This window comes from Lemur catta, chromosome 4 (assembly GCF_020740605.2).
Source record: "Lemur catta isolate mLemCat1 chromosome 4, mLemCat1.pri, whole genome shotgun sequence".
In the NCBI taxonomy this organism is placed as follows: Eukaryota; Metazoa; Chordata; class Mammalia; order Primates; family Lemuridae; genus Lemur; species Lemur catta.
In genome coordinates this window covers 106022479-106094567 of record NC_059131.1, presented here as the reverse complement: position 1 = coordinate 106094567, position 72089 = coordinate 106022479, and positions in this window count along the sequence as shown.

The window sequence follows — 72089 nt, the reverse complement described above, 5'->3', positions numbered from 1 at the left end:
CTCCCCCGTGGTGTAGCTGCCGGGATTCTGCCAGCTTGCAGGGTGAAGGAAAGTGCTCTGCACCCTTCCCTGCTCCCCGCGTGTCTTCTACACGCTTGGTTGCCTCATAAGAAGACAACACGGTGACTTTTCACTCTCAGGATTCCAGAGAGTTGTTAAATGGGTCACTTTTTCATGCATCTGGAACACTCCTAACTCATAAGTGGTCCTCTTGAGCCTGGCTGGCATTTGCCAAGTTGTCCCCAGCTATAGTGAGGGAAGAAATGTTGCTTCCCCACTTCTGCTGGGTGTCAGGTGGGCTCAGTCTGTAGTCGTCTGCCCCAGGGCCCTCTAGCTGTCTGAGATCTTAGGTTAGGAACAGAACTGATCCATCCCATTGACGAGGACATATGGACACTAAGATGAACAAAGAAGCAAACCTGCTTGTTCAGATATTTTGAATTGTATTTGCTTCCTTCCCAACGCTCATTAAAAATCGAGTGCCTGTGCCAATGCTGGCTTAGATGAGGCCTGGACATTGTCTCCACAGACAATTGCTGGTGGTCTGTGCTGACTCACCCTCACACCCTCACCTCCCATGGCTCTGCCCTTGGCGCCCAGTCTTGGGAGGTTCACATTCTTGCAGTGATCTCGGGCCATGGGCAAAAACAACAGGACATTCTCTGGCGAATTCAGGAGTGAGTCTCGTGATCTAGCTACTGGCTTTTATTGTGTTTGGGGGGGTGGTTTTTCCCAAATAAGGAGACTTGAGAGTCCTCTCGGTTGGGATGCTCCTGAGCTCCACAGCACTGGAGTTGGAAATGTTTGCACAGATACATTTCATATTCTATCTGTCCTTTAGATAGGCACGTGGAACATTCCAACTACACTAACTTCTTTCACTTCTGCCCTTTATCCGTGTTAAAGCTGGTTAGAGACACCGGTACTTGATTAGTGACTTTGGCATTGCTCACACACCTTGTGCCAGGAACGAACTGAAGATGGATTCGACAAGAAGCAGAGATCGTGGGTGGTGAAGCTTTGGCAGCTCTCAGAGGAGCTGCCCGGGGCTTTGTTAGGACAGCTCATCCTCCTCTGGAGCTCTGCTGTGTGTGTGGGAGTCCAGTGCAACAACAGCTTGTTGAGCACCTACTCCACACCAGGCACTGTTCCCAGTTAGGTGCTGGGGACACTGAGACTGATACAATTCTGACCTTGCCTTTGAAGAGCTCAGTGTCTTCTGAGAGGGACCTGTGGTGGTGGCTTCAAGATGCCCACAAATTCTTCCTACTCCTTCCTGTGAGGTTGGGCTGGCCTGTCACTGGCTTTGACCGATAGAATGTGGTAGAAGCAACGTTGTGTAACTTCCAAGGTTGGGCCTTAAGAGATCTACAGCTTCTGCTTTTTTCACTTCTAAAATATTTCTCATAAGGAGCATTAGCCACCCTATAAGGAGACCACCCTGCTGTGGAGAAGCCCACGCTAGCCGCATGGAGCAGAGAGTGAGAGGAGCCCTGAGGCCCCACACACGTGAGTGAGACCTTCACAGGCTGCTCTTCAGCCCGGATGCTGGCAGAACGCAGCTGGGTGAGTGGGCTAGCCCACACCTCGTAATGCAGAACCGCCGGCCAAGCCGTGCCTAAATTTTTGACCCATAGAATTGTGAGCATATAAAGTGGTTGCTGTTTGAACCCACTAAGTTTTGGGATAGGTTGTTACACAGCTCTAGATAATTGAAATACACACACCCACCTTACATAATGATGGAGATACGCATAGGATGGTACAGAGGAGGGGTGCCTGAGCCAGCTGGCCACAGCCTTGGCCCCACGGAAGACTGAGAACAGCAGCGTGTGGGCACCAGCCTGTGCTAAGAAGATCTTTGGAGTCGAGGCACAGATAGGCTTGTGGGCTCTGCAGACAACCCACCTTTTGCTCTTTCCTCTCCCCATGGCCTTTCAGGTGATTAGCACCACAATATTAAAAACAGCTGTTGGGTTCCTAACGGGAATTGGCAGAGAGGCTGCTGTAGAAGTTCAGGGGGCTCCTTGGCCATGCTATTGCTCTCCGAAGGGGTCCTCACGGGCAAGCCGAGAAACGGTTGCTTGTGCGCACGCCACAGCCACACTCCGTCCGTCCTGCTCTGTCTGTGTGTCCAAGGCTGGCTGAGCAGACTCCACAGAGTCCAGACGTTGTCACATCCTCATGCCAGCGGCTTTTTGTGCAAGGAGGCTAAATGATGGAGTGTGTAAGAAAAAAGAGGTCTGGCTTAGAGTCTCGTAGGAGCTAGGAGACCTGGCCTCCAACGTAGCCTGGCTGACGTTGCTTTGTAGGATACGGCAAATGTCTGAAGTTACCTAGATCCCAGGGTCCTCATCTGTCATATGAGGGTGTTGGGCAAAGATTAATTTGACCACAAATAAGAAAAAATAACCATAGCTAAGGTTTGCTGAGCATGTACTAAAAGCCTGACCCTTTACTAAGCACTTTCTACACTTCATTTATTTAATCCTTGCAATAACTCGAGCTCACTGAAGCTCACTGAAGCCTTCCCTTAGCTTATCCAAAGCTTCCTGTATGCGTTGTCTGTTGCTGTATAACAAATTACTTCGAATCTTAGTAGCTTAGAACAATAATCAAAATTTATAGTCTCACAGTTTCTGTGGGTCAGGAATTCCAGAGCAGCTTGGCTGGGTGGTTTTGACTTGGAGCCTTTTATGAGTTTGCTGGGGCTGCTGTCATCCGAAGCCTCTACTGCCATTAGAGCAACAGTCTCCAACATTTTGGCACCAGGGACCGGCTTCATGGAAGACAATTTTTCCATGGCCTGGGGGATGGCGGGATGGCGAGCAATGGGGAGCAGCTGTAAACACGGATGAAGCTTCGCTTGCTCACCCACCGCTCACCTGCTGTGCAGCCGGCTCCTAACAGGCCATGGACTGGCACTAAACCATGGCCTGGGGGTTGGGGACTGCAGTGTTAGAGGATCACTTTCAGCATGGCAGGTGAGTGCTGGCCATGGGCCTCATTTGTCACTGCCTCCTCTACGACTGTCTGTGAGATTACTCAAGTGTCCTCACAACATGGCAGCTGGATTCCCCGGAGTGAGTGATCTAAGAGACAGTGACGTGGCAGCCGCAATGTCTTGTATAACCTACCCTCAGAAGTCACACCATTCCCACAGCACCGTTGGTTGCCTTGGTCAGCCACTCAGCGTGAAGAGGGCCATGCAGGGGCATGGCTGCCAGGAAGTAAGGATGTTGTGGCCATCTTTGATGCTGCCTACCACGTCTTCCCTGAATTTCTATCATATGACTGTGTTCTGCTTTTAGTAGCACTTATTTGAAATTGTCTTGTTTTTTTTATTTGCGATCTATTTCCTCCTCACTGGAAGGCAAGCTTCCCAACAGCAGGGGTGCCTGCTTCTGTAGTGCTCTGCCCAGCACCCGCACAGGGCCAGGGGCATGGCTGGTGCTTGACCTTGAGTGTGATACAGATACTATTATTACCCTAATTTGGGACATAGAAACAGAGGTTTGGATACAGTAAGTTGCCTGAGGTCACGTGGGTAGTAAATGGTGGAGCTGGGACGCCAACTTGTGCATGGGGACTGACGCCGACAGTACCCGGGCAACACTCAGTGGCTCCAGTGCTGCCATCGTGCAGGCAGAGCGAGGTGCGGGCATGGAGAGCGGGGCGGTGTGCAGAAGAGCTCCTGGGCAATTGGGAAATACTAGGAGGAAGTGGCGAGTGTCCATGTGAATGGACGCACGTGTGTGGTTGAGATGATTGTGCGACAGAGAGAGAGAGGGACGAGAGTGCTCGTGCAGGTCTGGTAGCTAGATCATTAGAGGGGGGAGAGTGCACTCTGGATAGCTTTTATGACACAGACCTGGAGATAATATTTTGACCTTAGTCTTATTTGCCTCTACGTTCTTTGAAAAATTTGTCTCCAAGGAATATTCTTATTAAAATGACTAAGTAAATTTCCCTTTAAAAATCCCACAAGCAATTTAAGTTATTATTTGACCAGCCAGCATACTGCCAAATTACACATGCATTACTAACATGATGATGTTTGTGGGAATTATCCATTTTCTGGATTATTTGCCAGAAAAAGAAAAGTACTGTCTGTTGGCCACCCACTCTCTGTTCTCCTTCCCAGACTCCTGAGGGAGGGGCCCTGGTATTCATCAAATGCACAATGGAGTCCTCTTAGCACAATGCCTTGCCCATCCTCTGTCTTGGGCTGGGTGCTAGAAATTTGGGGGAGGAATGCAGGGAAATGGTTGTGAAAGTCCCTCACTTCCTCTTCTGAGCCGTTCTGGGTGCTGAGTTTTGAAGCAAGGGGTGTTTTCTATACAGGAGGGGTCTTTGGTCTTTGGGTGAGATCCAGGAGAAAGGCCACAAAAATTGGCCACTGAGGCCGGCTGTGATCTAGCCTGGAAGCCACGGTGGTGGTGGGGTCCCCAGGTTTCTTCAAGGCCCAGCCCAGTTCGCCAGAGTGGGCCAGCAGAGAGGGTCTGTGCAGAAGGCCCGCTCAGGAGACGTGAAAGGGTTTGCATTTAGCTTCACTCTGTGGGTGGCTGTGGTTAGCGGGACCAAACCCTGAGCTGGCTGGAAGACTGAAGTACGCTTCCCCTCCAGGAGTGAGTCTGTCCTCACCAATGGTATCCAGACAGAGCCTGAACGGCCACGTGTCTAGGAGAAGGGCATTCTCCCTCCCCAGTCAGGCCCAAGTTTGCTCAGGGAAGATTCTGCTGGGCCCCACCCTGCCTTTTCTGTGCCTCCCTTATGCACCGTGGCTGAGAGCACAGGCCTTAGAGTTTGTCTGCTTCAGTCTGTGCCCTGGCCCTGGCACTTACTAATTACGGGACCTTAGGCAAGTTACTTAACTTCTCTGTGCCTCCATTTTCTCACATGTAAAATGGGGATAAAAGTTGTTGTTTCTTCAGAGTGTGGTTGTGAAGATGAAATTGGGAGAATGCATGTAAAGCTCTTAGGACAGGGTGTTGCATTTAAGAATTTATTTAACAGACATATATGGAACAATATCCATTGCTATATGCCAGGCACAGGAGAATGATGAAGGGGACCCAGTTCTGGCCCTCATGAGATTTACATTCTAGTGTTTGTGGGGTGTTAGGCAGAATCATGGGCCCCCAAAGATGTCCATTTCTAATCCCTGAAACCTTTAAATATGTCAGGTTATGTGGCATGGGGGAGTTAAGGTTGCAAATGAAATGAAGGTTGCTAACCAACTGATTTGAAAACAGGGACATTGTCCGGGATTGTCTGGGTGGGCCCAGTGTGAGCCTAAGAGTCCTTCAAATAAGCAAGAGGTAGGCGTGAGAGTGATCGGCAGAGTGGTGCCACGTGAGGAGGACCCCCCGCGGCACCGGCTGTGAGGACAGAGCGGACTCAGGCACGGGGTGTGCAATCCTTTCCTACCAGGTGGAAAAGGCGAGGGAGCGGCTTCTCCCCTAGGGGCTCAGGAAGGAACACGGTCCCGCTGAAATCTTGGTCCTAGCCCAGGGAGACCCGTTCAGACTCTGACCTCCAGAACTGTAAGATAACAAATTTGTATTGTTTAAGCTGCCACGCTTGTGGCAGTTTATTATAACAGCAATGGGAAACTATTAATAATGCAGATAAGCAGCAAGTGAACAGGTGAATATATGATGTAATTTCAGGTCATGATAAGCCCTGGGAAGAAGCAGGAAAAAAGGAATGGTGGAGGCGGGGGCTCTTCTAGATTGTCAGGGAAGGCATCTCCGGGGAGATGACACTTGAGAAGACATTTGAAGGACATGAGAGGAAAATCCGCGGGTCTGCAAATGAGGCAGGGGCAATGGAGCCTCCGAAGGTCTTAAAGAGGGAAAGAGCCTGGTGAGTTGAAGAAGAATTAAAGGTCAGTGTGGCAAAGGCAGAGTGGTCAAGTGAGAAAGCAGCAAGAGATGAGCCCAGACAATGCAGAGGTCAGATCCTACAAGTCCTTGGAGTTTGGATTTTATTCCTAGTGTGACAGGAAACCGCCGGATGTTCCCCTCCAATGGAGGAGCAATGGGAACTGGTTTACATGTCATGAAGCTCACTCAGGCTGCTGTGGGAGGAACAGGGTAGAAGAGGCTGAGAGTGCAGTTAGCAAGTCACGTTAGGAGACTCCCATGGGAGAAGATGGACTAGACTCAGCTGGCGGTAACAGGGGTGATGGGAAGGAGCTGGAGTCCAGACATATGATGTCTTGGTGGGTGGGGCTGATGGGACTTTATGTTGGTTTGGATATGGGGTTTGAGGGGAGGGGGGAAATCAAGGATGTCCCCTAGGTTTGGGCTGGAGCAGCTGGGTGAATGGATGGCTTTTATGTACATGAAGAAGACAGGAGAAGAACAAGTTTGCAAGGTAAATATCCAGAACGTTCACATAATAAATGCTTAAAGATTATTACAGTATCCGACGCCCCCGACCTGCTGGTCTGCTGTTTCCTGTCTCCGTGTCTGTGCTCAGGGTGTCTCCTCCATCGGGGACTTTCTCCTTTCTGTTGTTGAGGGTGAAAGTATCCATCCTTCAGGGCTCACTTCCAATGCTACCTTTTCCCTATGTCCACTATACAAGAGATCCCTCTTCCCTTTGACTCCACAGAGTCTAGTACTTAAGTCTCTTTAACAGTTTGCATTTGGGTCTTATTTATGTAAGTGCCTTATCACCTTCCCTACTGGATGGGAAGCGCGCCTTAAAGGCAGGGTGCTCATCGCTCTTGCTGAGTTCTCTGCTGCGTAGCACTTGCACGTGGAAGGCACTCTGTGAACGACTGCTCAGCGGAGCCTATGTTAGGGGGACGATGACTGCATTGAGTGGGGAGTGGAACTACGTATTCTCTAAGGCTGGTTTCTGCTCTAAAATTTTGTGATTCACTTGACTGCAGGTTAGATGTCCCTACCACTCAGAAAGTTTCTAAGTTGCCTAGTTCTGCCCTCGATTATAGAGTGCCTGGGGAATGCCATCTACCCTCAATGCCAGCTCAAGGAAAGAAGGAAAAATTCGGTTCATGAATGCACACAAATATGGTTTTCTGATGCCAAATATAGATGGTTTCAGATCGTGCACAGTTTTACACCACTCATCCTTTCTTTCTATTCTCTCCTCTCTCCAGTTAATAGGGACAACCTTACAGTAGGTCAAAAATAGGAAACGATGGTAGGATGCCAGTGTTGCCTTCAATTATTTCATTTCCACAACCGTGCAAGAGTTTCATATATGCCTTATTTAATGACTTAATTTTGGCAGTACACATATGTATCTATTTCCAATTCCAAGATAAATATATATTCAAAGATTGCATAATGAAACATGCCATTAAGGGAAGTTGTTTTGCTCTTAGCAATAACCTGTATTTTTACTTTTATCTGTGTATTAGTTAGTTTTGCTAACAAGTAATCCTACAACATTAGTGGCATAAAGTGACAACCACTTATTTAACTCTCAATTCTGTAGTTTGACAGTTCTGGTTTAGGCTGGCTTGGCTGATCTTTGCTGAGTTCACTTACATATCTGTGATTAGCTGGTGCGTTGATTAGGGCCGAATGGCGTGACAACTCAGCAGAGATGGCTGGGAAAACCGGGTTACTCTGCACAGGGTCTCTCTCCTCCACAGTCTAGGCTGGTCTTCTTTATATGATGGCACCAGGATTCTACACGTGAGAAAGGAATTATGCAAAGCCTCTTGAAACTCTGGTTCTGAACTTTTCAACATTGCTTCTGCTGCGTCCTATTGTGCAAGGCAAATCACAAGCCTAGCCCAGATTCATGATGAAAGGAGAACCAAACTGGCATTGCAGAGGCTGTAGATACAGGGATGGTGAAGAACTGTGGCCATTTGTGGCCACAATCAAGCAGGGTGCTTTTGGCTTAAGTAACAGAAAATCTAAGTTGTTTAAATGATAAAGACATATCACACATCTTACAAAATACACAAAATACAAAGTTTGAAGGAAAAGTGATTCTAGGCTTATTTCAGCTGCTTAGCAATGCCATCATGGTTTTAGGTTTTCTTTTATTCAACTTTCCACTGTGTCATTCTCAGCATGTTTGTTTTTGTCCACATTTTAGCAAGATGTCCATGACAGTGTCAGGCTTTACTTACTGATGACAGAGTCCAGAGGAGAAAACTGGAGAGTCTCTGTCTTGTGTCTCCTTTTAGAGATGAGGGAAGTCTACCCAGAAGCCCTGGTAGCATTCCCGCTGGGTCCCCTTACCGCACGTGCTTACGCCCGAGCAGAAATGCATTGAGCTCTGCCTGTGGACTTGTCCTGTGAGCTTTCCAGGCAGGAGGGTGGGAACGGGTGTGGTGGGCATTTCCGTCAGGAAACATAGCAGCTTAGGAATGTTGAATGTAGGGCAAGTAGTTCTACCCAGAATAGTAGCTTTGGGTTTATCCTTCCTTATGTGCCTACCATTTGCAGTGATTAATAATTATAATAAATGATAACAGCAACAATAATAGATGGCAAACATTTGTGCAAGTGTAACACTCATTCATCTGGCAGGAGGTGGGTGCTGTGGGTCAGTGAATTTCAAGTAAATTAAAACAAATCATTTTCAAGATTTTTCTCCTCATATGATTATCTTGACTACTTACATCGCTCCTGCAACCATGTCATGAAAAGTGTGTTTCTTTGAGTCTTTGAGGCCACTGTCTGAGTCTCACAACTTCAACAGTCAAGGAGTAAAGGGTCGAAAAACAGCCACTGGCTAGGAAACTTTAAAGCTTTTGTTTACGGAGTACATTTGTCCTTAATTTAATTAAGCCTCACAACATGTATTAGTTCTCCTGTCTTTAAAATTTGACCCGAAGTGACATACGGCAAATGCAAGTATCATTTTTCTGGAAAGTTGCAGTAAAAAGTGCCTTTCCTTTAACTCCTCTCCATAAACAAAGCATCTTGTAAAAAGGCCATCACCTTAGCAACTGTCAACTGGATCAGCTTTATGAAGACAGAGTGAAGCTGCACGGAACCTGCAGATAGGGCCTGAGTAATGATTTTGCCATGAAAGAAATAGAAATGTTTTTTAAAAAGTGACTTGTGACTGTGCTTTGAGAAAGATGAAACTATGTAAATTTAAAGTAAACTCAGTTCAAATTAAAAAAAGAAGTTACCCTGAAAGGCCAGTTTGAAAGCTGCATTGTTCTATAGTTTCCTTCCACTTATGATTTGTTTGAATATCTATTTTCTCTCCTTGTTAAACTGCTTACACTTCAAAAGCTTTTCCTCTTTCCGTCAGTATCACTGTTAAAGTGAAATCAACCAGTATGTCTAGTGAATGCCACATTCTGGGTTTCTTTTACAGCGTTTTTGTTGGTCCTTTGGTAGTATTTTGTCATGAGTGTGTGTGTGGGTATGTGGGGTTTTGGGGTGTCAGTCTTCTTGCCTACAATGACTTAAATATCCATGGACTTTGAAAGGCAAACCACAATGATTTTAGGAAATAATTAACAGAATGGGTCATTTGTCACAGCTCAGATACAGGTAGTAAAAGTATAAATTTGACATGTGATTGACTTAAAATATATCATTTTCTGGAGTCACATATTACAGGGGTGATAGAGGTTAGATATTAGGATATTATGCTAATTAGGAGGAAATTTAGGGTAAATTATACTTTAGAATGTTGGGTATTTTCTAAGAACCAAAAAAATATGCTAAGAAACATACAGTTATTTTTGCACCTTTTCCCCAGTACTATGCATGGAAAAAAGCCTGCAGGAATAGCTCCACACTGTGCTAAGCAGTGATTATCTCCGAGCTGGTTCCTTTTTGGAGGCAGTTTCCCATTGTGTGTAGTTTTAGCAGAGTGTCTTGCCCTAGCTGTCTGTGGAAGCTGAAGGGGAGACCCTTCGTTGCATAGCAATGTGGGTGTGATCATATGAGCCAGGCTTGGATACTGATGCCACCCTGGGAACTCTAAAAGCCTGATGGCACAGGACATGGTCTAAGTGAAGCAAGTGAGGCATCTAGGGTCCTATGGTGCAAAATTTAAGGAGACTCCCATTCTCAGAGTCGTGTAAGTGCTGATCTGCATTTGTTGTTTTTTTTTTCATCTTTTGGGTTTTTTTTGGATGATGAGCTTTAAGTCACGATCTGCATTTGTATGACCCTGAGAGCGAGTGCCTCCTTACACATTGTGCACTAGGCTGCTGGCCTGCCTCTCTGAGTCCCAGTCTTGTGTGACACTTGGAAAGTCAGCAAGCAGATCATCACAGTGGTGGGGGAGGGGATGGGAGTGGAGTGATGGCAGTGGGAGTGCTAGTGACAGCAGAAGCAGTGACAGTGGCAGCAATGGTTGTGGTGCTGCTGATTCCAACGATAACTTGAAAATTGGGGCAAGCTTGCCAGCTCCTTGATAATGCGCCCGGTACATTCATTTTCTGCTTAAGTGAATCAGAGCAGGTTTCTGTTGCTTGTAACCAAGAATCCTGACTAATACAGTGGGGTTGTTAGAAATTTGTAGTTCATTTTCCTTTATCCTTTTCTATGTTTTCATTTTTTACGCGTTAATAAGCAAATTGCTTTTTCATGGAAGGCCAAATGTTTTTGTCAACTTGTTCTGCCATCAAGGAGATCCAAGTGTATGCGGTGTGCTCCCGATTGAGTCAATTCAGCAGTTTAGTGACATTAACACAAGAACCTGGATGGTTTCCGTCTCTGCACAGTCCCATCATTGAGGCTGCTTCATCCTCAGGTTAGTGGCAGCCTAGCCGTGGCAATTGCAGGAGTCACATGTAGGAATGACAATGTCTAGAGGAAGAAGAGAAAGAATCTCTTTCTATGGTGCTTTCTTAAGAACAAGGAACAATTTTCCAGGAGCCCTAATACAAATTTCCCTCTAACTTCATGGGCCAAAATCAGGTTACATGCCTAAGCATGGCTTCACTCCTGACAAGGGCAATGGAATTCTCCTAGACCAAATCAGACCCAATCCTAGAGCTGAGGTTTGTTTTCCCAAGGAACACGATTCTGTAGGAAAGAGGAAAGTATCTGAATAAAACTGGGGCTCTCTTAGGAAGAAAGGGTGGAATAGAGGCTGGATAGTCAACCTACAGTATTCATAATTTATTCTGCTTGCTTGGTGAGTGTTGTTGCTCATTTTAAAGTGTGTGGCTACAGTCTGAGTATTAACACATTGACTGCCACAGTAGAAAAACATTTTTTTCCCCCTTGGGGCCATCGTGTTTTATTATGAAAATAGAATAAAAACTTCAAAAACAAAACGATCCTTTCTAATTTAATGAAAAATTTGTTATTTTTTTATTGTTTTCTATGCATGAGCCATATGTAACTTGAAAAATAGTTCATGTGGCTCCTAAGGTAAAGAGACGTGTGAGTTACATACGCTTCATGAGGCCTCAGGCTCAAAACTAGCATGAGTTAAATACAACTCACATGGGAGTTAATGTGTTAATGTATATAATTGGCTCTCTTAGGCAACTGTTAAGCTCATCTTCTGATATAAGTTTTAAAATGCTGACTATAACAAAGTAAAGCAGTACAGCCACTGTGGAAAATAGTATGGTGGTTCCTCCCAAAATTAAACACAGAATTACTATATGAGCCAGCAATTCCACTTGTGGGTATATACCCCAGAATAACTGAAAACGGATTTGAACAGATACTTATGTAGCAACACTCACAGCAGCGTTATTCACGAAAACCAAAAGGTGGAAGCAACCCACTGTCCACTGACGGATGAGTGGAGAAACAAAATGTGCTGGTACGTACAGTGGAATATTACTAAGCCTTGAGAAAGAAATCCTGTCATATGCTACAACATGGATGGACCTTGCAGACATGGTAAGCAAATTCAGCCAGTTACAAAAAGGCAAGCACTATACGATTCCACCCACATGAAGTACTTAGAGAAGTCAAATTCATAGAGACAGAAGGTAGAATGGTGGTTGCCAGGGGCTGGGGGAGGAGAAAATGGGGAGTTATTGTTTAATGGGTGCAGACTTTGTTTTGCAAGGTGAAGCGGGTTCTGGGGCCGGGCAGTGGTGACGGCTGGCGGGTACAGGGGATGTGCTCAATGCCACGGAACCGCGCACCTACAGATAGTTAGGATGGTGAATTTTGTTATATATATTTTACCGCAACTTAAAAAAGAAAAAAAGCCCATTTTGATAGTTAATTTTATGTGTCATCTTGCCTAGGCTGTGGTACCAGATGTTTGATGAAACTAGTCTAAATGTTGCTGTGAAGGCATGTTTTAGATGTGATGAACATTTAGATAGACACTGAATAAACCAGGAGAGCCTGCTCCTATCAGCTGAAGGCCTTAAGAAAAAAGACGGGGGTCTCCCGAGGAAGGAGGGTTCTGGACTCAGGGTTGCAGCGGGTTCTTGCCTGGGTGCCCCGCCGCCTCCCTGCGGGCTCTGCACTCGCCCGCCCCGCAAGCAGGCAGCCAGTTCCTTGTGTTCATCTCTCTCTCTCCACGTGTGTGTGTACTGACTAGTTTATTTTTAGACATCCTATTGGTTCTGTTTCTCTGGGGGACATACTAATACATGCATGTTTTTCATTTACATGACATTTATAAAAATTTGATAATTAAACAACCCCTCCCCCCCCATTTTGGTTACCAGAGGCTGTGGGAAACCTGAAGACTCAAGCTCGTAAATCACGGTAGCCCTGGCCCCGGTCCCCGTCCGCGGGTGCGTGGAAGCTGTGCAGGAACAGCTGGGACGGTGTGCGGGGCGCGGTGCGGAGCTTCCCCGCGGCCGGAGCTCCCTTCCCCGCACGTCCCGGCGGGTCCCTGGCTCAAGCGGCCCGACGGCAAGCGCTGGAGCTGCGCGGCTTCTGTCGTTATTTCAGGGGCAGGAGTTGCGCCCCGTCACGCGTTTCCGACTGCGTGGAGGAGGCTCCCCTCCCCTCCGTCCCGACAGGCGGCTGCGCCCGCAGAGCCGGGCTCGCTTCTCAGCGCGGCCGCAACACCCCGGCTGGCTCACAACTACAGCAACGGATTCTCGGGCAGGGCTGGAGGCCCGGAGCCCGCAACCGAGGCGTGGACAGGGTTGATTCCTTTCGGAGGCTCTGAGGAAGAATCCATTCCATGCCTCTATCCTCCTTGTGGGTTTTGGGTTTCTGGAACCTTGGTGTTTCTTGGCTTGTAGCGGCATCACTGCAGTCTCTGCCTGCATCCTCACGTGGCCTTCTCCTGGCTGTCCTCCGCGCTTATCTTCCAAGAACACTTGCGCTGGATTTAGGGCCCATCTAACCCAGGATGGTCGCATCTCAGGGTCCTTAACTTAATTACATCTGCAAAGATCCTCTTTCCAAATAAGTTCACATTTACAGATTCTGAGTGGACGTATTTTTTGGGGGGGTTACATTCCACCCACTACACCGATCATGTGCATTCCAGCTTCTCCCTGTCCTTTTCTTCTTGGAGTGGGCCTTCCTGCCCTGCATCGCAGTGTCAGCTGTGGCCAGTAATCTCCGTGACTGCAAGGGTAAGTCTAAGTCTGGGTCCAGAATTGGAACCCACTTGCCTGCAGCTAGAAAGCCTCATTCTTTAATCTCACCTTTGTCAAGTAAAAGTGATAGTTTGGTCTCCTACCCGCCCTATTCTTTGATCTTATTGTTCAGTTAGTTGAGAATTCAGGAACGGAAGTAAGGTGCCCTTTTCTTTTTGGCTCCCTTGAAAATTCAGTAAATATTACTTGAAGCTTAGCTCAAATGTCTATAGTTTTCTAAATTCTCCCCTCATTCTCACAGGCAAAATTAACTGTGTGTTCTGGCCTTCCACACTCCTTCATGTTGTGTTCTGTTATTACTTGTTTCTCCCCACTGGATTACAGCTGTCCAAAGGCCAGCTCCCATTTTGCATCCGCCAAAGGGAACTGTATTTTTACGGCCCACACATCCTCTTAAGAACCACAGCACAGGACACAGGTGTAGGCACCACGCATCCCGTCACTCTGTCATGCTTTGGTTTCATTGTCATCTTTGTTTTCTTTGCTCTTCTGAGTCATGAATAAGAAAGGAAATCTTTCTGCTTTACTGGAAGTGGGATCTAAAGTATCTTGCATTTTTTGTCAAACCAATTTATGGGCTTTGTCTACAAAGAAAAGGTCCTCTTGTATACTGTTTTGTATACTTTATAATTGAGAACTATTTTTTTTTACTTTTGAAAAGAAATACAAAGAATATATAAGAAAGAACATAAAACTCACACATCATCCCACCATTCAGAGTCATTGTCAACTTATCTTTCCAGTTTATTCTCTTTCAATTCCATATGTGAGTGTATATAATTACTTCACTAACGACACTACATAGCTTGTGTGTGTGGATTATTATTGAACATTGTATCAGTCAGCATTTTCCCCTGTCATGGTATTCTCCAAATCATATTTTTTGGAAGGCTGTGTAATATTTATTCTTATAAATACATCATATTTTAATTCAAGTATTTTCCTCTCATCTGGTATTCAACTTGTTTTAAATGTTTGGTTATTTTAAATCACTTTAAAATATGTATTTTCAAAACTCTGTCCTAACTTTGATATTATTTGTAGCAAAGCTGAGTGGCCGACACGCGGTCAAGATGGCAGGCAAACCAATGGCATCACGCGTGAGAAAAGTCAGCGCTGGCCTGAGCGCCCGCGTCGGCGCTGTGTGGGTGGCAGGGCCGCTCCGGGCGCCGCTCCCCCGGCTACCCAGGACGAAGCCAGGAACTGCGCCCACCCAGAGGCAGCGGCCGACGCGGGGTGTCCGGTGGCCAGGGAGGCGGCCGATGCAAGAGCTCCAGCCCGTGCGGTCACTGTCCCTGAAATGGCAAGTGGCCAGTCAAGCAAAGCCTCTTTCACACAATTTGAATCTGAGACTGATGTTGGGCAGAAACGGACAGGCGCCTGTGAGAACGCCGACAGCCGTGACCGCGGGGCAGCGGGGGCCGCGACGCCAGGGGCCGAGGGAGCCAGGCCGAGTCGCGGCGCCCGGAGCGCTGGGGCGGGGCGACAGACGCCTGCTGCCGAGGCAGTGTCAAGCAGAGCAGGTGGCTGCAGGCATGCCCTGTCCCGGATGACACTCACCAGGCCTCACCAGGCAGCTGCTCCAGCTGCGTCCTGCGCTCGCCCTCCTCGCGGACCGCGGGGACCCACCGCCCCGCGTCGCCAGGCGCCGCTCGTCCCCTGCAACCGCGCCTGTGCCGGTCACCTCTCGTGGCACGTATCGGGTGGCATTAAGACGATTTACTCTTTTATGATTCCCTCTGATTAGACTCCTTGAAGTCAAGGACTGTGTTTGACGTCTTTGAAAAAACATCCTTAGCAACTGAGACGGTTTAGTGACACGCGGTAGGTGCTCCCCGGTTGTTCCATGCAGGAGCGAGGACGATGAGAGGTCACAATAGCCTCTGGAAAACATTTCTCTAGAGGAAGTAAGTTTCTGATTTCTCGTTTTGTTTGTTACTAAAAAGGGGTGTAAAACCTTTTACTCTCAAGAATTTTATTTGAAACAACGGCTTGGTGGAAATTTCCCTTTAATTTTGTTGTAAATAAAACAAATTTAGTTTTTAGAAAAAAATATATTTATGCACCAAACATTTACAGAGCCCTGCCTATGTCGAACATGAGCTGTAGCATCCTACACAGACCCAGCTCTTCGTGTACGCGGGGCCGCGCCACGCGACGCAGGCGCGGAGTGAGCCGGTCCCGCGGGTGGCGCCTCCGTCCGGGCCGCGACCTGCGCCATCCGCACCGGGAACAGCAAGGCCTGCAGAACGGCCGCAGTCACGCAAAGTGCTGACGGGCTTTGCTGTTGAAATAAATGTGATTTTAGATGAGATAGAGCAAGCTGCACAGAAAAGCACTATCTACCTATTGAGGACATATGAGCACCTTTTAAAACAGTGGTTAGTAATGTCCTTTACATCATCAGTCTCATCAGGCATGATCTTCACATTTCAGACTTTTCAAAAGTTTTTTGGAATGTAATGGGTAATGAGTTACAGAATTTACTTTTTCCTGATGACATTTATCAACTGTCTCAAGCCAAGGTGGTGTTATGACTATTTCATATGGGGCAAGAAATCACTATTTTTTCCAAAACAGAACTTAGCAAACAGTGCTCGGACATTCCAGAGTTGCACCAGTTGACTGACGTCCTTCACCAAGCTGAAGGAGTTCAGTCTGGCAATGTGAAGTTGCCATAGCACCGTGCTTACGTTGCCCACCGTGTCAGCAATTAAGTTGAAACTTAACTTTGTGATTCAAAGAACGACACACTTATTTTATTTATTCAACCTTTGAACAATGGTTACTGAACTGTGTGAGTTAAAAAGGACGTTGTTGAATTTCTCATCATGTATTACAAATATATTTGAAAAGTATCTTCCCAGTGAACATGTAAATTAAGAGGAGACTGTCCATGGTTCATGTAATTAAACTTTGAAGTAAAATTTCCTGTCACTCACATTTTCAGCCTACTTCCAAACTTTGCCACAGGCTTAATTGAAGAACATCCCAAGTGTTCTAGGTATTTTAGACAGGTGTGCTGTTTAAAAAATGGTTACTCTTTGTGACTGCTCATCTATAGGAGCTAGGATTTTTCTCAATACTGTGCAAATAAAGTACAGAAACAAATTGGATGTTAAAACTGATATAAACCTGCAATTATCATCCCTTATCCTAAATTTAAAAATTTTGTATTAATCAAAATAGAGTAGACTATGTTGTTTTTAACTTGTCCATCCTTCTTCTGGGAACAGGACCTTGATTTTTTCCCTGAGACATCCTCCTCCCTCCACTCTAGGTCCACGGAGACTCTGTGTGTGCCCAGGACCGGCCATGACCATTCAGTGTGCACCATTGCCACAGCCATGTGACAGGGCCAGGGACTGGCATGTGAGCCAGGCCAGGCTCCCACTGAAGCTCAGTGCTGAGTGGTGGGCTCTGGGAGGAAGGAGACGCTGGTAGGGGTGATTGTAAACCCAGAGGTCCCGGGGACTGCCACAGAGAAGAAGCCCATCTGAAGAATGAAGCGGCCACTATAGAGGGATGCTGAGCCGAGAAATAGAGAACTTTGGTGACAGTCTTTCAGCCCCTCAATCAACAGATTCCTGAGTCCCAGAACCCCTTCTGGATTTATGAATAAGAAACCTTCTTTTCTCCCCATTTTTTTTTTCACTTGAGTCAGTTTTAATTGGGTTTTCTGTCACTTGTACCTGAAAAAAAAATCCAGAGTAACATGCAAATGATTAGAATCGTTCTCATTGGTTAACTTAAGAATAAGCAAATGTAATAAAGTGGAGATTATAAAAGTAAGTTTGCACTAATAAAACATAGCTCACTTCTTAGGTTTCATGTAAGAATTGCAAAGAGCTCTGTTGAAATGTGAAAATAAAAATATAAAAAAATATAAAAACTGTAAAATCCCCATGCCTACAAAATAAGGTCAAGTGCATTTGTAGCAAGTCATTCCAGATGGTTTGTAGTCTGTCCTGAACCCACTTTCCAGCCTCAGGCCTGGCACTCCCCCATACCAGAATTCTAGTTCCCTCTCCAACTTTCTCTGCCCTTCAGTTCTTCTGAGTCTTGCTTAGCTTCTATCCTCCACTCAGAATTGCACCCTTTTCTAGCTGTTGTTTTTTTCACTCACGCTTTAAGTCCAATAACACCTCCTCGCTGAAGCCTTCCAGAGTCTCCCCATGGGGAATTAACTGTTCTTCCTTCTGCTCAGCCATCCTCACAGTCTAAACTGTATTATTGCTCGGGGGACATAGCTGCCTTCCATCTAGGCTGAAGTCTCAGGGCCAGGCATATGTCTTATCCCTCTGTGTGTCCCCCCTGGTTAAATGCTGTCCGCCACATAGTAGATGCTCAACGCATATTTGTCCAATGAAATTTTACTGTGTGGCTTGAGGTTGCTTTTGCTCTTGTTTGCTGTCCTGTGTGCTACAGGCAGGCCCTTCTCACAGGGTGTAAAGGAAGCTGTATATACTTAGTAGTAGTTTTGTCAGCCTTCATAGTCATTAAACACAATAAATGACCCATGGTCCTCCCATTGAAAGAGTCCCAGTCCAAGGGTGAACTTTTATTAGCTATATTTATTGGCCCAAACATAAATTCTTTGGTTTTAATGGAGCCTTGAGCCAAATATAGAAATGCACAGATCAAAGAGGCTCCAAGGTCATTCAGTATCGTGGATGCTACACTTCTTCGTCAATTCAGATTACAGTGCAGTGGTTTAGCACTTTTTTCCTTGGTTGTCTCCATTTATGACAAAAATGGCAGATGCCTACCCAGGGAGTTTACAAGCATTTCAAAACACATGCAGCTATCTGGAGGCTTGCTTTGTACCCAGCCACGCTGGGTGTGTCACCTTCCTGGGGCATCACTCATGCCTCATGTCACCTTTGTTGGGCTGCTTAATTGACTTACGTGCTTTGGACCATCTGACCTGGTACTGACTCCCCATATTTCCTGAATAACTAATCATAGATATTATATCTACAAGGATTAACCACTCCCGATTTCAGCTGGACTTGTTGGACGAGATTAGGTGCTCTTAAACTGGGCTTCTCCTTTTTCTGATGGATTTTCTTGGGGATCAAGCACCCTGTCTCACTGCCTCCCTGCTGTGGGCACTTCACCCTGCAGCATGGCCAAGCCATCCTCACACCGGGAAGAGAGTGCTCGCCTAGCAGAGCTCATTTTTTTAACTGGTGGCTAATTAGTGGTGATGACCTAGTTCCTACTGAGTGATTAGGAATGTTTTGCTTGTAAAAACAATGTGCAGAGAAGAAGTGAGGATACAAATGCTAGGGTTGTTGGGATGGCCTAGGGCCAGTCCAGAGATGTCAAGTCTACACTCCCATCTTTGAGACTGAATTCTGTTGGATTGTTAGTGGGAGGAAGGAGGGCATTTGCAAGAGAGGTGACAAGGTCCTACGCCCTTGGGCAGTCCTTCTTTGTTGGACTCTGCAGGCAAATTATAGGTTGGAGGACACTATTTGGGGCATGTGTTGACATGTTAAAAAGAGATGGCTACTCTGATTTCCAGTGGTCAAGTCCCTGTTCCACCATTTTATTTTCAAGCTGATCTTCCATGTTGGTTTGGCTGTCGCTAACTCGCTCTGGGTTTATCCTATTGCTGCTTCTTCCCAGCAGTCAAGGCCAAGGAAACACTGCAGGAGTTACGGAATCAAAGGAGGGTTTTCCCTAATGTGCTTGGTGTGGATGTGTTGTTTTTAGTGATTAAAACCTAAACAATTCACAAAATAAAAATTTCCTCCCATTCTCTTTAGATCTTTTTGTCTTGTTTTCCTGATAACATAGAATTACATATATTTTGGAATGTAGAATAAAATAAATAAATAAGCATATGATTATAAATGGCTACTCTCTGGTTTCTGGAACCCATGCAGGGGCAGTCTGTAGCTCAGGAAAGGGCAGGAGCTTTGGAATCTGCTGGACCTGGGTTGACGTCCTGCCCCTGACTCCTTCTAAAGTAAGAGAGTAGGATTGTTATGAGGTTCAGAAAGAAAATATGTATCATGCCCTAAATGCTATAGTTTATTGTATAATAGGAACATTTTTAAAGGTAAAACTAAGAGGAGAGAGTACTTTTACTGAACCTTTGGTAAGTATATATACCACATAAAAATGAACTGCTCACTATCGCCAGAGAGTCTGTGATTTTTGTAGGAGAAGGTGGTGGTGGGTAGCACCTTCTTTGCTTGCAGACTTCCTCTTGCTGCATTTTGATCTTGAGATTGGTGGATGTCTTCCTGTATCCTCAAAGGACTTGTGGTTTAGTGGACACTGACAGTAGCATCTACTTGTTCCTGCAGAGATTTGAAACAAGGGGCTTATTGGCCATCTCTCTCAAAAGGCTCTGGACGGAGAGAAGGAGAAAGAGGAAGTCAAGAGATTTGGGAGTTGGAAGGCCATGAGTGCTCTCTGTATCTGCCTGGCAGAGCAAAAGCTCCTAAGTGTAGAAAACATAATGACTGCCTTTGTTTGCTGGAAGGTTGCTGGTGTCTTTGGTTTTCAAGTTTCAGCCTGTTTCATAGAAGCAGGCAGAAAGCAAGAGATGCCGGCTTCCCTTGAGTCTAGTAATTTGTAGTGCCATGATATTAAAAAGTTATTTTAATTCACGGGCCTGCAAATTCAGGAGGAAAATGTGAAATTGTTGCATAAATGCATGATAGTTTTAAGCCTAATAGATCAAAAGAGTTAAAACTTTGAAAGTATTAAAACTACAAAACATAAATCGTCTTAATGTTATTAACCTAGCAAAATCATCTAAAAATGTTGCAGACAATTGCTCTTCCCCACCTCCACATTTCCATTAAAAGTGGGAGAGGGTGAAGAAAGTTTTTTCCCCTCTCTATGCATTAAACACTTTTAGTAGCTACCTTTGTATAATTCATTACTATCGTCTGGGGGGTAAAGGCATGGATTCTGCCTCAGTTTGAAAGCCAGCTCCACCTTTTATTGACAAGTCCCTTAACCTCTCAGTGACTGGTTATTGTGAGGATTAGATGAGTGAATATATGTGAAGCATTTGGCAACTAAGCAGTATATAAGTATAATAATTCTTTCTTTTCTTGTACACCACCAGTTTATCCTCACAAAAAATTTGTGAAGAAGATAAAGCAGGGAGTTACTAAAGTCCTTGTGGGTTAATATAAAGCTCACAATGACAGCATACCTATTCTGGGATCAAATATTTAGTAACCTACAACAGTGGGACTCGAATTAGGCATCCTGGATTTTCACCGTATCTTCCCTTATTTCAAGAGAACTGTACCCATCTACCTAGTTTTCTCTTGAATGCTAAGGGGGTGAACTAAGCACAACTATTGATTGAATAGGCCCTCTTCCAACACATGCATTTATTGATTGAACAGGACAACTCAGAAGCAGATACTGCACAAGGTAACATTCGGCTGACATTCTCTGATACAATGCCACAAACACTTAAGCATTTTATAGAGTAATCCGCCCCTACCCCGAGTAACCAAGTGTTTTTTTTTTTTTTTTTTTTTTTTTTTGAGACAGAGTCTCACTCTGTTGCCTGGGCTAGAGTGAGTGCCGTGGCGTCAGCCTAGCTCACAGCAACCTCAAACTCCTGGGCTCAAGCAATCCTTCTGCCCCAGCCTCCCGAGTAGCTGGGACTACAGGCATGCGCCACCATGCCCGGCTAATTTATTTTTCTATATATATTTTTAGTTGGCCAGATAATTTCTATTTTTTAGTAGAGACGGGGTCTCACTCTTGCTCAGGCTGGTCTCGAACTCCTGATCTCGAGCAATCCACCCGCCTCGGCCTCCCAGAGCGCTAGGATTACAGGCGTGAGCCACCGCGCCCGGCCCAAGTGTTTTACTATTATTATTTTTTAGGTTAGATTGAGTAAAGACGACTGATGCTTGAGCCATTATAATGCCAAATTCATTAACTAAGGGTGAACAGGCCCAAATGCCTGATGATATAACACAAAAGCCATGTCACAAATGATGTCGTCATGGAAGATGAAGCATTTGCACAATCCGAAAGTATGATTAATCGCACAAGAGCTCCATTTCCATATCTTTTGTCCACAGCACGACTATTATCACTTTTAATCAAAACACCGAAGCCTGAATCACCCTGATAGGGCCTGAACAACAGCAACTATGACAGGGAACAAAATCTGGAAAGAAACCCCTTCATTTTGTTCACGTGTCTCCTGAAGCTTGAGGAGTGGGAGAGGAGGAGGAGCTAACGGCGGCCCATGTTGTGGCAGAGACGCAGGCAGTTGAAATTGGCCATAATACACAAGGCCGAAGTGGAGGATAAAAGCTTTGGAGAACAACGTGCATGTTAGGAATAGATAAAAGTGGCTATAAGGAAGTGTGTTTTATTTAAGACTTTAGAAAATATTTCTAAGTCTATTTCAAAGAATTGTATAACTGAGAGGAAACTTAGAACTTATGTACCATAACTTTTTCACTTTTTTTTGTCAAGTAGGCAATTGAAATTCAGAGAGGCTCAGCAATTTTTCCAATGTCACACAGCAAGTTAAGCACAACCAAGTCAACAGTAGATCTGTTTGAGTCCTTTTTTCACCCAGTGATAGCTCATTGCTGAATTCTGTGTCTGATGCATCATTAGCGCTCTACAAATATTTGATGAATAAAAAACATGAATGGCTCTCTGTCTCAGATCTTTTGTTTGTGGACCATTTTTTTGTACCTGATATTGAGAAAAAGGCAAAAGAGATTGCAGTGTGCTTTGCAGTTGGACACGGAGTTTGAGAAAGCGAAGTTTCTAGCTCAGGCACAAATTCAGAGATATTGGAAAAATGATCCCACTTCTTTTATATACTTTTCTATTTGTCAAGGGAGAATAATTCAGCAGAGATGTGTCTGATGAGAGGGCCAGGTTCTAAAGACAGTCCCAAGATCAAAACCACAGATCATCAAAACTGCCCTTGAAACTCTCTCAGGGAGGTGCCACGTCAGAGCCTGGCAGACTGTTTCTCAGACAGTCCTCCCTGCTCCTGGATCGGAAAGCAGACTGTCCTCTTGTTTGAGTACAGGGAAGCAACGGGCTTGAACGTTGGGATCTTGTGTATGAAAAATGTATGTTTTAAGCAAAAGACTGCACAGTAAGTGGTCTGTGGGCCTGGGGACAGGCCAGGCAGGACAGATTCATTTCTCATGTTCATTCCGGAGTGTGTGCTTTTTTAGACCAATATTCATTCTTTCTCTCTCTCTCTCTCTCTCTCTCTCATACAGTGACACTTGCAAAAGTCACATGCATGTAAGATTCAACTCCACTGTTCTGCCTAGTCAATGGGAAAGACTGAACAAAGTACTAGTGAGGGTATTCTAGAATCAAAAAATATATATTAAAGGTATTTATTTTATTCTGTGCAGCTTCTTAGATAATGATGAGATTGCTAAACTGTAGAAGTAGGAAAATTCCCTGGTAGTGCTATAATTTTTTTTTACTGTGGTGGCTTAGAAAAGAAGAAGAAAAAAAGGAAATTTTGGTATGAATATGCCTGGGAAAAGGAGAATGAATGGTAGGACTACTGAATTTAAAGAAATTTAAATGGAAACGGAAATCAGCTTTTACCAAAACTCCTCCACTCCCTTAAACAAAGCAAAACACAAACCCAACAACCTTGGTTTACTCAAATTTGCCCTTAAGACTTGGTTCAGGCATCAGAGATGTCTGGGGCTACCAAGATCCTCGACAGGCTGTTTGCTGCCTTTCTCACTCTCTTTCCTTCTTCCTTCCTTTGCACCCTGCACATCTCTGCCCCCAAATCTCCATTCCCACTCCCGTTTATATTGCAACCTCATGATGGACACAGACTATAGTCTCATGGAGGCCTTTTTAAGAATTTGTTAAACTTACTAAAATTAGCCTACCCCTATGGACATTATGAAGGAGGGCTTTGGACAGAGACACCTGATTGATTTCCTGGAGCGATACCTAGGAAACTATTTTTTTTTTGGCTCTGAGACAATGATATTTTAAGTTGTTATATATTTGCTGATCTTGGGGAGATTGTTGGAACCATCTAGCATGCACAGGAAGCTTGGGCTCTTGGCCCAACTTGTTCTGAGTCTAAATATTTGGAAGATGAATACTTGGAAATGCATTTAAACATTTAAAGCATTTTATTTGTTTTTCCAGTAAGTCTCATTGTCAGTGTGATACAATTCTGCAGCAAGACTGTGTCCGCTGAAGACATGAACCTCGTGGACAAGTCTAGGCCCGGACTCCACCTCAGGTCCTGGCGGGAAGCCGAAGGTGCGTGTCTATTGGCTAATGCCCACACCCCTGGCGTGGGCTATTATTACAATCCCTCACCTTCAACGCCTGTGTTCTAAAGTCATGCTAAAGGTCTGGCCCAACTCTGTACTAAAATCGGGAATGGACCGCACACACACACACACACACACACACACACACACACACACATCGTTTTTCATTTTTTTCCCTGTCCTGAAACAATGCAAGCACACACACCGTTTTTCAAACAAAATGCTGCAATGTTTTCTTTCTTTTGTCGGCACCAAATCTATATTATTATCACCAGCTCTCACCTCTACATGGATGATGCTCTGTGGTCAGTTTTTCTCTCCAGACTGCCAGGCAATGTAGCTTTTGGCTGGTATATGCTGAGAAGATGCAAGCTAATATGAATATATTAGAGCATGTAAAACAGACTCAGGGAGGCGATTGGCTGTAAAAGCAGCCCTATGTGTTTACAGAGCTAGAAGCATCTATAAGCAATGCGGGGATTTCCCGTATTCCCGCAGATACAGTCTAGGTCCTAAATGACACGAATTGTTTCTGTATCCCAATCAAATTATCCAGGTAATTCCCAAAGATCTACTTTGCTACGCTCTCGAGTCACAAACTCACGTCCGAATGGCATGGGACTGAGCATCAGCTTCATCTCTGAAACTTGAAGCAGAGAGGGGTGGGGTGGGCGGGGTGCGTTTGGGAGTGCACCTGGCCTTGGTAATGGCCGTGGTAAGTGTCTGGAACAGCAATGATAATAACCATCTCGATAGAGTTTGGGATGCGGTAGCCACAGAAAAAAATTATATTAAACTGGGCCCCATGCCCAGGCTGTCAACCTCAAATAAACAAAGCAAGAAAAACATTTCAAGAGGGACTAACATGACTCCGGGAAGCCAAATAAGCCAGAGAGGTGCTTGCTTGAGGAGACAATGCTTCCACCTCCCTGAAAAAGCTTTTGCCTGACCTGATTAAAGTGCCCAATCTAATGAAAAATCTAAGCCCCGGTGGCCCCCCGCCCCGCCCCTTTCCACTGTCGGTCGAGATGCTCGGTGGTCCCTTAGCCGGCAGATGATGGGGCCGGGTCGGCTGGAGCACACAGGCGTGATTCCCACCCTGCCGGGCGGGACGGAGACACGCTCGTGACTGCACAGCGGACGGTGGCGTCTCAGCAATGGCGTATGACGTGGACGAGTGCAGAGCGGCCATCTGCTGTTGAGGAGGGTGACAGACAGAGGCGGCTCCACTGTGGCAGATGACTGCCCCAGTGCCGGCCAGCTGGCTTGGAGTGGACAGAGTTGGACAGGGCAAGTGACGCCCAGAAACCCTCTGGGGAAATAACTCAGGGTTCTCTCCCTCGTGTGCCTGTGTTTGTCTCTGTGTCCTTCACACGCATCCACAGTAAAGCCGATAGGATCAAACACAATTTGGAACGTAGAGAAGAAGGAAGGAGCATGTGTCCACCCTAAAGGTTAAAATTACTGCTGGTCTTGAGCATGAGGCGTACTTTTGAGTTTTCTAGTACCCAGGGCAAAAAGAGGAAAACTGATAAATCATATGGCTCATATTATCTGGGAAAAGAAGCAAATCAGTTTTCTAAAAGAAATAAAGTTTCTCTCAACAACTTTTCTAAAATCTATCTTTTCCACTTTTGACTTGCTAGAGAGGAGAAATTGAATTTCTCAGGGTATATATAACAAAATATCAGACTGCTAGAGTGCTTGGCCTATCAGTAGGGCGAACACCAGACCCTGGATTGCTCAATGACTGATGAGAAACAGGTCGCAGACAGTAGCCCCCTGGGACTGACTGGCTGATTCAAATGTACCTGTTCAGAACTAATAGGCTCACGATTTTTATCTTTTTCTCTTTGCATATCTGCGCTTTCTAAAACTTCCACAATGAACGTGTATGACATTTGTCATGCCCATATGCTGGTTCTGGACTGTTTGACCTGAGATCTTCACCCCTCCTTCCTGGGCTCCATGTTTGGGGGGGCCTGACCTCTCCAGGCTGCAGTTCTCAGGCCCCTCCTCCCTTAGCTGGCTTCCAGCTGGGCTTGGCTGGGGGAGGTTCTGGTGGGAGTTTGGTGATGTGGAGGGAAGGAAAAGGCGGGCAATTTCCCTCTGCCCCTGTCCTGGGGTGGTGTCTCTCCGGCAGCTGCTCTCCCTGCCATGGCTCCAGCTGCCACCGGTGATCCCAGTCCCTGGGCTTATGCAGTGTCACCTCCTCCCTTTGTCCCTCCCGATAGGAGTGGCAGCAACTTCCTGCTGTCCCTGGATTGCCTCATTGTCCTGTGTTTGGCTTCTAAGTTTCTTTTATCTCATTGCATTAAATTTCCTCTGTTTTAAATATTCCAAATGGTTTCTGTTTTCCTGCTTGGGCTCTGACACAAAGGGACAAAAATGTATTTGAAACAAAAATGAATGGGGCAAAAGAATTTAGAGGAACTTGCGTTAGAGGAAATAACCAAAAAAGCAAAAGACTCTACAGATCATGGCAACACATACAAAGAAATGTCTGGTCTTGGTGCACATCGGCCGGAAAGGACTTCTGGTCACTGGAAGGCCTTTAGAGCCACAGTCACGCACTCAGATAGCAATTTTACTTGGGGTCATAGGCTCCAGAAGTGAAAGTGCACACATGTACGGTATAGAAAACAGCCACAGGCTGCAGAGTCATAAGACTTCGATTCAAGTCCTGGCGGGTGGATGCTGTGGGTGACTCTGCAGCGTCCATTGCCCTCTCCCACGGGGCACAGTAGCTGCAGGCTTTGCACGGGACGGGCCCAACGTTAGCTTCTGGGTTGTGGCCTTGATTCACTTGGTCATTGGCTCATGCATGGGTGATGTGCCCCAGTCCGGAGCCAAGAAGCAGCAGCATTGCCCTGGCCACTGGCGCAATGACAGAGGAGCCTATGGCTCTTGCCGGGTGACTGGGGAAAGGAAAGTCCTTTCTCCCTCGGGTAGTGCTGCGGGTCCTGAAACTGCCTCAGCACTTTGCCACTAACAGAAAAAGGGCCCGAGAATAAAGTTGGCACAAAAAGAAGGGTAAATCCAAGACAATCAAAATAAAACAGAGCTGGACTTCTGATCACACTGTACCTGAAGCCCACCACAACACCAGCCTTTTCCTGGCCTTTACCACCTAGTGTGGTTTGATTGCGGTTTCTGTTACTTGTAACAAATACATAGCGATGTTACTTTATTGGCTGTGTGTTCTTGGCTCAGCCACTTCCTCTTTCTGATCCTCAGTTTCCTCATCTCTAGAATGGGAATAGTAAGATAACTTACCTTAGGAATTTTTATGAGACTCAAACAAAGTAATAAGTGAGAAAGTGCTTTGTAAATTGTAAGCAGTTATCTGAATCTTCTCTTTATCGCACATATAACTTATTTCCATTGTGCAGTTTTAGATTTCTCCTACGCAGAGAGAATTTATTTGCTCGAGCAGGCAGTTCTATCATACCTACTTCATTGCTGTATAGTGAGTGTTCACCAAGGAGATTAATCAGCAATAACCATTATTTCATTCTGTACACCTCCAAATAATTTACGTTTGAAGCCCCAGGTGACCTATGCGAGCTTGGAAGGGTTTGCCCCAAAGCTCTCGGTCGAGTGGAAACGGCTGGAGGAAGCTTTGTGAGCTCACGCGTGACCCACGCGCAGCGTGTGGCTTTCACTGCCCTCTGGGGCCGCCGTGACGGCGGGTGTGTGACATTCCTCTCACCACGTGAAGGTTTAGGCAAGTCCAGAAAGGGCCAGCTGGTCAGTTCTGCCCTGGCACCTTCTTGCAGGTGCTGCCCTGGGGCGGCTTGGTCACCCAAGAGCGTGGCTCCGGCAGGACCCCCCTCAAAAGGCTGTTCAGCTGAGAAGCCCAGGGGCACAGCATCCAGCGTTTAGATTTCTAAAGGGGTAGATAACTTAAATATCTCACTGTAATAACAACAAAATATTCAGAGTGATTAATTTATCCCTCCTGATTAGGTAAGGTGTAAAGTACAGCAGAAATCTGCTGTGTGTTTCTCTTCTAATAACTGGCGTGTCCGGCTTTGGCCTTGCTAACTGCGGCAGATCAGGGCAGACGGAGGATGACTGGGGCTGAGAACGTGACTCTCCCTTGGGGCTGGGCCAAGTCCCCGTGGGGACGGGGGAGACAAGCGTTGCAAGCTCACCTCGATACTTCCCACCGAGCCCTGTGGACTCTACCTCCCAAACAGACATCCCATCTTCCTCTCTCTGCCTGTCTTGCCACCGAGCCAGGCCAGGTCCCCGTCACAGATCCCCTGGGCTGGTATCACTGTCCCCAGTCTCAACCTCCTCACTTCGCCCCTACCCACCTCTGTTCACCCTCCACCCTGCTATAGGAGTGATCTTTTAGAGTCGTACCAAGCTGCCCCTGCCCTCCCTCGCCGCACGACTTCCCATTCGCTTCCTACAGCTGGTCCTGCAGAGCCAGACCCCTTAGCAGGGCCTGTGCCATCTCCCACCCACGGCCGCCCATCCAGCTTCTCTGCCGCCACCCTCCCCACACTCTCATCTTCCCTCCAGATCAAATCAGAGGCCTGGGACACAGCTCTTTAAGCCTGATAATTATTACATTTTTGTGATGCTAAAAATGACTTGAGCTTGTTTAAAATGCAGATGACAGAGCCACATCCTCAAAGAGTACGAGCCAGGGTGCAGGGCTGGCAATCTGAGATTTCCCAGGAGCTTTGGCAAAGTCAGTGCCGGTGGCCCTTGGACTGTCTTCGGAGAGCTGCTATGGGCTCCCTGCGTCGCGCTGTGGTTCGCTTTCTCTCCATTCACATCTGCCTCCAACTGGAAATCCTTAAGGCTGAGAATCAGCCTGTGTTCAGCTTCATTTTCCCAAGACCTGGCAAAGCTCTGTGCACACCAAGCTCAACACGTGTGTTTGTTAAGTCAAAAAAGGAATCACAGCAGAGCCAGAATCTTGAGGCTATGTAGGCAGGGCTAGGAGCAGTCTGGGGCCAGGGGACTCAGCACAAGGGCTGGCCGGCCCAGACCACAGCAGTTCAGGGCCAGGAAATGTTAGAGACGCAAGGGTGCACTGGGGCGTGGTCAGCAAGACCCCCACTGGGCACAAGGTCAAAAGAGGATCCTATGCCATGGTGGTGGAGGGAAGGGAGGCTAAAAAGAGGCCCATGAAGGCAGTGGTCCATGTACAAGGAAGGAGAAGGGGTCAGTTAGCATGAGTGTGGCCCAGAAGCTGTGAGCTATACAATCAGTAACAGACTGGAGGAAAGGGTGGCTTGGTACTGAATCCCAGATTATTGCTCTAGACAGTGCCAGTTGACAATTTTGTTGGCATATTAGATTTGTTTTTGAAACCAAATGAACAGACTAAAATCAGATTTCCCAATTCCACCCCAGCGTTACTGAATGAGACTCTGGACATGTATGGAGGGGGTTTCAGAACTCTTTATAACAGGAGTTCCGAAAGGTATCATCGTGTGTCCATGTGTGCCCCTGCCTCCCATTCATCCTGGCTGTTTCCTGGTGGGCCATTTCTATCTAAAGAATCACGTTTTTGGTTTTTTTTTGCTCAGGGAAAATTTTTACTATTATTATTTCTTTGCTTATCTCTTCCCCCCTGTCTGTCTGGTCTCTTTGTTTATAACTTTTATTAGATGGATATTGAAATTTCTGGGTCTCACTGTTGTGTCTCCAAACTTTTATTTTAGTATTTCCATTTCTTTTTCCTTTAGTATAGTGTTCTGGAACAGTTTCTCAGCATGCTCTTCTAGCTGAGTCCTACACTCTTCAGTTGTGTCTATTGCGACATTTAGCACATCTATTGAGATTTTTCTTTTGATGTTTGTATTTTTCATTTCTAAGATATCTAAATACTTGTCATCACAGCAGCTTTTCTTGCTTCAGGAATGTGATATACCTCATAATTCTCTAGGCTATCAATATTTAGTACTTTCTTCAAAGTTTTCTTCTGTTTGTTTTATTTACTCCATTTCTTCAGATATTGGTTCTGATATTTGTTTAGTTTGGTTTTCCTTTCATGACACTGGTTTTCCTTCAATATTTGGTGATTCTGGATGGTGCGCTCATCTTTGTGTTTGACTATCCTTGTTTCATCTATATCAGGGACAGCAGACTGTGGCCCATTTGCCCAATTGGGCTGCTGCCCATTTTACAAAGTTTTATTGGCACACAGTCACGCTCATTCATTTCCATGTCACCTAGGGCTCTTTGTGTTGCCACGCCCCCAAAGCCTAAGGTACTGACTCTCTAGCCCATTATAGAAAAAGTTTGCCAACCCTACTGTGGATCTAACCGGCACCTTACAGGAAATACAACTCCCAGAGGAAGACGGTAAGTGATGTTTGGCTGATTGATATATCAACAGAGCACAATGGAAGATAGACTATGAGACAAAAGGCTCAGCTTCTTCACAAATAAATGGCATAAGAATAAAAAAAGTAAAAAGAAGAGAAATTCATGTGGCTTAAAAGAGATTTAATAGAAATTTCAGCCAAAAGCAATGACCTTTGCTTGGATCCTAATTTAAATAGGTCAACTATAAAGAGAAATTTTTGAAACAATGAGGGAAAATTGAATATGAACTGGTGTTTCCAATTTTTACTGACATCAAATAAGCCACGTGACAACACAGTGGTGTAAAATATCAGCCACGTAATTACGTTCACAGGTTCTGTGGGTCAGGAAGGTGGAGATGTGCTCTGTGCTCCACAGCGTGGGGAGTGTCAGTTGGGAAGGCCGGAATAGCTGGGCTCGGCCGGGAGTGCGCGCTGCACCCACTTCACAGCCTGGGACTGGATTCTGGGAGGCACCAGCCTGAGAGGGAGCTTCCTGACAGTAAGCATCCCCAGAGGACCAGGGGGAGGTTGGGAGGCCTTCCTGACCTCGCCTCGGAAGTCAGACAACAGCTTGATATGCACATTCTAGTGTTCCAGCCGGTGACTAAGGCCCACTCAGAGTCAAGATGAGGGGGATTAGGCCTCACCTCCCTGACGGGGAGCGGCCAGCGCGCTGTGCAGAGGATGGGAGTTGCTGCCCAGCCACTGCTGGAAAATACAGTCTGCCACGACTGCCTCGAGGGGAAATTGAAAAACTGTTGTCACTTGAGGGTGTGGCTGTGGGTGTGGTGATATCATCATGTTTTTTTTAAAAAAATCTTTTGGGTGTTAGAGACTCAACAGTAAGTATAATATTTGTAAGTGAATAATGTGATATTTGGGATTTGCTCTAAAATACTCCAGAAGAAAATTGAAGGTGGTGGTGGTGCTGGCATTTGTAAAACAAGAACGACAGAATGCTGATAGTTGCTGAAGTTTGGCAGTGAGGACTGATTGCTTGATAATATTCCTCTTAATTTGTATATGTTTGAAATTTTCCTGTGTGGAAACAGAAAGAAAGAAAGGCAGGAAGGAAAAGCTGTGTTTGCCTGCGTATATTCGTTCCTGTTCATCTCCGGCAGTTGGGTGAGCCAGTCTCGGTAGGGAGTGGGGACACCAGTAGCTCAACCTAGAGCAGGGTTAGGGGCTCCCTGCTCTTTCCGGGTGTTGCCAACCCCCTGAGGGGCTCTCCTGCTCTTGCACCCAGGTGCTGCTCTCCTTGTCCCAGCCTGCAGCAAAACAACCTTCCAGGCCTACTTCTTGGCACAGAAATGCGCAGGGGAGGAGCCTACAGGTTTGGCTACCAGGGCTGGGTCATTCTACTCTTCCTCCCGCCGCCCGCAGCTCCCTCCCACTCACTGAGTCTGCGACATCTGGGCTGGGGCACACCAGAGCCACTTCCACATTTCCACCCTGTCTCCCCTGAACATGTTTCAGGATGTAATCTCTTCTGTCAATCTAGTCCTCTTTGCTTTCTCTGTTTCAAAGACGACTTAAAATATCTGATCCGATGGTAGTGTGCTCCCCTCTCAGCGGTGTTATCATGGATTTGACCTCACCAACAACAAGAACACTTTTTTCCCTGTCGTTATTACAGATGTTTGTTAGAAGGGAAAAATATTCATGAGTAGCCAGCCATTTCGATCCAATACCCCCACGCTTTTTCAATGCATTATAATCAAATGATATATATGTACAATTTTGCATCTTGTGGGTTTTTAAAAGGCTCTGTTAGAATTTACGTATTTTTTATTTTATTAAAAACCACTTGTAATAAAAATTGCTCAGGATTGCATAACACTGGATCTTATATGTATACTGTAGCTGACAGTTTCTCAACATTTACATTTAGAGTATTTCCAACTTTGATATCAAGCATATTTACTGTGATAAGCATCTTTGTTTCAATATTCAGTCTCAATATTAATTTTATTTCCTTAGGCTGGGTTCTAAAGTGTGGAATTACAGTGAAAGAGCATGATCCGTCAGTGACCGCTGGCACATATTGCCAAATCTGCTCGCAAAGGATTTCTGTCCACTGCGGCTTTGCTCGCCATCCCCATTCACCTCTCCTCTGTCATGTGAATTGTTAGAACTGTTTTCGTCTTTACCAATTTGATAATAAATGTATCTCATTCTCTTACGCTCTTCTATTATTTTTCCAAGTGAACTTCAAAATAATTTTTCTAAATACAAAGAAAGAGAAAGGGAAGAAGGAAAGAAAAAGAAAACCAAAGAATTCCCATTCAAATTTTTATTGGATTAAAAAATCCTTAGAAATTGCACATGCAATAAATGAATACACAATTATTTGAAAACAAACAAATCAGAAGTATTTGGCGAAGTTAAAATTTAAAGCCTCCTTCCATGCCCACATTCCCTTCCTCTCTCTCAGTTGCCTTCGTTCCTAAAGTAAAATATTCAGTGCGTCTCACATCATGCATTAAGAAAATTCACAGGAATTTACATTTAAATACGTGGACATGTATAATTTCTGTTGGATTAGTTTTTCTATTTCTTTTTCTATTCATGCTTTGGAAATTATACATAATATTTCTATTGCTCTGACAGTTACTATTAGAAATGTAGTACACGTTTAAACATATTATTCTCTCAATGTCTAGAGCTAAGTCATAGCTATACCTTCCCGAATAATAAGAGAGATGCCTTAGAAAATTTATATTTTCCCATTTCTTCCATCTCGAATCATATGGAAATCATCTGAGGTTTTAATTCCAGATTAATTAGTCTTGTTACATTGTATATCATAATTCTTTAGACCTAATCACCCATCTTTCTACCTAAGTTTTTTCTGTGCCTTATCTTTTTACTTTATTTTATTTTATTTTTCCTTACAGCAAATTTTATTTTGCTGAAATATGTTCTCAAGTAATTCCTTCAGAAAGGTGCTGAGGATGGTAAAACTTTCTGAATCCTTTTGGGTTCAAGAATATGTTCATTTTATCTCCTATTTGAATGCTGGTTGGATATACCATTTTAGGATAAAAATTCTTTGGTCTCAGAATTTTAAAATTTCCTTTATTATATTCTATCATCCAGTGTTGTTGATTAGAAGGCTATAGCCAATCAGATTCCCAGGTTATTAGGAAATAAGTGACTTTTCCTCTGTCATCTTTTAGGTTTTATTCTCATGGTGCAAGTGCATGACTCTGAGAGTGAGGAGTCCTTGTATCTCCACCGTAGGCGTCACCAGATACTGGCCTCACCCTAGGCCCAGCCCTGAAGCCAGGCACTGTGTATCCTCTGGAAATAACACAGAAACCAAGGTACACACGGTCTCTGCTGCATGGAGGTTAAATTTGAAGGTTGAGACTGAAAGGGACAAGACTATAAACAAATGAACAAACAAAATAATTAAAGAACATGAAAAGAAGGAAAGGAACATGTTGTTATAATAGATAGAAAATGGACTGGGTGTGTAGCTCCTTAAGATGAGGTGACATTTAGAAACTTCTAGAATTTTTTCAAAAATTGTGATTAATGGACTTTTTAAATTTGACAAATTATGGTAGTCTTCAGTTCTGCAAATTTTTTATTCTGTTTAAAAATATTTCTGGTTTCACTATGATATGCTTTTAATATTTGTTCTGTTTAGGACTTATTGGCAGTCTCTTTGTGACTGCAATTGAATTTCTATTAGAACTTTTCACTGTATCTTGTGTGTCGTATCTTGCCTTTTTTCTTTCCAACATTCTGCCTCTCCATGTAGCATTCTGGACACTTTGTTTTATATATATACATATATATATATGTATACTTAGTTCACTAATTCTTTGCTGCTTTGTCTAATCCTCTGTTAAACCTGGACATTGAGTTCTTAATTTTGGCCATTGTATTTTCAGTTTTATAATTTCTATTTGGTTGTTTTTCAAATCTGCCATGTCATTTTTATGGCTTATAGATCCTTGCCAAAATTTTGAAGCTTGTCTTTTATTTCTTTGAACATACGAAGCATTTTGTTTTCCAGTCTGTGTCTTAAATCCATTTGAATTGGGCGTCTCTATGGGTCTGTTTCTGTTGTCTCTTATTTCTGCTGGTTCTTGCTCACGGGGCTTAGCCTTTTTCATGCGCCCACTCACCCTTGATTGTGTCCTAAACATCTTGTTTTTTAAAATTATAGAAACAATTTGAGGCCTAGGATGATGTTATCTTTCTCTTGAAACAAGTTGTATTTGTTTCTGTATCCCATGAGTGTACTTAGCAATCTGGGAGCACTGGATGATAGAAAACAATAGGGAAAATCTGCAGCATGTATTAGTTAAGATTTTGGAGCCCTGGGTAACAGAACTGGACTGCATTCCCTGTGAGGGCTGGCGTCCTTCCAGTCCACCTGTGCACTGAGAAGCACTCCTCCAGAGGGTCCCCACTCAAAGCAGGGTTGGGATACATTTTATGTGATTTTTGATATATTTTATAATATAATTTTTGATTTGTAACTCACAAGGAATTCAAAGAATTGAGAGACATTTCCTTAAGAAATCCTCTTCAATTCCCACATGCTTATAGATGTGACCAAAGTTTTTCAGAGTTTGCCCATATGATTACCCTGATTTGATCATTATATAATTTTTACATGCATCAAAACATCATGTTGTGCCCCCTAAATATGTACAATTATGTATCAATCATAAATTTTTAAAAATTCTTAAAAATAAAGAAAAAGAAATATAATTAATATGGAACCCTATCTCATCCATAAATTCTAATTCCAATTAATTACTAATATCATATTTAATTATACAATTATTTATTTAAGTATATTGTTTATTTTTATTTTATTTATTTAAATAAACCATTTATTCATTTTAATTACAAAAATAAACCAATAATTGCCATAAATACTAACATTAATTTTTCAAAAAAGTGCCCAATCCAATTCCTTAAGAAATTTCTAGTTGAATTTTACTTTTTATTCTTGGCATTTGGCAACACTTGCAATATATTTATTTTTAGATAAACTGTGCACTGATAGTGACAGTAATTCAATCAAGATTTTTAATACTTAGATCCCTATTTATAGGAAAATTTAAAAATTAAAATGTCAATTTATATACAATTTTTGTGGCAGTCATATTATAGGGTAATCAATGAAAGACTTACCAGCACAAATATATATCTTATTTATTTATTTTTTTTGAGACAGAATCTCGCTCTGTTGCCCGGGCTAGAGTGCCGTGGTGTCAGCCTAGCTCACAGCAGCCTCAAACTCCTGGGCTTAAGCGATCCTCCTGCCTCAGCCTCCCGAGTAGCTGGGACTACAGGTATGTGCCACCATGCCCGGCTAGTTTTTTTCTCTATATATTTTTAGTTGTCCAGCTAATTTCTTCCTGTTCTTAATAGAGACAGGATCTTGCTCTTGCTCAGGCTGGTCTTGAACTCCTGACCTCAAGCGATCCTCATGCCTCCCAGAGTGCTAGGATTACAGGTGTGAGCCACCGTGCCCAGCCATATATCGTATTTAAATAAAATTTCTGCAAGTGACATGGAATGGAAATATAAGCTCAAAGAGAAACAGGATCAATGTATTAATAAAATTTCTTATTGTTCAAAAGGTCTTTATGCATTTTTAACAACGGATTATGGTGGCTATCACCTTGATATGACATTTGTAAACCATTAGCTGCATTTAAGAGACTATTGTGATAATTTTATTTTTAAGTGTCAATGTTATAATATGCCAGAAGTTATGTTCTTTGCGATGATTTAACTAATGATGAAAAAATTCAGATGCCAAATTAAAACCATGTGAGAGGTGACATAATTTAATGTAACTGTTTTAGGGAGTTCACGGGCTGAGAGGTTGAAGACCAGTGTACGGGAGACTGAAGCCCAGCAGGTCTGGGGGAGAGCCCAGGAATCTGCTTCTTTAAACTCTCCCCTGGGGATTCTAATGACCAGCCTGATTGGAACGTGGCTGTCATTTGATTTAGGTAGGTGCTTTTATTTAAACTCCTTGCAATCTTGTCTATTTTTAGTAGTTTTGAAACAGGTTTTTAAAAAGACCTTTTATATTATATGTTACACATGATGAGACCACTTCACCCGTCATCACTCATCGAATTTTGGATTTCTTCCCGAGGTGTCCGACTTGGGGAAGCTGCTCAGGTGGTCTTTGAAGACGCTTTCTCCAAATGCTGATTTCAAGGGTGGTAAACAAGGTGCTTCCCTGCATTCTAGGAATGCAGGAAATATGCAAAGACCCCGACTAGGCTGCAAGAGGTTGGGCTTGCCCCTCTTCTGGGGTGGGTGCCTTCTCTTGCAAGGTACTGCAGGGTCTTTTTCCTTTTTTCCAGGCTCAGGTACTTGAGTTGTTCCCGGGCAGTGAGACAATAATAAACCGCTCCTGTGAGATGGCCTTTCCCTGTTCTGTGAGAAGGGAATAGAAAGAACTTTCAGACAGGTTGGAGATGGCCAGATCGGGGGATACGGGCGAGCACCCTGAGAACAAGGAGGAAGCTCAGGGCCTGATGGGCAAGGTTGGCCGTGAGAAAGGGCCGGGGTGGGGATGCCCGAGTGATGTGTAGGGTCATGCGCATGAGTGGTTTGCTACATTGCAATGTATCCATTCTCCGTTCCCTCCAACCTTCAGTCAATTCTGCAGCCAGCACGGTGTCAGTCGTGCTTGGAGAGGAGAGAATTGAAGGAGAAGGTGGCAGAGGACGCGTTGCCGGTGAGCCAGGGCCGGGGGAGTGGACCTGCCGCGGGAAGTGAGGCCAGACCCAGGACAGTCTGGAGAATCCAGTGGGACGGGAAAGCCACACAAGTGTCGGCCAGACAAGCCCTTGAGAATCCACGAAGACCAAGGATGACTGCTGTTCCACGTAAGACCTATGTGAGATGAAGGGGTGAACCAGTTTCAGGTGACATTGAACTTATTGCTTTTATTTTTATTTTCAAGGTAACACACAAGATAAAAAGTTCCAACAGTATGAAGAGACTAGGGAAAGGAGAACAAGCATGTATAAATATATCTCTTTTGTTGAACAAATAGGAACATTATATATTTGCCAGTTTTTTTCCTTTTATTGATAATACTAAAAGGAAGGATGATCTCAGAAGGCTGAAGGACTTGGAGACAGGAGGCAGAGCTGACACTTGGGGTATCTTTACATTAGCTACTTCAATCCTATTTTATGGATGAGGAAATGAATGCTAAGAGACATTAAATACAGGCATATGTTGCTTCATTGTGCTTGGCAGATACTGTATGTTTTACAAATTGAAAGTTTGTGGCAATTCTGCATGAAGCAAGTCTATCAGTGCAACTTTCCAACAGCATGTGCTCACTTTATGTCTCTGTGTCACATTTTGGTAGTTCTCACGATATTTTAAACTTTATTATTATTATATTTGTTATGGTGATCTGTGCTCAGTGATCTTTGATGTTACTATTGCATTGATAATTGTTTTGGGGGCACCACCGACCACACCCAAATGCTGTGTGTGTTCTGACTGCTCCACTGGCTGTCTTCCCAACTCTCTCACTTCTCAGTCCTCCCTATTCCTTGAGACCCAGCAATATTGAAATTAAGCCAATTAATAACTCTTCAACGGCCTCTAAGTGTTCAAGTGAAAGAAAGAGTCACTCATCTCTCACTTCAGATCAAAAGGTAGAAATGACTAAGCCTAGTGAGGAAGGCATGTCAGAAATGGAGACAGATCAAAAGCTGGGCCTCTTGCACCAAACTGTGAGCCAGGTTGTGAATGCAGAGGAAAAGTTCTTGAAGGAAAATAAAAGCGCTACACCAGGAAATACACAAATGATAAGAAAGCAAAACAGTCTAACTGATAATATGGACAAAGTTCGAGTGGTCTGGTTAGATCAAATCAGCCACAACATTCCCCTCAGCCAAAGCCTCATCCTGAGCAAGGCCCTAACTCTCTTCAATCCTGTGAAGACTGAGAGAGGTGAGGAACCTGCAGAAGAAAAGTTTGAAGCTGGCAGAGGTTGGTTTATGAAATTTAAGAAAAGAAACCATCTCCATAACATAACAGTACAAGGTGAAGTAGCAAGTGCTGATGGACAATCTATAGCAAGTTTCCAAAAAAAATCTAGTTAAGATAATTAATGTAGGTGGCTACACTCAAGAACATATTTTCAATGTACACAAAACAACCTTCTATTGGAAGAAGATGCCATCTAGGACCTTCATAGCTAGGGAGAAGAAGTGAATGCCTGGCTTCAAATCTTCAAAAGACAAGTTGATTCTCTTGTTGAGGTTAATGCATCTGGTGACTTTAAATTGAAGCCTGTGCTCATTTCCCACTTTGAAAATCCCAGGGTCCTTAAGAATTATACTAAATCTACTCTGCCTGTGCTCTAGAAATGGAAAAACAAGGCCTTGACAATAGCACATCTGTTTATGGCATGGTTTACTGAATTTTTTTAAGCCCACTGTTGAGACCTACTACTCAGAAAAAAGAATCCTTTCAAAATATTACTGCTCATTGATAATGCACCTAGTCACCCAAGAGCTCTGATAGAGAGGCACAAGGAGATTAATGTTGTTTTCATGACTGCTAACACAACATCCATTCTGCAGCCCATGGATCAAGGAAGAATTTTGACTTTCAAGTCTTTGTGTTTAAGAAATACATTTTTTAAGGTTATAACTGCCATAGATGATGATTCCTCTGATGGATCTGTGCAAATTGAAAACCTTCTGGAAAGAATTCACCATTCTAGATCCCACTAAGAACATTTGTGATTCATGGCAGGTCAAAATACCAACATTAAGAGAAGTTTGGCAGAAGGTGATTCCGACCCTTATGGATGACTTTGTGGGTTTCAAGACTTCAGTGGAGAAAGTAACTGTAGATGTGTTGGAAATAGTTTGAGGTTTGAGAAGGTTTGAGAAGATTGACTCCAATTTTCAAAAAAGTTCTACTGTGGGTAAAATGCTATCCAAACAACATTGCATGCTACGTAGAAAACTATCATGAAAGGAAGAGTCAATCAATGTGGCAATCTTCACTGTTGTCTTATTTTAGGAAATTGCCGCACCCACCCTAACCTTCAGCAACCACCATTCTGCCAGTCAGCTGCCATCAACATCGAGGCAAGACCCCCCACCAGCAAAAAGATTATGACTTGCTGAAGGCTCGGATGATCATTAGCATTTTTTAGCAATTAAGTATATTTTAATTAAAGTATGTGTTTTGTGTTTTCAGACATAATGCCATTGCACCAGATAGTGTAAACATAACTTTTATATGCATTGGGAAACCAAAAATATTTGTGTGCCTCGCTTTATTGTAAACTGCAATATTTCCAAGGCATGCCTGTAATTTGGCCAAGGTCACACAGCTAGACAGTGGAAGTACTAGAATTTGAATCAGGTATGTCTGGCTCCTAATTCAAAGCTTTCCCAGTCTACCATGCTCACTCCCTTCCTCTGGCACAGGGTGGGGTCTGTTACCCTCTTAAAATGCAAATGCAGTCACTGGGAGCAACGAGAGCAGCAGGCAGGACCCAGCATCCGAACACGTGGCCCAAGCACACAGCAGCTTGCACTTTGGGTGGGGGAGGGAAAGCTAATGAGAAATGATGGGTGTTCTATTCACAGAGCTGAGAAACCAGGGCAGGCAGGTGGCAGCAGGGAACTCTGTCAGCACTTGCTGGGGGCTGTGGGACAGGATACCAGGTTCTAATGCTAACATTCGGCTAGCACTAGTCGGGATGTGGGGAAGACCGGTCCCCACTTCCTTCTGGAAGTAGAGGCCCCCACTGTGGAGCATGCGTCCCCGTGCATCAGCTATCACATGGGGCTTTTTCTGGCCTCCCCCTCCCAGCTACCTGGGTGGACGCTGAAACCAAATACAGCCAACCAGAGCGTGCGGCCCTCCTGGCTGTAGTGATCGGTTTCAGTGTGTCCACATAACTGAGTCAGGGGCAATCAGAATCCTGTCTGGGGCTTTTAATTTCCCAAAGGCTATCAGAAAAGATGCATTACCTTCCACTATAGTTGCTGAGATGGGGCCATGAATCTGGCACTTCGGGTCACATCCTGCCTTCTCTATAGACAGCCTTTCTAAGAGCTGAAGAAAGGAAGAGAGAAACCGATTCCTGACGACATCATGAAGCTTCTGCATCTTGCTGTGCCGGACACCAGCTGCACCCCTGCCTTCGCAGGTAAGCGAGCCAGCGCTTTGTTTTTCCTGCTTCAGCGGGTTTGAACTGGGTTTGTATCACTGGCAGATGGATGCGCCTCCTGCATCCAAACCTAGATTTGTATGAGTCTGGAGCCAGATGAAATATGACCATAAAGACGGGTCTGTATATTCATTAGGACCAGATGCAAGTAACAGAAAAACTCAAACTGGTAATGGGTTAGTTTGTCCATTTCCCTTGTGTTCAAGGTGTCTGGAGAGAATCCGTCCTGGGCTGGCATGGCATTCTCGTGTGCCGGGTGGTGTAGATAAGAGTTTCTGCTGATGTCCTGTTCTTAGCTACTTTTCTATATTTTTTGTGAATACCAGAATTTTATATTTTTGCATCCAATAATATTCATATCATTGTTCTACAAAATCAACTCAGAAAAACTTGACTAAACTATGGCTTATTACTGTACATTCAGACATTTCATGAGACAAATTAGAGCCCCAAATCTAACATGACTCAGAGCAAAAGCTAGACACTGTCATTGGTCTACTACACCGGGGTCAGTCCTGGCTCTCCATGCTGACACGAGAAGGGGGTTCCGCTGTTGAGGAATGTTCTAACAGGCATGTTTTTATGCTCGCTTGGTAATTATTTTCCTGGTTAACCATTTTGACTAGAAGCCATGATAGAAAAACTTCCCTAGCTGCTGACTTCTCTCCTTTACACTGTGCTGAAATCTGAGCTGGAATGTGCATGGCTGTGAATATTTATTCGTTCAGTAAAAATTCCAGGTACGGAGCAAGGTGCCTCATCAGCAACGCTAATACTAGTGTAATTCTATGTTCTTGTTCACTTGTCAAAGGTTTCACATGCTTGCCACCTGCTCTAAGTCTAATCTCTGGGAATATAAATTTACATAATCACAGAAGTCCTAAAGGAATGATGGAGCATTTTTTTTTCATTTCATAAAATATTTATTAAGCTCTCACTCTATTCTAGGCACTATTTAGATAGAGGAGAGATCTAATGAATAACACCTCTCTTCAGCGCCTGGGTTCAGAACCCTTGCACAGATAAAATAAAGGAGTAGGGAGGATGCTGATGAACGTTATCCTTATTATGGATAAAGGCTGTGTGAGGGTGTGGCTCAGGCGTGGGACAGTGGACCTACTACTGGACCCTTGAGTTCGGCAGACTTCTCACTTGGTTTTAGGCAGTGCCAGTAGCCACAGGCTGATGTCTTAGTCACTCTGGGCTGCGACAACAAAGTGCCATAGACAGGGTGGCTTATAAACTACAGAACTTTGTTGTTCTATATAGTTCTGGAACTTGGAAGTCCAAGATCAGGGTGCCAGCATGGCTGGGTTCTAGTCAGGGTCCTCTTCTGGGTTACAGACTTCTTGGTGCATCCTCCTGTGGCAGAAGGAAGGTGAGAGAGCTCTTAGGGGTCTTTCTTGATAAGGGCACTGATCCCACTCATGAGGCTCCACCCTCCTGACCTACTCACCTCCCAAAGCTCCTACATCGCATTGGGGGTTAGATTTCAACACAGGAATTTCGGGGCACAAACATTCACTCCACTGCAGCTAGTCGGCATGGGGCCTGCCCCCATGAACCCTGGGGGGTGGAGGAACCAGCAGACGGGAAGGGAGGAGGGAAGGGCTGAAAGGGATTTGCTCTGCCTTCCTAGTGGAAAGTTGAGGCTGAACCAAGTGATGTGCCCCACCCCGGAAGGAGGCCCGGGAGTGGATGACACATCCTCCCCCATCCATCTCTGCCCTCACAGAGGTCAGTCCAGAAACACAGGGGTCGCTCGCCTCGGTCCACGAAGGAACTCGGCTTCTTGTCTTTCCAGCTTTTCCTGACAGAGGCAACGGCTTCATTCAGGCTCAAGCCCCACTTTTGCCTCCCATGTACCAGCTCCATGGCTGCCTCTGTGGCCAGCTGCCCAACGTCCCTGGGCCACCCTTCTCCCCGGACTGCCTTCACCAAGAGGAGGCTATTTGACAGTTTTGGTTTTGGATACTGACTTGTACGTGGAAGTTCCTGGTGACAGTTCTGACCCATCTAAAAGGCAGACCCTTTCTGAAGGACAAAGTTTTTGTGGCCCTTCACTCTTCTTTCCTCTTCGTGCCTGGGAAGTGACGACGGGGCCCAAGGGACGCAGCCACCTCGTGATCAGAAGGCAATCAACACAAGGATGAGGAAAAGGGCCTCCTGCTAACAACAGGGAGCTTGGATCCCTGACAACATTGTCCCTGCTGACACTGTGGAGGGCCTGCTGGGGCCCGGCCCAGTATCCCAAAGATCCCCAAATGTGTGATGCTTGCTGTGTGCATCAGTACCGAGGAATAGTTAATTTTGATTGTCCGGGCTATGCTTAATTTTTAAAATATTCTTTCAACACATTAACTGCTATGTGAGTTGTATTTAACTCACACTAGTTTTGAGCCCGGGGCCTCATGAAGTATATGTAACTCACATGTCTCTTTATCTTGGGAACCACATGAACTATTTTTCAAGTTGCATATAACTCACACACATAAAACAATAAAAAATAAATTTTTCATTAAATTAGAAAGGATCATTTGTTTTTGAAATTTTTATTCTATTTTTGTAATAAAACACCATGGCCCCAAGGAAAAAAATTTTTTTCTAGTGTGGCAGTCAATGTGTTAAAGACAAATATTTGACTCAGCATGTTCTGATGTCTAAGGTGAATTACTGTTTTGGGGATTAAAAATTTCTTAACTTTTTTTCCCCAGATATGTATGAACACAGCTTAAAGGCTAAATGGGAGTGGGAGATTCACAAGCTGAAGACCGAGAACAATCTGAAGAAGGAGCCTCTACATGCAGCACTGACCGCCCACGCCAGGGACCTGGGAGCTTCCAGTCCAGGGGTTCTCAGACTGTGACTGGGCACGCTGGGCTTCCCGGGAGGTGCTGTGGGCTGCTGCAGAGGCATGCAGAATGGCCGAGTGCACTGGACTTCAGCGCCCCCGACCCCTGTTCCGCCAGAACACCCCGACTTTTATCTGTGCTCTCTACTGAGCCTGTTACTCTTGTCATCATTAATTCAGGAGAAAAAGATGGAGAAGGCTTATGTTATCAAATTAAGCTTAAAATTACTTGATCAGTCAAAATAAAGCTTTAAAAACACTTATCTGTTATTAAAAAATTATATTATTTTAAAAATAAGGAAACTGACACCCAGCAAAGTTCAAGTGACCTGATCAAGCCTCAGACTACAGTTGAGTTGTCCAGCACCCTGCCTTCCTGTTCCCACTATGTTGTTATTATACATCACAATTAATGATCAATTTCTAAAGATTATGAAAGAGGAAATTTCTGCCAAATGTTCATCTGTGCAAGCCTGGATTTCTCTGGAATAGCTCACCATCCAGGAGCCTCACAATAGGAATGCCACAGGGCTCTAAACTCCAGCCACAGAGAAAAAGGACATAATACAACTGAAAATTTCAGATGTAGGCTTTAGGTTTGGCTTGATCAGGGCTCTCATTCTGTAAGCTCTACTCTCTTCCATGGGCTAACTCAGTCTGGTTCTCTACATGACAGTTGCCTGTGGGGACAAGCACGAGAATCCTGAAATCATTAAATAATTCTGACCTTTGCCCTGATTGGCACATCTATGAACCAATAACTAGAGCAAGCTGCCTTTGTTTCTAAGGACCACTGTCATGGGTTCTTGCTGCCTGCCTAATGTTTTCTTTTTTTATATTAATATCTGTGCTTATTCATAGTTTTAATAAAAAGTATCTGTTTAACTTAATTATCTCTTATAATCTAGTGATAAATGTCATTTTTTCCCCATCACTCCTTTTCTGGTAAACCATTACCTGAGACATTTGCCTTGTAATTCTAGAATTCCATATTATGCCCCTTTAGTGTTGGCCTTGTTTTTGACCTTGTCCAACCTGAAAATGTGGGTGGAATTGCTCAAAATGGCATTCACCATCAAAGGGATCTGGAGAGTGTTCTGTTCATCGTTCCTAATTGGTGGGGTTGAGTTTGTTCCCTCTGAAGCATCTCTTGAGCATCTCTTTGTGGCGGTGACTGTGATAGGCGGGGCTGGGATGTAGGAGAATATGGAACACACCGCAGTGAGCTGAGGTTGGTCAGAGGAACAACTGTCACGCTCTCTCTGGCTTCAAACGCTGTGTTTGCAGCCCCTCTACTTCCTCAGCCAGGAGGGAGAAGCTGGGACCAGGGCTGTGGACTATGTCCAGACTCTGAACTCTTGGAACATCCCTGGTGCTTTCTATTTTGTCTGGATTAGTAGCAAATCCCTTAAATCAGAATGACCTGTGTCTCTGTTTCTAAGGACAATAAAAAAGGACAAAGCTGTCTTGGGGAAAAGGAGCCCTAAAGCCTGAGTCAGAGAAAATGGGAGAGCAGAGCAAAGGGCTCAGAGAAGCTCCCCAGAGGACTTAGCAGCGGAAGGCCCAGGTTTTCGACAGAGTTCTTGCTCCCAGGGGTAATGGGAGGATGGCGGGGGAAGGGAGACAGACAGAGGCCCTCTGAGGATTTTAAGGACATATCAGTCAAAATACTACCCAGTTGTAATTTCATGTGCAGGACGTTAAATCAAGCAAATAAATCAAAAGAAGAAAAACTGTACGAGCAATAATTTTATGGCAGTGTATACACATCTGTACACAATACTGTATTTGCTGTAATAGCAAAAAGGAAAGCATTTTGCAAGTCCAAGGACAGAGGAGCAAGAAAATAAACCAGGAAAGATTTCAATACAATGAAATTTTATGTGTCCACTGTAAGAGACACAGTGACTCTCTAGAACTGTGTTGGCCAATAGGGTAGTCACAAGCCACAAGTAGCTGTTTAAATTTGCATTTGAATTAATTAAAATCAAATCAAATCAAAGATTCAGTTCCGCATTTACACTAGCCCCACTTCAAGTGCCCAAGAGCCACATGTGGCTACTGTCACCATTCAGGGAATGAGCATATTAATTATCATAGAAACTTCTATCGGACAGCCCTACTCTAGAAAGCTGGGAAAGTGTTTACACACGGCTGTTCAAATGAAACAAAAAGTAGTAAGAAAAGCAGCACATGTGTTGATTGTACCAACGTAAAAATCATGTACACACATGAATAATGATTAGTCAAGACCAGGAAGTGTTAAAATTATTTCCACCAAGGAAATCACCGCGCCAGGTGGATTTACGAGGCACCTTTTGGAGTGGTCTAGAGTTCGATTATTAATACATGATGTTTTGGGGAACTCTCTGCAGGAAGCCCGTTGCACCTGCTGCTCCTGGGCTAGACACAGCAAAGCCAGTAGAGGAGGCATCGGGAGATGGGCATTGAGGTTCTTGTACTGGCTTTGTGACTCAAATAGCTCTGTGAGCTAGTGGAAGTCACACTGAGTCTCCTGGCCTTTTTTGTCAGATGATCTCCAAGGTCTCCTCCAACTTAAAGAAATTGCTGTTTGCTTTTTAAGTGGAGCGCAGGTTCTTCACTGGGTGATGGAGAGACGGGGCGAGGGATCTGGTCGTGACATTCGCAGAATCTTCTAGTGACAACGTGAATCCCAGGGGTGCGGGAGGAGGGGCAGAAGGGATTCCCAAGGATGCAGAAGCTGCTCCATGACAAGATGGGGAATTTGTATTCCAGACACTCAAGGGCTGTAAGAAAAATTGCATCTGTTTTTATTAAATGTTCGAAGTGACTTTGAACAGAACCCCGGGTGAAACTGCAAAGGCAGCTGAGAAGATCCCAGCTCTGGTTCCTCGGAAACGGCACCCCCTCCTTTCCCGCAGACTCTGTAGTTGCCAGCGGTTCACTGAACACCCTCCCATTGGCTTGCTAATAATGCTCTGGAGTAGGACAATTCTTCCATTTGTTCAACTATTTCTCAGATGTTACATCATAAAATCCTACTTCTTGAAAATCACTTATTCCGGACCATTTCCTCTCTGAATTGATTTTACAGTTATAGCATTTTATCTAAATCATTTCACATTTCTTTTTAAAGTTTGAAGATAGGTAGCATTTCATGTCATTTCCTTCCTTATATATTTTTTCTACTAAACATTGCATGGAAAAATGTTTCTACTGAATAATCAAAATAATCATCCATCTTTATAATTTTTGCTGCATAATGACCACACTTTCACATGTCTTTGATATGTGTCATCTGTACTGCAGGGCGCCTTTCCATCAGGACTCTCATTGTACATTTAAACAAACTACCTGAGTCTGCACCTATAAAACCCTTTAATAATGCAAAATGCATGTGTGTGCCGCCTATTCTGTACTCCATGCCTGTGTGAGACCAAAGTTGAAAACATATAGTCCTCTCTGCCAAGGATATTATAGTCAAATGAGCATGTGCTTTGGCCATTTCTGGACAGCCCCAAATTAGAACAATTTCGGGTCTCAAAAGTATATTTTAAAGCCAATGGCACAGAACAAAAACATTTTTCCTTATAGAAATTATACATGTTTAATATAAGTTCCCCTCAAAATGACTGAATGCATAACATATCCTGAGTGTAAGTATATTTAGTGTAACTTAATTCCATTTTCCAATACATTTATGGTTTACTTTGTGAGAAACTAGAATTAAAAAATGAATAGGTCCTATTTCTTGCTGTCAAGCCCTTCATTGTCTGGTAGACAAGGCAAACCAGTAAACACAGAATTGTCAGTGAGCACAATGGGCACAGAATAGGTCCAGAAATGGTCGTGGGGAGCACGGATCACCTATGGGAGCACTGATCACCTATGCACCGAGTGGTTGTGGGGAGCACTGATCACCTATGCACCGAGTGGCCATGGGAGCACTGATCGCCTATGCACCGAGTGGCCATGGGAGCACTGATCGCCTATGCACCGAGTGGTTGTGGGGAGCACTGATCACCTATGCACCGAGTGGCCATGGGAGCACTGATCTCCTATGCACCGAGTGGCCATGGGAGCACTGATCACCTATGCACCGAGTGGCCATGGGAGCACTGATCTCCTATGCACCGAGTGGCCATGGGAGCACTGATCGCCTATGCACCGAGTGGTTGTGGGGAGCACTGATCACCTATGCACCGAGTGGCCATGGGAGCACTGATCTCCTATGCACCGAGTGGCCATGGGAGCACTGATCACCTATGCACCGAGTGGCCATGGGAGCACTGATCTCCTATGCACCGAGTGGCCATGGGAGCACTGATCGCCTATGCACCGAGTGGTTGTGGGGAGCACTGATCGCCTATGCACCGAGTGGCCACGGGAGCACTGATCACCTATGCACCGAGTGGCCACGGGAGCACTGATCACCTATGCACCGAGTGGCCACGGGAGCACTGATCACCTATGCACCGAGTAGTCGTAGGAGCACCTATCGCCTATGCACCGAGTGGTCACGGGAGCACTGATCGCCTATGCACCGAGTGGCCATGGGAGCACTGATCACCTATGCACCGAGTGGCCACGGGAGCACTGATCACCTATGCACCGAGTGGCCACGGGAGCACTGATCACCTATGCACCGAGTAGTCGTAGGAGCACCTATCGCCTATGCACCGAGTGGTCACGGGAGCACTGATCGCCTATGCATCGAGTGGCCATGGGAGCACTGATCGCCTATGGGAGCACTGATCACCTATGCACCGAGTGGCCATGGGAGCACTGATCGCCTATGGGAGCACTGATCACCTATGCACCGAGTGGCCATGGGAGCACTGATCGCCTATGGGAGCACTGATCACCTATGGGAGCATTGATTGCCTATGCACCGAGTGGCCATGGGAGCACTGATCACCTATGCACCGAGTGGCCATGGGAGCACTGATCGCCTATGCACTGAGTGGCCATGGGAGCACTGATCACCTATGGGAGCATTGATCGCCTATGCACCGAGTGACCATGGGAGCACTGATCACCTATGGGAGCATTGATCGCCTATGCACCGAGTGGCCATGGGAGCACTGATCACCTATGCACCGAGTGGCCATGGGAGCACTGATCGCCTATGGGAGCACTGATCACCTATGCACCGAGTGGCCATGGGAGCACTGATCGCCTATGGGAGCACTGATCACCTATGCACCGAGTGGCCATGGGAGCACTGATCGCCTATGGGAGCACTGATCACCTATGTACCGAGTGGTTGTGGGAGCACTGATCACCTATGGGAGCATTGATCGCCTATGCACCGAGTGGCCACGGGAGCACTGATCGCCTATTCACCGAGTGGCCGTAGGGAGCACCGATCGCCTATGCGCCGAGTGCACGGGCACTGTTGTCAAGGGACGGACCAAGGGGGCCTGCAGCACATTTGCACCCACAGCTCTGGGAGCAGCAGAGGAAGGGTCTGGCTCTCCCATTCTCCCAGTCTGCGGCTCACGTGTGGAGTGGCACCAGCTCCAAGGTGGTTACCATGGCCTGGAGCAAAGGCTGAATGACTTGTCAAACCAGGACTTCCTGCCAGTGCAACGCTGCAGGCTAACTTCCTGTTTTTTTTCTTACTTTTCATCAGGAACCAAGAAGAGTAGCTTGGTTTTCTTCCACTGACGGCATCATGGATTCTTTCCTTTCCCGGCCCCGTTGTGCAGCTCACTGAGAGCAGCCCCAGAAACCCATTAAGACCTTCCTGTGGCCCTCAGGATAAAATGCAGCCTCCCTCCAGAGCTGGTCCGCATCCACCTCCCCTCGGCCCACCAGCCGCGCCCCACCGCGTCCCTTTGCTGCAGCCGCGCCTCGCTCCTGGTGGTCTCTCCAACACGCCACGCTCTGCAGGCTTTTCTAGTCTCTTGTACATACTCTTCCTCTGCCTAAAAGTACTTTCCCTCCTACTCTTGGCCTGCGGAAGCCGAGTCATTCTTCAGTCTCAGCGTGTATGTCATTTCCTTAGGGAGGTCTTCGCTGACCTCTGAGGTGAGGCAGTGTCTGGATGACCTAGTACTTCGCCTATCTTAGTTCTCATCAAACTGTGTAGTGATTATTTCCGTCATGTCCTTCTCTGTTAGCTGCAGGGGAGGGCACAGACCACATCCCTCTGGCTCACCAATGTACTGCCAGGGCCTGGCCCACGAGCGGGTGGATGCAGGGTGGGGGACTTGTGTAGTCGCTCAGGAACTCATGCTCAGAAAGGTGGGTTTAATGCTTGGTGGAATGCTCTGGCTGTCTGGAAAATTCTTAATTTTTGAACAGGAGCCCCATATTTTCATTTTGCACAGGGCCTCGCTTATGAAACTGATCCTATGTGCATGAATAAATGAATTAATGGCTGTATATGAACCCTCACATTATGTTGAACCAAGAAAATTAAGACGCTTGAAGTCCTAATTTTGAACAAGGTAAAATAATTTAGGAAAAAATTGCAATGTATTATGCAGACTTCTTTATGATCTATTTTTCCATTTTTCACATACTATGTGTTTGTTCGTATGAGAAAAGAGAAGCAATACCTGAAAGATATGCATTATCCGTATTTTTAGAGGTATTTTCATTAAAAATTATATTTTATTCAACTACCACCTTTATGAATTAAAAAAGAAAATGAGTCTAGGATGAGTTACTTTATCTTGTGCCTGATTCATTATATTTGGAAAGAAAGATATAAATTCTTAAAAAGGAAAAAGAAGCAGGAAGAATTCTGTAAATAGTAAATATTATGTAGATTTCTACCTCTTTAGGGTTATATGTTTTTTTGTTTTTTTTTTTTTTGAGACGGAGTCCCGCTCTTTTGCCCTGGCTAGAGTGAGTGCCGTGGCATCAGCCCAGCTCACAGCAACCTCAAACTCCTGGGCTCAAGTGATCCTCCTGCCTCGGCCTCCCAAGTAGCTGGGACTACAGGCATGCGCCACCATGCCTGGCTAATTTTTTCTATATATATATTTTAGTTGGCCAGATAATTTCTTTCTATTTTTTTAGTAGAGACAGGGTCTTGCTCTTGCTCAGGCTGGTCTTGAACTCCTGAGCTCAAACAATCCTCCTGCCTCGGCCTCCCAGAGTGCTAGGATTACAGGCGTGAGCCACCACACCCAGCTTTAGGGTTATATCTGTTTGAGTAGTGACAGCAATATTAGAAAAGAATGACTCTCAAAGGAAAAAGATGCGAGGTATGGATATTCTGTTCATAAACGCAAGGACACCATTCAAGACCACTTGTGGGTTTTGAGCCTTTAAGGCCTGCAAGGAACCTGCTCATGGCCTTTGTGAAGGCAGGTGGGCAGTGTCTCGGTTAGTTCAAGCTGCTGTAACAAAATACCGTAGACCTACAAACAACAGGAATTTATTTCTTGTAGTTCTGGAAGCTGGGAAGTTCAAGATCAAGGCATTGGCAGATTTGGTGGCTGGTGAGGGCTCATTCCTCATGGACGGTGATTTCTCACTGTGTCCTCACGTGGCAGAAGGAATGACGGATCTTCCTCAGAGCTCTTTTCCAAGGTCACTAATCCCATTCCTGAGAGCTCCACTCTCATGGCTTAATCTCCTCCCAAAGACATCACTTGCTAACACCATCACCCTGAAGGTTAGAATTGCAACATGCGATTTTGGAAGGGCACAAACATTCAGGGGGTTCTCTAATTATCTTTTAAGGGTCTCTCTGAGCCACCACCACCATCTCTAGCAGGGGGCAATGGCTGTCTTGACCATCTTTGATAGTCAGGGAGGAGGGAGAAAGGTGGTCCCAACACAGCTGGGCCAGATTCTCTATACCGTCTGAGAAGCTGATTTTTTTCACAGTTGTTTTGGTCAAGAGGCCAAGACCCAAGCCTGGCTACGCTGATCACTTGCTTTGTGGTTTGCCCTCTCCAGACGTCAGCTCCCTCATCTGTAAGGCAGGCTGGATAAAGGCTTCATGTCAACTCCCACCTCTGCTTTCAGTGCCCAAGTCCCTACCAAAGGACATCCTCTTCCCTGTTCCTGGCAGTGTGGAACCCACATCCTGAACTCATTCTCTGGATTTATCCTCACCGGATCCCCGTTTGCCACTTCCCAAACCCCTTCTTTCTGGCACACGCTGTTGTCTTCGTCCCTGTGTCCTACTGAATACCCTCCCCTCGCTCTCCATGCTTTCTCAATTTCCCCACCTGGGAAGTCGGTCCAGCGGGTGCAGCTCACAGCGCAGCTGTGGAAGTGGCAGCGGGAGGCGGCAGGAAGCGCCCTGGGTTTCACCGCGCCCCTCTGCCTTTGCTGGTGTGTCCTCGCCCTGGCTGAATGGCACTGGCAGTGGGAGTGGGGAAGGTGAGCAGTCCACCCTACTCACTGCTGGTCCGGCCAGGTTGGTAGGATTCCTTCTGCTGAGACACCCAAGAGCGGACAACAGGGGCATAATCACCAGGCTTGGCTGAGGAGGGTGACTACATGACGAAGTCATGTCTCCAGCAGCGTTTGCTGAGTGCCTGCCTTGTGCCAGGCACTAGGCTGGTGCTGGCCAGATACATAGAGCCACCAGCACAACGCCTGGCCTCGAGAAGCTAATTGTCTATTCAGAGAGCTGGACTGTGAACAGAACATCATAGTGGAATGACAGGCAGGTGACCTTATTTCCCACTGCCCCCAAGGACCTAAATAGCTAAATAAGCCCAAATTCATGCTTTTATGGAAATTGAAATGTCAAACTGATATTAGGAATTTTTAAACTAATGAAATTCTTTTATATACGTTATCTTTAGACCCTACAGAAATCTCCTGAGTTAAGTACAATTGTCCTCTTTTCAGGTAAGAAAACTGAGGTTTAGGGAAGTTAAGCACTTTGCTTGAAGTCATCCAGTTTTCAGGGATGTCTTGGGATCAGTACCATTCAGATCATTCTGCTGACTCTACTGCTGTATCTTCCACCTTCCAGAAGCCATGGCACTTAGGAAGCCTGTTCTAAGGCTCTCTAAGGTACTGAAGTGCCTTTGAAATGATCAAAGAGGTGTTCAGACTCAATATATTTAAATAATAAGTGTGTTGTTTGAGTTTTGATTCTTTGAAAATTAGCTATCCGTGGAGGGCATTTGACATAACAGAAGCAGGTCTGGGCATCAGTGGGGGGTGTAGCCCAGGGGGGAGTGGGAGGTGAGATGAGACGGGCTGAGTACAGGGAGTGGCCTGAGGCCAGGCTGGGGAAGGGGGCTGGTGGCCCTGGGCTCTGCAGTCACAGGACAGTGCATGCCCAGGCGGGGGCAGGGCCAGAGCCGGCGCTGACTGGCATCAGGGAGGGTAACCCAGCAGCTGGCCGCTGGCCAGGACACTCCCCTGCGCTCCGAGCACAGCAGCCAGCTGCAGAGGGGGGAGCACAGCAGCCCAGTGGCAGGGGAACCTCCCCCTCTGGGGAAGAGACAGCACAAGGCAGGGAGAGAACACCCTAGAAGGAGAAAGGGACACAGGGACGTGGGCCAGATTACTTAACAGGTTGTGATATGCGGGATGAAAAGAAGAAAAGAACCAACATTCGCTGGAAGCAATGTAGGATTTTATGTGCATCGTCTCTAGTTCTTTCCACGTTGCTATGAGGGGGTATCAGTGGCCCCACTTTGCAGGCAAGGTCCCCATTTGCCAGAGGTCACGGAGTAGTCAGAGGCCACAGCTGAGGCTGGATCTGAACACAGACCTGCCCGACTCTCTTCCCCGAGTGCAGGGTGGGGGAGCTCGCGAGGGCACAGTCGCTCTGGCTGACCGCAGGGCTGAGTGATGAAGTCCTGCCCCCCATGGTGCACCCCAGGCCGCTGGCCTCTCGCCCTGCTCATCTGGGGAGGCAAGTCTGGGCCTGCAAGTGGGTGGAGCTGCCAGGAGATCTAGCCCAGGGGAAGGAGGAAGGCCTGAGAGTAAGTGTGGCAACTTGCAATTAGGTGGAAGAGTCACATGCCTCCACCATGCTGAAATGAGTTGACTGTAATTCCAGATAAAAACAAAGCTTTTGAGCTCAGACTCAGAGACTTGAGGTGGGGTTGGTTTTTTTTTTTTTTTTTTTCTTTCTTCAGTTTCAGTATAATTCAGCACTTTCACTTTGCAAAGACAGGCTGACGTTTATGTGGTCTGTGGAATGCTGATTCAACATCAGGGTAACCAACGGTGCACTGGTGACCCGGAACAAGACTGGCGCTTGTCAGGGATTTTAAGGCTCCTCACTTGGGCTGTGATCTCGTAAATCTGTTGCCTTTATCAGAAATGAGAGCCCTTGTTGAAACACAGGTCTGGACAGGCGTACTTTAATTTGAAACTTTTTTGAAAAGGATTTTCCCCAAGCTTATAAGGGGCAGAGTAGGATGTTGACTTAGCTTGGGTCGTTCCCCTCTTTCCTGCAGTGGCGACTGAAGGGCAGTTGGAAGCAGAGAAAGGGAAGGAAGAGAGGAGAAAAGAGGAAGAGGGTGTGGGGGAAGAGGGCCGGCCAGCAAAGAAGGCTCACTTTTGCTTCCTTGGAAATATTTTGTTCATTTCCAAAACTCAAACTTGACGTTCTCCTGAAAAGGAAAAAAGGCCTGGGCTATTCCAAATTCCATTTTATGGTTCCTTTGAAATTGAAATCATGAACTTAATTTTTCCCCATGTGAAAAGCGTAGGCAAAAAAGTTCTACCCTCTTCTCCAAAAAAAAAAAAAAAAAAAAAACAGCATCCACCTCATTATCCCCACCACACCTTAAAGCCCCAAAGTGACATTTCTGACATGGTTATCACGAACGAAATCTGCTGTGCACACCAGTAAGTGGTGCCAGGAAGCCAGGTGTAACCAAATCGGATTTTTGAGCCTTGACTTTCAGGGTGAGAATAAGGATGTGCTGACAGAGGGAAAAGGCGGAGGCCTGGGTGCCCGCACCTGCCTTTTCAGGAGAATCTGGTGAAGGTCCCGGAGTCTTGAGGGACAGGCCCAGCAGAAGTCAGCTGGGGTCACGCTGTGGAATCTCACGTGGCCTCAGGGTGCTCCTGGGCGTCCTCTGCACGGTCCCTGCCAGGGCGACGCTGACGCCGGCTCGGACGGAGGCGGAGTCCCAGGCAGGGCCTGCGTTCTGGCCGGTGACACCCAGCCTGTACCCTGGAGGGATATGGAGTAACTGGAGAGGCACAAAATGGTGGGATTATAGGCGATTTTGATTTTCCCAATTTGTTTAACAGGTTTGAATTTGCCCCCAAGCCACTGGATCAAAAATGTCACATTTCTAAATCCAGTTAACTATGGATCTGGGCTTTTGCTTTTAAGAGTTGGAAAATCTTACTGAAATTATATTTTGGGGAGACCGTCTCTTCCAGAAGGTTATAAAATGATCCTGAGGCTTATGTGGTGCTTCAAACATGAGAGAGGAGGCCCCTTCTCAATCCCTGGTGGTCTCCATCCTTCTCTCGGCCTTCGGGACAGTGGAGTCCAGGGGTCTCCCTGACAGTGACGCACTTCACTGTCTGCAAGCCTTGTCACAGAGATCCGGGCTTGGAGGCTGTGCTTGCAGGATCTAGCCCTATGGCACCCTAGTGTCCGGGGTGCCGTGTGGATGTGGGGCAAGGATTCCAAGGAGCTCCCAACCCTCACCCCTCTTTGTAACACTGGGAAACCAGCCTCCTGGGCTTAGGTCTCCGCCGCCTCCAACTCAAAGCGCCAGCTCCTGTCTCCTCCTGCTCTGGGACAATCCAGTTTAACCCCTTCTCTTTGGGCCTCACATTCGTTTGCAAGCACTGCCATAAGAAAACATCAGGGACTAGATGGCTTAAACAACAGAAATGCGTCATCTCACGGTTCTGGAGTCTGGAAGTCTGAGGTAAGTGTTGTCAGGGTTGGCTCCCGCTGCGGATGCGGAAGGATCAGTTCTCGCTCCTTGGCTGGTAGATGGCCACCCTCTCCCTGGGTCTCTTCAATCGTCTTCCCTCTATGCAGAGCTCTGTGTCCAAATTCCCTGTCTTCATAAGGACACCAGTCAGATGGTGTCCTTATGACATGACGTGAGGTCCAGTGTAATGACCTCAGTGTAACTTGATTACCTTCACAAAGACCTCATCTTCAAATACAGCCACATTCTGAGGCATGGGGGTTAGGACCTCAGCATATGAGTTTTGGAGGCAAACAATTCAACCCCTAACAGCCCCTAAACCCAAGGGTGGCAGGAGGGCCAGTGAGAGCTGAGACTTTTTCTTTTTTTAATAAAGCTTACTTTTTAGAACAGAGTTAGATTCATAGAAGTTTGAGAAGGCAGTACAGAGTTCCCATACACAGCACTGTTTTCCCACTGTTAATGTCATACATTCTTAGGGTGCATTTGTTACAGTTAATGAACCAGCATTGATACATTACTATTAACCAAAGTCCCTGGTTTGTTCAGATGTCCTTGGTTTCTGCCTAATATCTCTTCTCTGCCCCAGGGCCCCCTGGGGCCGCTCCTTGCCATGTCCCCGTAAGCTCCTCTCTGCCGTGACTGCTTCTTAGACTTGCTTCGTTTCTGATGACTTTGACAGTTTTGAGGAGTCCTGCCCAAGCGTTTTGAAGGGGGCTCCTCTGTTGGCACTTGCCTGATGGTTTTCTCGTGCTTAGGCTGGGTAATGGCTTTCTGGAAGGAAGACCACAGAGATAAAGTACCATTTCCGTTTCTCCACATCGAGGGTGCACCATCATGTGACCAGTCACTGTTAACGGGGGCCTGGATGGCTGCGGGCGTGGTGTTTGTCAGACTGCTTGGCTGCAAAGTGACTCTTTTGCCACTTTTCCCTCCTGCACTCTTTGGAGGGAAGTCGCCATGTGCAGCTTACACTACATAAGCTATTTAGAATCCTTCTGCACGGCAGATTTGTGTCTTCTCCCTGTTTATTAATTTATCCAATCATTTACTAACGTCAGTTTGGATGCATGGATATTTATTTTATACTTTGGGTGATAACTCATCACTATTTTGTTGCTCAAATTTTTCCAGCTTTGGCCACTGGAGCTCTTTCAGGTGGCTGCTGTGACCTTCGCTCATACCGCCATCACCATGGGGCTTTTCTGTTTTTGTTTCTAGTGCTTCCTTACATGCTGGAATTCTAAGCCTGCATGCCTATTCTCAGTCCTGGCTCTGAGCTCAGTTTTTATGTGTAAGCTTCTAGCTTGTTCCTGGTACCCAGGCCCCACCTTTGTTCCTGTTCTAGAAACTCGCCATTGCCTGGGTCCTTACTTCACCCCTGTGTTGAGCTACACCCCACCTGCTTACCGCTGACGGGTTGCCTGGACGTGGACGCAGCTCTGCTCTGATCCTTCCAGTGTGGCCGCGCCCTGTTCCCTGTTCCTGCGCTGTCTTCCTTTCCCAGCCCCTCACGCTCCCCAAACCCAGCCTGGACCCCCCCAGCGGAGTCTCTCGAGGGGCAGGCAGGTCCTTCGCCACCAGATCCTCTCAGCCTTGCTCCTCCCGATGAGGATTCATTTAACCACCTCCAGGAGGAAACCCTGAGACCTCCGGAAACAGCTTTTGCCACAGCATATTTCACGCTGTGGTCTGTAAACATAGAACTCTAAAGTCAAACCTTGTGATCGCCATCTCTTTTAGATTCGTATTTCACGTTAACATATTATAGGCATGTCCTTAGTAAAGACACCAGTTTTGCTCTGTGAATCTGACCGGGGATCGTTTCTTGTCACTGTTGTTGCGTCACGCGTGGTGTTCCCAGAGCCCACGTTGGGAAACATCGCCCTTGCTGCTGAGGGGCAGCGTAGCCCGGTGGGCGAGGGCCTTACTGTGGAGCCGCGCTGCCTTTTATTGGACACGTAACCTTGGGGAGGTTACTCAGTCTCATCTTCATCTGCAGAACTAGGCTGATCGTAGTACGTTGTTTTATAAGGATAGAATGAGATAATTAAAGCAAGGCACTTAAAATAGTAAACTGGAATAGTACAACCACTCAGTAAGTGACACTTGTTATTATAATATTATTATTTTTCTTTCTTATGCATGTTTGGGCTACTTTCAGTTCTGTAGTCTACAATGTCTTCAAGGTATTCTTCTTGGCCATAAGTAACACCCCAAGACCCGCCATCCTGTGCAAACGTTTTAGATAACTTACCTGTAATTTATGATCTTACGTGTGTTTATATTAAAGCCACTTTGCTATATTTTTGCTCACTCCTGCAACCTCAGGAGGTTTTCCTGTACTTTGTTTAGTCACTTAAATAGTGCCTCAATTAAAATAAAATCTCCATGAGGGTTGGGGAAAAAATCAGATTGTACCTCTCCCACAAAACAGATGGGAAATGATTCAGAACAAGACAGTCTCTAGAAGTACAAATAGTGCCCTTTCTTTTAGGAGAAAGAATGACTTCTTATTTTGTGCCTATGCCAAAGTCTGAGATAAAATTAAGTTTCTCCTTGTTCATTTCCATTTTCCTATATTATCTTCAACTGTCTGATGACTCTGCCCATTTTGAGGGCAGCCTCCTTTCTCCACTTGAAGGTATAGCCCCAAAAGAATAATTTCTTTTGGAAATAAACCCCAAACAATAAATTAAAAAATCTACTTTATTCTTAATTACAAAGTATTAATAACACATCAGTATATTCTCCTACAGATAAAGCTGAAGTCCTCATTGACTATCAACCTAATCTCGGAACATTTAACAGTGAGCATTTACACAGTCACACGTACACACATCATAACATTGCCTTGTGTCTGCTTTTGCATAGATTAAATTACATACCTACTTATTTTTCAGTCTGTAGTTTTTGTTTAAAAAACATCTTTCATATTGATTAAAGTGATTTACGTGTTACCCATTGTCACTCACAGCTGTAACTCCATCCAGTAAAAACACACTCCACGTACTCGTAATTAATACTGTTAATACCTGTGACAGTCTTTTCTGATTAGATTCCCTAAGTCAGTGGTTCTCAAACTTTGCTACATATTAGACACCCCGGGAATCCTTTAAAAGTCTTGATGTCCGGGCCTCACTCCGAGCCAATGAAACCAGAATATTGGGAGAGAGGAGCACACCCAGGCATCAGCAGTTTTAAAAGATGGCCAGGTGATTCCAACGTGCAGACAAGTTTGCAAACAAGAGGCCTAGGACGTATCCGAATCCTGTCTCTTCAAACCTGATTCCCAGACACTTCTCGTTCAAATCCACGTATTAAGAGAGGTTTTGAGTTTGTCTCTCATCCGGGCTCTGCAGGGATGAAACTTTGTCTGCCCAGGCAGGTCAGGGGAACCCACTCTTCGTTCATGGCCACCAGCAGGAAGAGAAGCTGGGAAATACTACAGTAGCTTCTCATTGTAATCTCTCCTCTGATATTTTGGAAATATTGTAATAGGTTCCTTCTGAGCTGTCCATAAAACCTTAGGGAACAACTGGGATCCCTGTGGATGCTTAAAAAAATTTTTTTTAATTAAAAAATTTACTTTTAGAATTTATTTATCAAAAGAGATTTGTTTTCCAGAACTCTGGGCCAAGGGCTGGGTCGGTAACAATATCAAGGGTCACGAAGGCACTCAAGCAGGGAGTCGCAGGGGCTCAGCCCGCACAGGGAACAGAGCGGCAACGCTCTAGGACATCATGGGAGACGGAATGTAAAGAGAGAAAACCAGGGCTGACCTTCAGGCAGACTCAAGTTCAAATACTGGCTCCACACTTGATTGACAACTTTGGCCAATGTGCTCCATCTTTTTGAGACTGTTTCCTCATCTGTAAAATGAACATACTATTGCCTACCTCATATATCTGTTCTGATGATGGTTGAAATTTTTATATAAAGCACCTTACAGTTGTTGGGACCTAGCAGGCATTCAGCAAATGCTATCTGATATCTCCATGTCAAAGGCTTGAACTAATCCAGTATCCGATTGTTTGATAGTATAAACAGAATTTGAATACTGATTTCCCCCTATTTGTACTCCACAACTTTAAGAGAGGTGAAATGATTCATGAGGACAGGAAATAGATATTTTTTTTAAAACAAAAGAGAGTTTATTAAAATAAAAGAAAAAAAGGAGACTGCCTCATACACAGGGCAGCAGCTATTTCTCAGAGCAACAGGGAGTAGTTTTCAAGATCTTATTTTGTGCCTCTATTTAATTTTATATTACGTGGAGGCGGATTATTCATAAGATTTCTGGGAAAGGGGTGGGGAGTTCCCGGAACCAAGGGTCCTGTCTCTTTCTAAACCATAGGCAATAACTTCCAGGAGTTGCCATGGCATTTGTAAACTGCCACGGGTGCGGGTGGGAGTTTATTTTACTATGCTAATACATTATAACTAATGAGCAGTGAGGGTAAACTGACGTTGTGTTTTTTTGGTGGCCATCTGGGTTCTAGCTGGTATTGGCCAGTTTCTCTGCCATCTCCTGTTTTATCAGTGATCTTGGTTTGGGTTTTATGACTCCTTATGGAACTGGGTCTGCTGGTTCTCAGTCTCACTAGGACATAGATATACATATGCTCATGTGTACATCTGAAATAGATAGTTTTTAAAGAGAAAGTTAGCAGAAGGTATTAGGTAGAGGCAAAGCATTTATAGTACCATCAGTCCTCACCTTGGTTCTGATATGTACAAATTTAAGTTTACCACACTGTGGTTAAATAGCACCTGACCTCAAGTCTAGACACAGTCTAGTTTCAGTTACCATGGTATATTAATTGTGAGAAATTGGATAAATATAATCAATTACAAACGCTGATGCTAGCTCTTCAGTCCACAGATCCCTGCGTAGACAAAAGGTGCATAGCACGGTGAGGTCTACCCACGCGATGTCTCCCAGCGTCTGTGCTGTGCGCCTGTCACTGTCCTCCCACACGGACTGCAGAGCCTGGCGTTGTGCTGCCTCCTTGTCTCCCAGTGGGGAGCCCATGTGCCATTTTATGAGAATAGAGAATCAAAAGAAGGAATTGACCAACAAAAATAAAAGTGAAGCAAGGCAAAAAAAGGGAGAACTCTTGAAGTGGTTTCTAATTGAACATAAATAGAAGTACCTGAGTATGAGAGGTTCTAGCTATGCAGCCAGAGAAACTTGGTAAGGTAAAATTATTGACATAAATGAGAATAGTGGTTGTGTTAAAAAAAAAAAAAAAGATGAATGAAGATGCCCAGAGGAAGTGATACTGGCAAAACCTTCACATGAAAGGAATTCTTGGGTATATTTTTACAACACTGAAGTACAAAAGGGAAAATGTTGGAAGCTGATCCAAACTTAGAAGGGAATACAACAGTTTGCCAAGGTGTAGAAAAAATACTTGCTCCATATCATAGGTCGTATGATGAGAAGAGAAGCACTGTTCACACGACTCTTCATAAGTTTTTTACAAAGAAATAAAACACTTTAATTTCCAATGTTTCCAATGTTTTAAATTACCATCTACTAAATAAATATTAGTTTTACTATTTTTTCATTCCTTATACATTTATAATTGATATTAAGGAGTTTTTAACATTTTGAAAAATCTTTAAATGTAAAACAAATGTAACTTTTTTCATTGATGATTAAGATTGGTTAGCATGGTTTCATTGTTTGCATTTTTTATTTATTTATTTTTTTTGAAACAGGATCTTGCCGTGTTGCTCAGGCTGGTCTCAAGTTCGTGGTCCCAAGTGATCCTCCCACCTCAGCTTCCTGAGCAGCTGGGACTATAGGCGCCACCACGCCCGGCTGCACAGTCATTTCTACGGTCCTGTGCTACTGTGCAAACCGAGGAGTGCCTGCACAGCCAAGCTGTGTGAAGGAGGACGTGTAGTTGGGTGAGATTAAAAGCAATCGATAGGAAGCTTGGCTCCTCCCTCTGCTACTTCCGGAGAAAGCAAATATGAACAGCTATGCCGCTCCAAAAGCCACATGTGAGAGGGAACCATGGAAAACTACTTAGATTCTCTCCAAAGCTTAATCCTTTCCTAAGAATTTCTTTAAGGTCTGTACTGTGAACTGTTACCTCTGCTTCTGCAGCTTCATTAGCTTCTAGGGTTGCAGGCAGAATTCAGTTGAAAATATGCCTATAAAGTACTTGCATTATACCTGATACATTGTAAGTATTCAGTAATTATCATTGTTATCATGAATCTTTTTGTTTGACTGTAGGGTGACCAACTGTCCCCGTTTGCTTAGGACTGAGGAGTTTTAGCATGGAAAATCCTGCCTTTTCCGTACTAAAACTGGGACAGACCCAGGCAAACCAAGGTGGCTGGTCACCCTATTTGACTCTGTGGGCCAGACAAAATATTAAAGATATTGAAAGAAATCGGGGGGGGGGGGGGGCGGATTTTGGAAGTATTTGGAAGAGGGAAAATTGTCCATGCATAGTTTCTAGATTAGAATTTTAGGGACAGAAGTGGTTTTGTGGCTCCTACTTCCACCTACCACATGACAGGCTGTAATCCATCCCAAATAGACTCTGTTTTTATAGACTATCAGGGAAGAATATAAATAATATATTCAGTTGATAAGTATCAGGCAGTCTGCTAGGCTGAGGGAAATACTAGGTGAATAAGACCATTTCCTACCCTATAGAAGCTTACATTCTAGAAAGGGAGACCACCAGTTATAGGTACCATAAATTATCAAGAAAAGTGTAGTTTAGGGTGCAAGGTGCTTTCAACCTCATTTGATCCCCAACAAGGTATTATTATTCCACTTGACAGATGAGAAAACTGAGATTCAGAGACTGAGTTGCGTCGGGTCACGAAGCCAGGGCTGCAGTAGTCGATCTTAGAGCCCAGGGCTGTAGCGGCTGAGCGCATGGGCTCCAAAGTCAGGCAAACCTGTGTCTGAGCCCTGACTCGCCCACTGCCTTGTTATGTGACGACTATCCAGGAGCTGCGTTTCCTCCTCTGTATAATGAGACAAATAATAACACACATTTCTGAGAGTTGTGAAGATTAAATGAGAAATGCTCCTGGCCCGTGCTTGCTGTGTGCCAGGTGCTCAACAAGCACTTGCCGTGGTCACCGTCACACCAGACCCGGGCAGCGGCCCTAGAGCAGTGGCCTCTTCCGTTCCAGCACGAACCTGTAAGGAAAAGGGGGGTCGGCGGAACTCACGGAGAGGGCAGGGGCCAGCGGACTTTCCGCCTGTGACATGAGCAAAGGCCTCTGGACGCTGGAACCGGAGCTTCACGAATGGACGGGGTTTCAGCGGGCTGGGTTGGGGCAGGGAGAACATTCCAGGCAGAGGGGAGGGTTTCACCTGGGGCAAAGACAGAGGAAAGCCCGGTGAGTCTGGGGAATGACAGTGACTGCTGGTTAGAGTGGAGGCTTTTTGTAAGGGTAGCAAAATGCTCACAGCTCAGGTGGCGTTCCGGGAGCCTCTGTCTCACGGCCGCCGCGGTTGCCTTTTCTCTTCTGGGCTCTCAGCTGAGCCAGATGAAGAATGCCTCACCTGGGCCTGCCGTTCCCGGAGCCACTCACTCTCCCTGGCCTGCGAACGGCTGTCGCATCTTCCTCCCCCGTAGGCAGTGTGCCAGAACCATGCTGCGGTCGTGTGCTCTAACCCTTCCAGAGTGCTCCCAGGCCCGATCCCAAGGTCTGGGTGGACAGGCAGGGCCGGGGCTGGGGCAGAGGCTGGAGGAGCCTCACAGGGGTTGGAATGTCTGGGGGAGACGGGACAGGAGCGCTGGTTTGCCCAGATGGACCAGTTTCAGGTTTCTTGGCTTTTCTAGAGGATTAAATGAAATCAAAATAAAACATCCCGCCGCATGCGCTGGAGGCATAGTGTCCCCGGAGGTCTGTTTCTGAAAGGACGGTCCTGAGGGGCCACAGAAAATTTAGAAGGATGTGTTTTTTTTCCCCCCTAGAAACGGGAGTTTCGTGGGAGAAAATATCTGGAAAGCATAGCAGGAAAGAAAACAGGTGCAGCGCTGTGGCCTAGAGAACAATAATGACGTTTTCCAGGAACTTCCGTAGACAGCGGTCGCTGTACACCGAGGGTGTCATGGGCTGAAATTCACACGCTGCAGTCCTGGCCAGGGCAGCACGGAGCGTGGCTGCATTTGGAGACAGACTGGTCAAGGAGGTGATTAAGTTAACATGAGGTAATAGGGTGGGTCCTCATCTGACACGGCTGCTGTCCTCGTAAGAACAGGGACTCTGGGCACAGACAAGTGCAGAGGGAAGACCGTGCGAGGACCTGGGAGGAGACAGCCACCTGCAAGCCAAGGAGAGAGGCCTCAGAAGAGACCAGCCTTGCTGACATCTTAGCCTCCACTTCCAGCCTCCAGAGCTGGGAGAAACAGGAATGCCAGGCCGTGGCACTCTGGTACGACGCGGCAGGCGCAGCGAACCAACACCGAGGGCAGCTGGGTATCAGCTCGGCTTCTGACGGCTTTTGATATTTTCCTTTGCCCGTTCTTTGTGGTTTGCCTGTCATGAGTGCCCCAAAGCCACATACTTCAAGGATTGACTGACTGACTTTTTTAGGATGCTGTCAATGACAGACAGCGCAGGAAGGAGGGACAGCTGGCACAGGGCGCTCCACCCCACGCCAGACAGGAACCGGCTTCATCAACAGCCTTAAGAGTTCTGTCCCTTTTAGGCCTCTCTACCCTGGGCCTCCCCCTCAACCTTTGCTTCCACCATCGGACTGTGGCAGCCTCCCTGGTCCCTGCTGAAGTCTAAGTGTTTTTTTGTTTTGTTGTGGGGTTTTTATGGGTTTTTTTTTTTTGCATATTTTGCTATAAATCCTTCCTTAGGCCCAATTTTCAAGACTGTGTTTACCCAGCTTATGGCTCACTGCACGTGCTTCCAGCCTGGCGCGAGGGTTTGCCCTCTGTGACGCTGGTCGGGAGCCTGCCCCGGAGGCCCAGCCGCCCACCAGCCGCCATGTGCCATAGCGAGGTGAGGCCTGGTATAATTCCTAAGACCAAAACTTTGCAAACATTCCGCTAATTTTTTCTTCTCCACCCCTGGGGCTGCCCAGCCTGCAGCATTTCTGCTGTGCAGGCCACTCACAACACGAGGCTGCCTCTGTGGCCCTTGGCGTTGTGATAGGCCACCCTTCCCCACGTGCCTAGAGCCCTGGGCAGTGCTGGCTGGACTCTCAGCCCCACCAGAGCACTCTAGGCTCGAGGGCAACCTGCAGCCGCAGCTGGCTGGGGCCAGGGAGCAAAGTCACCTAAGCATCTCTGCCCTGGCACCGCACTCTTTCCACCTTCCAGAAAAGAATTCAATTTCTCGGGAACTAAGGTGTTTCCATCAAGACTAGCTTAAACACCATCCTTTGGCCTTTGATTTTATGAAGGATTTTCCTGGAGAAAGTGCACCTAACATCACACCCACTGACACTTCCCATTCGGTTCTGGGTGACCTTCCACGGTGGTCACACCAAAGCCAGGGCCGTTTCTCAGCTCCCCTCTGCAGGGGGGGTAGAGTTGAGGACCTTGGAGACGCTGCCAGGTCGGCCCCCTGTCTCTGGCAGTCACGAGGACGTGTTCAATTGGCTCACGTCTGAGCTGATGCTGGCTCTTCCCCATCCTGGGCGGGACTCAGAACCATAGCACCAGGATGGCTGACTTCTCACAGGAGGCACCTAGTTTCGCCCCAAGTCAACCACAAAATAGGAGCCAATACCTTGTCATATCTGCACCATGAAATCTACCTCGTATGGCATACACAGCACTGTAGGCCACACTGGGCATGTAACACAGAGGAGAAAAGGGCTTACATGGCACGGCATGTAGCAAACAACTTAATACCACTTCTGCCCACCGCTTTGGTTTTCCACACCTTCTGCCAATGAATTCCCTCGTGAGCTATCAGCTGCTTGGTCTCCCCTACTCCAACCTCCCTTTGTCTCTCTGAGCCCTGTTTTCACATGTGTGTTCTGCAGTTGTTTGGTGTAGTTTTGCGTGCCTGTCGATAAGGTCAAATTGGTTGGTGGTGCTGTTCCAATCTAGAGCCTTTCTAACTCTTTGTCTGCTACTTTTATCTGGAAGTGTTAAAATCCCCGACTATGTCTGTGGATGGATCCATTTCTCCCTTTAGTTCTGTCCAATGATTTCTCCACATACTCAGATGCTGTAGGATTAGGTGCGTACATGTTTAGGATGTTAGGTCTGCTTGGTGAATGGACCCTTTTATCATGAGGAAACGTCTCTCTTCATCTATGCTAATGGTCTTTGCCCTGAAGCCTCCTTTGTCTGATATTAACATAGCACACCAACTTCCTTATTACTAGGGTTTATATTTATGCATCTTTATATTTAAATTATTTATCTTGTAAACTATGTATAGGTGGGTCCTGCCTTGCTATCCAGACTGACTATCCCTGTCTTTTACTGGAATCATTTAATCTATTTACATTTAATCTAATTACTGATATTTAGATTTAAGTCTGTCACCCTGCTCTTTGTCCCCCCTGTTCTTTCTTCTCCTAGTTCTTATTTCCTACCTTCTTTTGAGTGAATCAACTATTTTGAAATTGGCCGCTTTATTTCCTTTGTGTTTTTTAGCCGCAACTCTTTGTGTTATGTTTTAGTGGTTGCTCTAGGTTTTAGAACATACGCCGTTAAGCCATTATAGCGGACGCTCAAATATTATATGACTTCAGCAATGCAAGGGTCTCACAGACGCCCACTTTCATTTACCGTGTCCCCCCAAGGGCACGTCCCTGCCAGGCTGATGACGTGTGTGCGTTTGCGGGTGTGGTTGCCCTGCGTCTGGGCTCACCTGTGACTTTAGTTAGATTTAGGTCACCGCTGGCTTCCAGTATCATTGAGGCAAGAAGAGGACTTCCCCTTCAGCAGATCTCTGGCTCTAAGCACCAGTGAGACTCCAGGTATGCCTCTATGCTTTGCAGCGACACGGTCAGCTTTCTGAATTGCACAAGACCTTTTTCTGTTTTGTAACCTGGCTGCCAGCTTTGGGGGCTGCTGGGGGCTTCTCTGCAGATCCGTCTCAGCCGTGGCTTTCTGTGCCTTGCAAGGCCTCTCTCTTTCTATGCCACAGGTAGAAAAAGAGCGCAGGGCCTTGAAGAGACCCTCAGCTCTCATGCCCCACCTCGGCCTGCTGCAGATGCTGCCTTGGATTCGGTGAAGGCTCAGAGTGTTTTGGAGAGGTTTATCTCGGCTTGCCTGTCCCCAGACTTCTGTGTGCTGCCCCCGTGCACTTGGGGCAGGAAGGCCTGTGAAAGGAGTTGGGCGGTAGACATGGATTTGCAGGCGGTAGACATGGATTTGCCGGTGTGCAGCTGTTTGAGGTTTGCTAAGAATCCGCCGGATTTCTTCTTAGTCCTGTCTGCAGGGCTCCTCCTCCGCTCCCTGATCCTGCTATGGCCTGAAGGTTTGTTTGTGCCCCCAAATTCATATGTTGAGACAGAACCCCCAAGGTGATGATAGTGAGAGGCAAGTCTCTGGGGGGGCATTAAGTCTCAGGGCAGAGGTCCATGAATGGGATCAGTGTCCTTGTAAAAGAGGCCTGAGGGAGCTTGCCAGCCCCTTTCGCCCTTCCAGCCCAGCAGACCTGCGGGCGCTTTGGGCTTGGACTTCCCAGCCTCTAGAGCTGTGAGCAATAAATTTCTGTTCCTGCATTACCCTGCCCAGGGTATTTTGTTATGATGGACTGAGGAGGGTCCCAATCCCCAGGGGTGAAAGCAAACTAGGAAAGGCTCAGCACTCTTAGTAATTTAGCTCGTTTATGTTTCTTTGCAGTCGCAGCTCTAAGATGGGTCTAACAAACTATCAACTTGTAGCTTTCCCGTTTTTTTCCCATTGTTAGGAGAGGAGCAACCATGCCTTGTTTTTTACTACATGCTAACTAGAAGTAAAACTCCCCCCAAATAATTTTTTGTCTTTCATATGTGACCAGGTTTTCCTTTCTGATAGCTTCTAACATCTGTTCTCTATCTCCAGAACTCTGAAATTTCCCAGTGATACAAATCTTGACGGGGGCCTTTTGTTACTCATAGTGCTGCCCACTAGGGAGCCCCTTCTAATACAGCAGCTCTGTGAAATAGTCTTACATTATTGCCTTGGTAGCAATAATTTTCTTCCCTCCCTTTTTGCTGTCCTTTTTTTCCCCCAGAACAAATATTACCTGGATGTCGGGCTTCCTTTCTTGATCTTCGAGGTCTCTCAGCTTTTTGGAAGAAAAGCAACATCTTTTCTTGCCTTTATCTTTTTCTTTTATTCTACTTTCTCAGGAGATTTTTTTTCAGTTTTATCTTCCAATCCTTCCAATTTAAAATTTTTGCTTTAATATATGTGTATATTAAAAGACACACACACACACACACACATACACACACACAAGGCCTGTCTGCAAAGTGTTCAGCCATCGTTAATATAATGAGCGTGGTTTGCGCGACCTCAGTGTCAGCCGGCAGCCTGGGAGAGTGCCCTGGGCTGCGCACGCCTGGACAGTGGGGCCCTCACTGTGCTGGCCAGTGGGCCCCAGTCACTGATGAGTGAGCAAATGTCCTGTGTGGCTGTCACATTCAAAATGACCGAGTGAGTAGAGCAACGAATCTGCATCACATTTCACGTTGGTTTTCTCATGTGTCTGATGGTCCTTGGTTGTGCATTTATAGTTAAGAGTGAGGCACTAAAAAGCTGAACAAAGTCCCGTGCATCTGCACAGGATTTGCTGACTTGTGGGCTAGACCCAAAGGTGCCTAGATGGGATCCCAGGTGCTAGCATTGCTATGTCTCCTTCATTGCAAGTTCTCTTTCTCTGGAGAAGAATTCTCCGGAAGCCAAGCAGGGAAGTGGTTGTGGGTCTCATTGTGCAGGCTGCACTTAATGCCCTTGACCCCAGCAAGGAGCACCCTGCTCACCTTCCTTTGGCCTTCACAGAACCTTCTGGTTTGGTTTCTCTGGAGAATAAACCCAATGGGAGAACTGGCTGGCTCTTTGGGAGGAAGGCAGGAATCTGGGCATCTGATACTCTTCATTGAGGTTTGAACCCCTCCTGATACTCAGCCCTGCGCCTCCCTGTGTGGCTGCCAGCTGGAGCTTCCGGCTTCCGAGCCTCTCCAAGGTGCTGCCCTCTGGATGGGCTTGTTTTTCCTGGGACCTTGCCCTGCACCCAAGAGAATTAGGTTTACGCTTTCTTCATTGTTTCACTTTCTTTTCTTTTTCACTTTCACCTGCTTCATCGTTTTTCACTGGATGTCTGGAAAAATAAATTTACCAGTGGATGATAGAGAGTGGGAAGAAAGGAGGGCTTTGAAAGATTTACAAAGGAGTTGGCATTTGGACTGGGTCTTGAAGAATCAGTTGTATTTTGACAGTTGGAAGATTAGCTGGAATATTAGAATGGAGGGAAGGAGATCCTAGTCAAGAGACCCTGTGAGGAAATGGGGAGCACCGTGATTTAGGTAAAATGGTTTCTTACACTCTAAGCCAGTTACGAGCTTCACTGACTGCTTTCCATAGGCAAAAATTTGGACATGTCTGGCCCACTGTTGTCTCCTCTCCTATACTTTGGTCTTTTTCCATTTTGATCCTTTTTAATACCTTGACTGTCAATTTAGTGGGGCTTAGCCGTGGGGCAGTAATAAATGCATTTGTTTAATCCGGGGTTTCCCAACCTTGACACTATTATGTTTTGAGCTGATAGCTCTTTATCGGTGGGAAGGAGCTGCCCTGTGTGTTGCAGAATGTTTAGCAGCATCTGGGCCTCTCCCCACTAGATGCCAGTAGCTCCCGTTCCCAGTGTGACAACCAAAAATGTCCCTAGACATTCCCAAATGTCCTTTGGAGGGGGAAATCGTCCAGTTTGGAACCACTGGTTTAATCCATCATTTTTTATTGAATGTCTAGAAAAATAGATTCATCAGGGAATGATGGAAATCAGAAGAAAAAGGGGCTTTGACAGATTTATAAAGAAATTGGCAGTTTTGACTTGGTCTTAAAGAATGAGTTTGGTTTTGACTGGTGGAAGACTGGCTAGAGTATTAGAACATAAGTGCTATGGTTTGGATATGGTTTGTTTGGCCTTGACAAGTCTCCTGTTGACATTTGATCCCCAGTGTGGGAGGTGGGGCCTCATGGGAGGTGTTTGGGTTGTGGGGGCAGATCCCTCAGGAATGGCTGGTGCCATTCTGTCAGGGCCGAGTGAGTTCTCACTCTTAGTTCCTGCAAGAACTGGGTGTTGAAAAGAGCCTGGCACCTCCTCCTTCTTTCTTATTTCTGCTCTTACCATGTATCTCTGCACACGTTGGCTCCCCTTCCCCTTCCACCATGAGTAGAAGCAGCCTGAGATCCTCCCCAGAAGCAGGTGCTGGTGCCTGTAGAACTTGTACAGCCTGCAGAACTGTAGGCGAAATAAATCTCTTTTCCTTACACATTACCCAGCCTCAGGCATTCCTTTATAGCAATACAAACAGGCTAAGACAGTAGGGAAGGAAATTCTAGGTCAAAGAAACCACAGGAGCAAATGGTAGCAAGGGGATTTGGGTTCAGTGGTTTTCTGTAATCTCAGTGTGGGGGACCTGTGATCGGGAAACGGCCGCCCAGCGAGGAGGCAGACAGTGAATGCCGTGAGTGCAAAGACAGGGAACCTGGGCGTCAGCCTGCAGGGCTGTGCTCACATCTTTGATTTCGAGCAATAACTCTAACTTTAGAAAGCGGGACCTGGCTGCTGGGAGCCCAGTTCGGTGTCTAGGGCAATAGTCAGGGATGGTGGAGGCTGACTGGGGCAATGGGAGCTGGAGATTGAAGCTTCAGGTGTCTTCATTTCTGCCATAATTAGCTAAAGGAACTGAAGAGGAGCTAAGCAGTGGGATGAATCGTGGTTAATGAGGCTTTTTGACATACGGATTTGCATATTTAAAGAAAAACCATGTCTTAATTCAAGGAAAGTACCTCCCCGGTGGGAATTTCAGGGGGTGGACACCCTTACAACCACACCCATGGGACAATAACCTACTTTACTAGTGTATTCTCAGCCCAGAGTCCAATTATAGAAGTTGCCTGTGACAAATGGCATTGATGCTTGAGGTTAAAAAGGGAACTAATACTTGCTAATGAGGACCGTTTAAAGTTGCATGTGAAGGTGAGGGGGTCCACAGGAGAGCAGAAAGGCTTCCAGAGAGAACCACTGGCCTTCACACCTCCCCTCCCAGTCTCAGTAAGAGAAAGGGAACCACCCTTTGATCTCCGGTCTGCTTGGAAGATCAAGCCAATTTGGCTTTCTGACAGCTACTGGTCTTCCTTTCAGAGAAAAAAAAAAGTAATTGTAGAAACTATCTTTGAATCACTTTGCTTCACAAGTAACAAATTCATTAGAAGCAGAAAAGAACGTGAAAGAGACAAAGATAGACATTGTTCAGAGATCTTGGGATTTGGGGGATTAAAGAGGAAGTATTTACAGATGGAGACTTCCTAGAAGTAAAATTGCAAATGAACAACTGAAACAACTGTGGTTGTGCCCCCCAGGGGACAGGTGAGGCGCCCCCACCGTAATGTCACCACTTTCCCCTCCCCACTTTCAATTTCGTACTACCCCAGCCTCCTTATTAGTGAAGCGATGGGGAAGTTTTGGTATAACCTGAATACTTCCTGATTTGAGAAAAATAAGAAAAAAGTACAGAGAGGAGATATGGTTTTGAGAGCAAAGGGAAATTGACTAAATGTGAAATCTTTGGTGACTATATTAACTTGGGAGTGTCCGTTCTGAATTTCGTTGTGCTAAAAGTTCTTGGAGAGGCAAGGCACCAAGATTCTCACATCTATCGATGGAGTGAATCAGGCATGATTTATGTGTCTCCACGTGACACTCTCACCTTGGATTTTATTTGACTGGCTTCCCACTGGAAGGCATGTGTCACACGATTGAGCTGCAGGGTTAGAAAGTTTGTCTGTCAATATAAAAACTTGTGGCAATGAAGTTGAAAGATTCTGGAGGTACAGATAATGCTAGCAGTGACTTGCTGCTTGAAAGCATAAAACTTTACCAGCCAGTAGAGAATATATGTTCATTTAATTTCATATTATTTCCTCTTAATTAAACAGGGTGAAACCAGATATATTTTAACAAATGATTCTCAACCCAAGCCTGTTCTCTTCCCATACAAAATATCCAATGCAATTGTAATACAACAAGTAATATTCTCCTGGTTTTCACCCTAGTCTACAAAGTTCATCTTTGCTTTCAATTTAGCAAGAGGTTTTACTTTGGTGCACTGTGCCATAGGAATGGTGGAATGCTCTGCTGGCTGAAGGTGGGTGGAGGTGTCACTAGCACACGTCTGTCAGTTGCCCAGTGTGAACTGATTTTTGGTATTATAAGGGATTATGTCCACTGACATGTCTGTTTGCATTAATAGTTTGCCTATTGACAAGGGTGCTTTTTTCTGAAGCTGTTAACGAAAAGATAAATCTTATATGAATTAGACTTGAGAAGAATAGAACAAATGTTGGCCAACTTTCATGATCAACAATTGCTGTTTTGACATTCTTCCAGTTCCCCAGAAGGAGGGAAGTCAATGGTTAAATAAATAAACTATAGGATGAAAATTCGAATGTCTACATGGTCTCAATCTATGATTTGCTAATCATTGCTAGACTTTAGCTGGGTCGAGGACGATGGCTTTGATAGATATATTAAGGGGAGTAGTGTTGCCAGATGGCCAATTTCTTTTTTTGTTCTTTTAAAATTCCCTAAATGTTAATCAGTCACTAAAATCAGTAGGCCTCTTGAACCATTTTCTTGTTCTTGTGATATAGTGGGAGGCCCGATGGGAACCAGATCTTAACCTCTTGCAACCTGGCAAACTGCCATGTGATGGACTGAAAAGTATTTATGCCGATTTGATGGAGCCTGTGATCTGTTTTTGGTCCAGACTGGTTGGTCGGGGACTACTCTGTGGGACTGTTTGGCAGGCCCAGATACCAACATAATGACGGCGGACATTTATGCAGTCCTTACCATGCGCCAGGTTCCTAAGTGCCTCATGT